The sequence below is a fragment of the Lolium perenne genome, chromosome 5 (genome assembly GCF_019359855.2).
Source record: "Lolium perenne isolate Kyuss_39 chromosome 5, Kyuss_2.0, whole genome shotgun sequence".
Lineage (NCBI taxonomy): Eukaryota > Viridiplantae > Streptophyta > Magnoliopsida > Poales > Poaceae > Lolium > Lolium perenne.
This window is the reverse complement of record NC_067248.2, coordinates 66,546,523-66,616,808: the sequence shown is the minus strand read 5'-3', so window position 1 is coordinate 66,616,808 and position 70,286 is coordinate 66,546,523. Positions and strand designations below refer to the sequence as shown.

General features: G+C 44.1%; 6 protein-coding genes and 1 non-coding gene across 12 annotated transcripts; 3 read left to right on the top strand and 4 right to left on the bottom strand.

Annotated features, from left to right (window-relative positions):
- Positions 1-16,059: 16,059 nt before the first annotated feature.
- On the top strand, positions 16,060-20,425 carry LOC127299404 (phenylalanine--tRNA ligase, chloroplastic/mitochondrial). Its single transcript, XM_051329365.2, has 10 exons — positions 16,060-16,383; positions 16,681-16,874; positions 17,273-17,479; positions 17,563-17,680; positions 17,773-17,849; positions 17,933-18,112; positions 18,682-18,726; positions 19,219-19,323; positions 19,893-20,006; positions 20,091-20,425. The coding sequence occupies exons 1-10, from the start codon at positions 16,134-16,136 to the stop codon at positions 20,139-20,141; spliced, it is 1,341 nt and encodes a 446-aa protein (XP_051185325.1). The 5' UTR covers positions 16,060-16,133; the 3' UTR covers positions 20,142-20,425.
- Positions 20,426-21,578: 1,153 nt separating this feature from the next.
- LOC127304702 (protein STRICTOSIDINE SYNTHASE-LIKE 10-like) lies at positions 21,579-23,991 on the top strand. The gene is made up of 2 exons (XM_051335309.2): positions 21,579-22,303; positions 23,679-23,991. Exons 1-2 carry the CDS (start codon positions 21,579-21,581, stop codon positions 23,989-23,991), a joined length of 1,038 nt encoding a protein of 345 aa, XP_051191269.1.
- A 1,150-nt stretch (positions 23,992-25,141) lies between these two features.
- LOC127299402 (uncharacterized) lies at positions 25,142-28,278 on the bottom strand. 2 transcript variants are annotated; one of them, XM_051329364.2, is made up of 8 exons: positions 28,033-28,274; positions 27,259-27,320; positions 26,951-27,187; positions 26,708-26,872; positions 26,561-26,610; positions 26,347-26,479; positions 25,969-26,006; positions 25,142-25,542 (listed from the first exon to the last, which is right to left on the bottom strand). In XM_051329364.2, the coding sequence occupies exons 1-8, from the start codon at positions 28,142-28,144 to the stop codon at positions 25,446-25,448; spliced, it is 894 nt and encodes a 297-aa protein (XP_051185324.1). In that variant the 5' UTR covers positions 28,145-28,274; the 3' UTR covers positions 25,142-25,445. The 2 variants fall into 2 exon arrangements, with proteins under 2 accessions (XP_051185324.1, XP_051185323.1); XM_051329363.2 differs by lacking the exon at positions 25,969-26,006 and having other exon boundaries at positions 28,033-28,278.
- Positions 28,279-28,555: 277 nt separating this feature from the next.
- Positions 28,556-28,627, top strand: TRNAP-AGG (transfer RNA proline (anticodon AGG)). Its single transcript has one exon. It is a non-coding gene; the product is annotated as a tRNA-Pro (tRNA).
- A 4,564-nt stretch (positions 28,628-33,191) lies between these two features.
- On the bottom strand, positions 33,192-37,719 carry LOC127299400 (bifunctional 3-dehydroquinate dehydratase/shikimate dehydrogenase, chloroplastic). Of its 5 annotated transcripts, none has more exons than XM_051329359.2 (11): positions 37,392-37,719; positions 37,049-37,154; positions 36,434-36,652; positions 35,518-35,873; positions 35,324-35,387; positions 35,120-35,225; positions 34,897-35,037; positions 34,285-34,433; positions 34,043-34,205; positions 33,884-33,931; positions 33,192-33,648 (listed from the first exon to the last, which is right to left on the bottom strand). In XM_051329359.2, exons 1-10 carry the CDS (start codon positions 37,640-37,642, stop codon positions 33,888-33,890), a joined length of 1,599 nt encoding a protein of 532 aa, XP_051185319.1. In that variant the 5' UTR covers positions 37,643-37,719; the 3' UTR covers positions 33,192-33,648; positions 33,884-33,887. The 5 variants fall into 5 exon arrangements, with proteins under 5 accessions (XP_051185319.1, XP_051185321.1, XP_051185317.1 ...); XM_051329361.2 differs by having other exon boundaries at positions 35,518-35,864; XM_051329360.2 differs by having other exon boundaries at positions 33,466-33,692.
- Positions 37,720-41,173: 3,454 nt separating this feature from the next.
- LOC127299401 (uncharacterized) lies at positions 41,174-42,776 on the bottom strand. The gene is made up of 2 exons (XM_051329362.2): positions 42,513-42,776; positions 41,174-41,678 (listed from the first exon to the last, which is right to left on the bottom strand). Exons 1-2 carry the CDS (start codon positions 42,774-42,776, stop codon positions 41,409-41,411), a joined length of 534 nt encoding a protein of 177 aa, XP_051185322.1. The 3' UTR covers positions 41,174-41,408.
- Positions 42,777-51,479: 8,703 nt separating this feature from the next.
- LOC127299399 (acyl carrier protein 1, chloroplastic) lies at positions 51,480-54,428 on the bottom strand. Its single transcript, XM_051329356.2, has 4 exons — positions 54,232-54,428; positions 52,606-52,710; positions 52,047-52,187; positions 51,480-51,934 (listed from the first exon to the last, which is right to left on the bottom strand). Exons 1-4 carry the CDS (start codon positions 54,298-54,300, stop codon positions 51,806-51,808), a joined length of 444 nt encoding a protein of 147 aa, XP_051185316.1. The 5' UTR covers positions 54,301-54,428; the 3' UTR covers positions 51,480-51,805.
- Positions 54,429-70,286: the final 15,858 nt, after the last annotated feature.

The window sequence follows — 70,286 nt, the reverse complement described above, 5'->3', positions numbered from 1 at the left end:
GATAGGGCTCAATTATTGACCCAAGAGCTCAATGCCTCAAAGGAGGAACTTGAAGTTGCTCATGCTTCTCTCACTAGGGATCTTGACCACCTTGAAAGAGCTAACAAGCTTGTCAAGGATGAGCTCAAGAAACTTGGAGAGAACCATGATCTACTTCAAGAATCCTACAAAAGGGCTCTTGGATCAATGAAGGATCCCATTGATGTTGAAAAGCTTGCTTGTTCCTCCATTTCCTTTACTAGTGAGCATGCTAAACTTGTTGAGGAACATATTCGTTTACAAGAGGAACTTTCTTTGCATGTTGAGACCAATGCATATCTTGAGTCCTTGGTGACCAAATATGGTCTTGACTATCATCCTAATGAATCTTCTTGTGAGCAAGCATCTATTCTTGAGGAAAATGTTAGGCTAACAAAGGAACTTGCAAAGTTCACCACCGCCAAGAACAAGATGGGATTGGATGACCTCTTGAGTAAGCAAAGGTCAAACAATCAAAAGTATGGACTTGGATATACTCCCAAGTCCCACAAGAAGAACAACTACAAGAAGGAGAAACCCGCTCAAGATAAGAACAAGAAGGTCACTAACAATGGCAAAGCCTCAAAGGGCAAAACCACTAGTGGTGACCGCACGGGGCCAAACGATCACTATGCATTATTTGTTGATTATTATGGTGATGTCTATGCTAACTATGTTGGCCCTCCTAATGGCTATGCTTATAGAGAGTACTCAATTTGGGTACCAAAAGATATTGTTGCCATTGCAAAGGAACCCATTAATCGATGGGTTCCTAAATCCTCTACTTGATTTTGTAGGGGTATTCCTCCAGGTGGTCCAAAATGGGTGTTTGATAGTGGATGCACCAATCATATGACCGGAGGAAAAGGTGTGCTTGATCAATTCATTGAAGATATCAACAAGAAGTCAAGCATTACCTTTGGTGACAACTCAAAGGGAAAGGTACTTGGGTATGGCAAGGTAGCAATCTCTAAGGACTTGTGCCTTGAGACGGTTATGCTTGTTGAACACCTTGGTTATAACTTACTTTCTATATATCATCTTGCCGATGCCGGTTACAATTCATATTTCACTAAATATTATGTGCAAGTCTTTAGGAGTGACAATCTCAAATTGGTCCTTGTTGGATATGTGGAGAACAACCTTTACGTGGTTGACCTCTCGAAAGAGAGCCCCTCCTTCTCCACATGTCTAATGGCGGCCAAGCATGACGAAGGATGGTTGTGGCATCGCCGCCTTGGTCATGTTAACATGAGGAATATTAAACAACTCCTAAAGGGTGAGCATATTGTGGGACTAACCGGCGTTTCTTTTGAGAAAGATCGTGTTTGTAGTGCATGTGTAGCCGGAAAGCAACTCAAGAAGAAGCATCCCATCAAGAGTATTGTTACCACATCTAGGCCTTTGGAGCTCCTTCATTTGGACCTCTTTGGGCCATCACATTATGATACTCTTGGTGGGAGCAAGTATGGACTTGTCATTGTTGATGATTACTCAAGATACTCTTGGGTCTTTCTCCTTAAGTCCAAGGACGAGACCCATAGAGAGTTCATCACCTTCGCCAAGAAAGCTCAACGTATGTATGAATCCGAGATCAAGGCAATTAGGACCGACAATGGCACCGAGTTCAAGAACTACACTATGCAAGAGTTTGTTGATGATGAGGGCATCAAGCATGAGTTTTCGGCGCCATACACTCCTCAACAAAACGGTGTTGTTGAAAGGAAGAACCGGACTATCATTGAGATGGCAAGAACCATGTTGAGTGAATTCAACTCACCCCACAACTTTTGGGGAGAAGCCATCTCTACGGCCGTCCACTACTCCAACCGGCTCTTCCTCCGTCCCCTCCACAACAAAACCCCATACGAGCTCCTTACCGGTAACAAGCCTAATGTCATGTATATTCGTGTCTTTGGATGCAAATGCCTTGTTAAGAACAACAAAGGAAAGCTCGGTAAATTTGAAACTAGAACCATAGAGGGTATATTTGTTGGATATGCGGAGAACTCTCACGCCTATAGATACTACAACCGGTCCTCCGGGACTATTGAAGTATCTTGTGACGTGGTGTTCTTGGAGGATAATGGCTCCCAAGTGGAGCAAGTTGTTCCATGTGTTGCAGGTAATGATGATGATCCATCTAGTGCCATCAAGCATATGGGCATTGGACACATCCGGCCCATGGAGGTTCATAATGATGATCAAGATGATGGAGTAGATGTTTCAAGCACGCCACAAGTGGAGCCTAGCTCAACTCAAGCCGAACCATCAAGTGCAACTCAAGGACCATCCTCTACTCAAGATGAGTCTCAATCCGAAGAACAAGAAGAAGACCCTCATTCCATGGAGCAAGATCATGATGACGATCAAGAAACATCCTCAACTCATGATCAAGCTCAAGTGGTCCCTCATGATCAAGTACTAGCAAGAGATGAATTCATTGATCATGAAGGAACCGTTCGGAAGATCAAGGCCGCTACAAGGGCAAGTGACATGAAAGTGGATCAAGTCCTTGGTAGCATCTCAAGAGGAGTGGTAACTCGTAGACACCATGCATTACTTATCACTTATTGTCAACATCATGCTTTTGTGTCTAGTTTTGAACCACTTAAGGTACATGAAGCCTTGGTCGATCCGGATTGGGTAATTGCCATGCAAGAAGAATTGGAATGTTTCACTCGTAATGAAGTATGGTCTCTAGTTGAGAGACCCAAGGATCATCGCATCAATGTCATTGGGACCAAATGGGTATTCAAGAACAAGCAAGATGAGAATGGCATTGTTATACGAAACAAAGCAAGGTTAGTGGCGCAAGGGTTTGCCCAAATAGAAGGTATGGATTTTGAGGATACCTTTGCGCCGGTAGCCCGTCTTGAAGCTATTCGTCTTTTGCTTGCATTTGCATCTTTCCACAATTTCAAATTATATCAAATGGATGTGAAAAGTGCATTTTTGAATGGTCCCCTAAAAGAAACCGCTTATGTGGCTCAACCCCCGGGTTTCGAAGACCCATGCCGACCCAACCACATGTATTTACTCCATAAGGCACTCTACGGTCTCAAGCAAGCTCCACGTGCTTGGTATGAGTTCCTTAGGGATTTCTTACTACATGATGGGTTTTGCATGGGTACGGTCGATTCCACCCTTTTCACCAAGCGGGTTAAAGGGGGTGGCCTCTTTATATGTCAAATATATGTTGATGATATTATCTTTGGTGGAACTAACCCCAATCATAACAAAGCTTTTGAGCTATTGATGACTAGGAAATTTGAGATGTCCATGATGGGAGAGTTGAAGTTCTTTCTAGGCTTCCAAGTGAGGCAACTTGCAAAAGGCACCTTCATCTCTCAAGAAAAGTATGTGAAGGACATGCTCAAGAAATTCAACATGACCAATGCGAGTCCAATGAAGACACCCATGCCCGTAAAGGGGCAACTTGGTTCATGTGACGGTGAGAAGGATGTGGACATAAAGGTATACCGCTCCATGATAGGATCCTTGCTCTACCTTTGTGCCTCTAGGCCGGATATCATGCTAAGTGTAGGGATGTGTGCTCGTTTTCAATCCGCTCCCAAGGAGAGCCATTTAGTGGCGGTCAAACGGATACTAAGATACCTTGTTCTCACTCCTACTCTCGGGCTATGGTATCCAAAGGGGTCAACCTTTGAACTCATTGGCTATTCGGATTCCGATTGGGCCGGTGATAAGGTTGATCGGAAGTCTACCTCCGGGGCTTGCCAATTTATTGGCCGGTCATTGGTGAGTTGGTCATCCAAGAAACAAAACTCCACCGCCCTATCCACCGCCGAAGCCGAATACATATCCGCGGCATCTTGTTGCACTCAATTGTTATGGATGAAGCAAACCTTGAAAGACTATGGTGTGTCTCTTGGTACGGTGCCTCTTCTTTGTGACAATGAAAGTGCAATAAAGATCGCCAACAACCCGGTTCAACATTGTCGCACCAAACATATTGACATTCGCCATCACTTCCTACGTGATCATGTTGCCAATAAGGATATTGATCTCACTCATGTGGGAACAACCTACCAATTGGCGGATATTTTCACTAAGCCTTTGGATGAAGCCCGCTTTGTTAACTTGAGAGGAGAACTTGGTATTCTTGATCCTAAAAACTTGGATTGATTAACTTCTTGCACTATATTCTTGCATTTATCTTGCTATCTAGCTTAGAGGCATAGCACATATGGGGATAGTCATCTTACCATGTCTTGGTATGATGCATACCTATGTGTGCAACATAAATAGACCCAATGTCATTATATGGACCCAAGCATGTCTCTTCGCGGTCACATGACATTTGCGCTTTCACATAGGGGGAGTAATCCCCCGCCCCTCATTGAGCCTTCATTACAACTTGATTTGACTATATAAGGCCAAATGATCTTATTGCAAAAACTATTTCAAAATGCTTTTATGATTCTTGATATACTTCGAATCATGCCCATTGTAGCTATTTGTATCTTGTTTGCATTTTAACTCCAATGGGTATGCCTAGAGAACTTTGTGTTTTCCAACCCCATGTCTATGCTCATCTCATCATCGTCTATCTATCTATATGTACATGTCATCATCTCGAGCATTCATACACATTTACACAAAGAATAGGGGCAAAAAGAGGCAAAACTAGACAAAACTGGGCAACAAATGCCCTGGCCGGTCTACGGCCCGGTTGGACGGCCTTTGCGCCGGCCAGCCGACTCCGGGCCCGATCGGCGCCAAGCCGGCCGCGCGGCCTGATATGTGTTTGAGGGGGTTACCCCTTGGGGTCATCTTCCTCATTCTTCCCCAACTCCCACACCTCCATGGCCGGCGCCCTCGGCACCTCCACCATGATCTAGGCATCTTCCCACCACAAGAACTTCCCCAAACTCCACCACACCATAGATCGGGCCCCTTGGAACATCTCCACCGAAGGATTTGGTCCCTCTCCAACTAGTTTGGGAATTTTTGGAGTTCTTGGTTTTCAAGCCCTACCTCGTGTTCTTCTTGCTCCCTTGATCAAGGAGGACAATGTCTTCGGGTAATGTACTCTCCTTTCCTCCCTAATCTCTAGTCCTCCTCACACATTGCAAGTTCTTGCCAAAATTTGAGGAAATCTTAGGGTTAGGGTTAGGGTTTGCAAGTCCTCATGCCTTTAGAGTGTCTCTCAACACAAAGCACATACTCCACTCTATTGCTATAGCATGTACTCAAGTTTTTCGAGTTTTTGCATGAATTTGTGGTAGAAAATCTGGGCAAACATCACAAATCATCACCACCCGGTTCACAGCCCGGTCAACCGGCCATTCAACCGGCCGGTCCGGCGCGCGGCCCGGTCAACCGGATTGTCGACCGGCTCGCCCGGTCTGCAGTTCGGTCGGACCGGCCTGTGCGCCGGCCTGCCCAGTTTTTCGCACAATCTCATCAATACACTTGGATATATGCTATGCTTTCTGGTTTCTCCCTCATTGATGACATGTACACTTACCTCTTTGCTATCCTCGCTCTATTTTGCTGATTCACAGATGCTGATTGGACTGATGAGGACCGTGGCACTGTTGCCAAGCGAGGGAGGCACTCAGGGGTTCCACCACGGCGCTCTACTGGTCGTGCTCCTCAGACTACTGGTGGCAGCTCATCTGGAGGCCGCACCAAGAGCACTGCCCAGAAGAGGAAAGATAAGCACGCTGTACAAGGAGATGATGAGGAATTGCCAGACTTCAATGTTGGCGATGTCCATATTGGTGCATGGAAAAGGCTTCGAGAAACCAATCACTATCGCTTTGAGGCTCCCACTTACACCGGGGGCGACAAGTTCTTCTGGACCCAGAGTCAGGAGAGGATGTGGCATGAGTACTATGACTCCCGAGAGCACATGAAGAATGGCTGCATTGTTATGCCCAAGGCTGTCAAGGATGTTATTGAGATGCATGCAGCCACCACACATCGGTTTGTGGTTGAGACTTTGAAGAACATGGGGCTGTATGAGCTTGTCTGTCTGACGCCTTCTGATGGATGCTATTGCCCACTCTTGGTAAGGCAATTCCACTGCACTGTGTACTTCCATGATGATCCAGCCCGTACCATGACATGGATGACAGGCAAAGAGAAGTACTCCTGCAACTATCTTGACTTGTGTGAAGCCCTTGGGTTTGGTGGAGGTCGTGCTCACGGTTTCAAGCTTTACTCTCAGCAGAAGTTCAACAAAGGAGACATTGCTTTCTGCTATCCTCGGGAGCCCACCGCTCGTCCTCCCACCATATCTGGCATGTTCTACTCCTATCTCCTGCTTGCCAAGTTATTCAGAGAGTCTCTCATCAGCAAGTCCGGCGATACAAGTGAATGCCGAGGATATCACTTGAACTTGATGTACTACTGCAACCCTGAGCACCGGCGACGCATTGATGGATGTGATCTCATCTACTCTGAGCTGAGGAGATGTGTTCGCGACAGGATGACCCCGAACTATGCTCAATACATCCAGCTCCTCATCAACAAGGTTGTGCCTGCTCCTCTCAATACGCATGGTGAACGGGTCAAGATGGAAGCATTCAAGGTTCCTGTCCAAGGTGATAGACCGGATGTCCCCGACATGACACCTCCTGAGCGCCGGTCCAAGGAACGCCATGACCCTACTAGCTCCAGCTTCACTCAGCGCCCGCAGCATGGTATCTCTAGGTTCTTCTCCTCCATGTGGCAGATGTGCAAGAATACTAATGATGTTGCACATCAAAGCCTTGCTATGACCCAAGAGACGAGAAGGCGCCAGAATGAGTACATGGCCACTCGGAATATCACTTTTCCTCCTCCTGGCCCTGAGTTGGAGCCTGTTCATGCACCTAACTGGGAGATGCCTCCTCTCACTGATCAGATGTTCCAGAACTTTGATCCTACATGGTACGGCTTTGGCGGTCCTCCTCCTCCTCAGCCTGCTCGTGTCCCTACTGATGATGATGATGAAGAAGATGAAGGTGCTACTGATACGCGTGATGATGGCGAGAGCTCATACTCCGCTGGGCATGAGATCTTCTGATGGGTGCGCTAGCATCTCTCCTCTTTTTCTTCGCCTTTTTGGTGTTCCGATGCCAAAGGGGGAGAAGAGAGTAGAGTCTAGGATTCACGGGGTGTTTCTTCGATTGCCACAAGCCATGGGAGTTGCTTTATTTGGATTTTATATGGCTTGTGCTTGTTTACTTTGAGTTTTTCAAGAACCATTTGCTATTTCCAATAATTCGTGTATGGATGTGTATGGACGACTATTATGTGTGCTACTCTATGTTAGGATGATTATGGGTGCTATGCTTATATATCTTGATATGCACATCTCCATACCATGCTTGTTTCCTAAAGATATTGGGGGAGCTTCTCATATTTCACAAATGGTGCACTTTGCATTCAAATGCAAATTCTTCAAGTGCACACATTATGGGGGAGCTTTCGTAATATCTTATATGGAATCAAGGTTTAGAGCTTATCATAATATCTATTTGTGACTTTAGCTCGGTTTGTCATCGTATACCAAAAAGGGGGAGATTGTAAGGGTATTTTACCCTTATCCATTATTTTGGTGACAATGACACCGTGCTAGTGTATTTGGACTAATACATGGCTACAAGATGATTCTCAGGTATTAGCCAAAGAGGTATAAAGGTGTATCAATGGAAGCAGAAGGCAATGGAGACCCCCCCAATTCGACGAAAGAATCAACAGGATTTTCCTGTGTCTGGCCGGTCAGTGGCCCGGTCGGACCGGCCCTGGCACCGGCCAGCCCGGTCAGGACCGGCTCCGGCGCTTGTGCCATCCGGGCAGGATCCAGTAAAGGGGGCAAGCCCTCCGGTCGCCGCCCGGTCACCAGCCCGGTTAGGACCGGCCCGTCCGGTCACCACTGTTGGACCGGCTACCGATCAGCTGCCCCGGCGCCAACCGGATTTGGCGCTTGTGCCATCCGGCGCATTCCGGTATGCCCGAAGCTCCTCCGGTCAAGCTCCGGTCCTCGCTCCGGTTGAAACCGGCCGGCCCGCCGAGAGCCCGTCTGACGGCCGTGCGCCGGCCGGCCCGGCGCCAAACCCGGTCAACCGGATTCCTCGAAGAAAATCTGATGTGGCAAGTTGACCAACGGCCATTTTTCGAAGAACACTATAAATAGGCCTTCTCCTACATCTGAACAGTTAGGCAACATACTACAAGCTGTTCTTGAGCTCTCTCTCTCTTACTCCATTGCTAGAAACACCAAAAGCCTCAGATCTCCCTCCTCCTCCACCCAAACTCAAATCCCTCCGGGGAATCATTAGAGGAGGACTCGATCTACCGTTCTACCAAGCCAAATCTCATTCCCCCTTGTATTCATTGAGAAGCTTGCTTCCTAGGGTTCCTTGGAAACCCTAGGTGGGCAAGAGGAGTCCGGAAGCATCCGGGCTGTGGATTTGCTCCGGGCAAGATTGTGAAGGTTTGGAGGCTACCTCAAAGTCTACCACAAGTGAGTGAGCTATTCCTTCGTGGGATAGGCTCTGGAGAATAGGGTGAGCCTTCGTGGCGCGGGGAATCCTTCGTGGGACCTCCACTCCTCCAAACGTGACGTACCTTGTTGCAAAGCAAGGGAACACGGGAATACATCCTCGTCTCCGTGTGCTATCGGTTATCTCTAACCGAACTCCTTACTTGTGATTTAACTGCCTGTGAGAGCCTTCGTGCTCGAGTTAGTTGTATCCTCATATAGGTTGCTTCACCTAGTTTGCATTAGGCTCATCTTTATATTCCGCAAAGCCTAATATTGCAAAGAAAGAATTAAAATTTGTAGAAACCTATTCACCCCCCCTCTAGGTTTACCATCTCTATACTTTCACACGCGCCGGCATAGAAATTACTCCCTGAGGCTACAGGAGCTTGGCATGTTCCCAACTGACCTGTGTGATCTTGAAGATGAATTCTCTGATGCAGAAGTGAAAACGGCGCTGTTTGAAATCAACGGTGACAAGGCCCCTGGCCCAGATGGGTTCACCGGGCGTTTCTTCCAAAGCTGCTGGAATACAGTCAAACCGGAAATGTTAGCGGCTATTCATGCTTTCACACACCTGCAAACCGGGGAGTTTGACGCTCTCAATGAGGCCACACTCATCCTCATACCAAAAAAAGCAGATGCACAAGAGCCCAAGGACTTTAGACCAATTAGCCTAATCTGTTTCTTTGCCAAACTGATCTCCAAGATGCTCGCCAAGAGATTGCAGCCAAAGATGGAAGACTTAGTCAACCCAGCGCAGAGTGCTTTCATCAAGGGCAGGGTCATACATGATAACTTCAACTATGTCCAAGGACTGGCCAGGTCTTACTTTGTCAAGAAAATACCTGCCCTGCTGCTTAAACTCGATATTGAAAAAGCTTTTGATTCCGTCTCATGGGATTTCCTTCTTGAGGTTTTGGAGGCAAAGGGGTTTGGGCAAAAGTGGAGAAACTGGATCTCAGCCATCCTAGCCACGGCTTCCACGCGCGTCCTTGTCAATGTCGAGCTCTCCGACAAGATCTGGCACAGGCGTGGCTTGCGACAGGGGGATCCACTCTCCCCTCTCCTGTTTGTCCTCGTCATGGACGTGCTGCCCGCGCTCTTGCATGCTGCTGACTGTGAAGGAGCCCTCCGGCCAATCGGTCCGCAGCTACCCCGCTTTCGGGCTTCCCTTTATGCCGATGATGTCATTATGTTCATAAACCCCTGCCGTGATGAAGTCGCTGCGACGCGCCGTATCCTCGATGCTTTCGGGGAGGCAAGTGGCCTCAGAACAAACTTCGCCAAGAGTACCATCTCCCCGATCCGCTGCCAAGACACACCACTGCACCCCCTAGTGCTGGAATCCAACTGTCATATTGCCGAACTGCCATGCACTTATCTCGGCCTGCCTCTCTCTGTCAAACGCTTCACGAGAGCTCAACTGCAGCCTGCCATAGACAAGATCCTGAACAAGATGGCCTCCTGGAACATGATCAGCTCCGCGGTGGGCAGACTAACCTTGCTGCTTTCGGTGGTGTATGCCATGCCTATTTTCCAGATTTTAGCGGTGCACCCTCCGGCTTGGTTCATCAAGAGGATCGACAAAGCGGCCAGGGGTTTCCTTTGGGCGAACAAGGAATCGGCACCGGGGGCAAAGTGCCTGGTCAGCTGGAAGCAAGTCTGCAAACCGAAGATGTATGGAGGTCTGGGGATACCAGATCTTGCGGCCCGAAGTATTGCATTGCGGTGCCGATGGATTTGGCAAACCTGGATGTGCCCAAATAAACCATGGGTCGGGCTGTCGTTACCAATTGACAACAAGGTCAGGGCCATCTTTGATGCTTTGGCCATCATCCACATCGGAGACGGCGAGAACACCCAGTTCTGGACAGATTGTTGGCGGCAAGAAGGCAAACTGTGCGCTTTGTTCCCTGACCTGTACCAACACTGCACGCTGCGCCGCATCTCCGTTAAGCGTGCGTTGGAGAATCATAAGTGGATCAGGCACTTCAAGGCTCCCCTACCTGCGGTTGCGGTCCGGCAATTCACCGATCTATGGACCATGCTTAGACCTGTTAACCTCACGCCAGGGTCTCCGGATACACTAACCTGGCGGTGGACCGCCGATGGCGCTTATTCTGCCAGCTCAGCTTACGCTATGCAGTCTATTGGCACCATCAGGCCTGCTTTTCTGCCAATCATATGGAAGGCTGATGTGCCACCAAAGTGCAAGTTCTTCTCCTGGCTCGCGGTGCAAGGGAAGTGCCTCACGGCCGACGTCCTGGCTAGGCGTCGATGCCCTCATGACCCCCTTTGTCAGCTCTGTCGTTCCAGCCCAGAAACTGCCTCTCATCTCCTCATGAGCTGCCCCTTTGTGCAAGATGTTTGGACCAGAGTTCTTGGGGCGGCGACGCTGCCGCTGAGCCTTCGACCGCCGACGGACGCCCCCTTGCTCGAATGGTTTTGCTCTTCCAATCACGTCGTCGACAAAACAAGGGCCAAGCTTTGGAGAGCCATCGTCCCCCTGGTCTGGTGGAATATTTGGATCGAACGCAACGATCGTATCTTCAGACAACGTCAGCTCACCTCCGAGGCCGTTTTCCACAAGATCATCGCAGAAGGTCATGAATGGGTTCAAGCTGGTAGACGCTCTGTCCAGGGCCTGGTACACAGACCGTTGGAACCAGATTAAGGTGTCTTTGTTCTATCGCGGTGTGCTGGGCAAAGCCCACACCTTTTTCTTTTCCTTTTCCTTTTTCTTCGCTTTTCATAGCTAGTTTTTTCCCTTCCCTTTTCCTGTACTCTTGGAAGTTCTACTTCCATTGTATGGTTCCTGTCTTCACGTAATGAAAGCAGCCGTGCTGCCTTTCCGTCAAAAACATACATCCATGTCGGCATCATTGAAAACCATGTTTTTGATTCAGTAGTAAGAACCGGCACCAAATCACACATGACGATGTTCACCATGTGAACTGAAAGCACATAGTATATAGCCATAACAGGACCATACTAAGAATCACGTAATCAGAGAACAATCCCACTTCTAACTAAAAACTTTACCAAGCCACCGTAGCATCCACCATTAAGGAATCAAACATGGCACCACCTTTTTTTTTTTGGAAAATCAGCATACCACATAAATGCACCAAATGTTTGGCATTAACCATATTGATATATACGTACAACCAGTAATCTTAATTGAACTTGTTCTTCAGATAACATGGCATAAGAAATTCAGAGGACAGCATGGATGAGGTTTGCTTCAGAAAACCACGATTCGGAGAGAATCCTTCCATGGTTGAGCACAGATCCAGCAGATGCCAAGCTGCAGAAATTTTATACAGTGAGCACACCACATTATTCTGGAACACTGCCTTCGGAGTTTCAGAGTCGATTGATCGATAGATGTAGTTAGTGAAAATATAAGGCAACACACATGGAGCAGCGGCACTCACCCGCCCATTCCCTCATCCACGGCAAATTTCACTATGCCTGTCCTCCTCGTGAGACGCTCCAAGCCCCTTCACGGCGGCACTCGTGACGGGTACCAGCATCAGCGTTCAGCGATGGCGTACCTGACAGCCTTTGGCATGGCAGCAGAGGCGGCCAGGAGTTGCAGAGCGGTGATCGGCGGAGCTCGGTTTCGCGGCAACCAACTCATAGGAGAACGGCCAGGCGACCTGCGGGAGTTCGAGCTAGCGGCCGTCATGGACGATGATGGACCGGGGCCCCCACGATGATGCAGCTCTAGCCCTTCGCAGCAACAGCAAAGACGGCAAGGACCTGCCGCTGGGCATTGGGCGGAGTTCGATTTTGCGGTGAAGAACTCGGCGGAGAGCGGGATGGCGACCAGCAGGAGCTCGAGCCAGCGCCCAGCGGCCAATCATGGTAGAAAAGATGGGTCTGGAAGGAAGGGGAGGTGCGGTGCACTGGTGTCGGTCTGGCGGAGAGGCCGCACAAGGAACAAGGAAAAGTGCACCACGGAGTCACACAAAGCTTCTTCTGCTGATATCGATTTGTGCCATAGCCCATCTGTCACACGAGAGGTGGTATGAAAAACAAGCAAACCGACTATCATCGTGTCACCACTCAACTGGAGCAGGTACACGGAGCAACCACAGCTCTCCAAAACCCTGGAAGCTTAGAGCATCTCCACTCGTTGGCGCTCCCCACGCCCTAAATTCGGCGAAAGTTTCGTCCGGATTGGAGGAAAATTAGGTCTGGGGAGCGCCGAAGTTCCAGCCGTCCCCCCGGCAGGACACCCCCAACTTGGGGCATTTGACATATTTCAAACAAATTCGACATAAAATTTAACAAGTTCGGCTTGCACTTCCGGCGACCTGGTGCCGACCCACCACGTCGACCAGTTGCCAGTCCGGCGTACATGCTTGACAAGCAACCGAGGATCATCATGTGCTCCTCGTCTTGGGCGGCGGCTGCCATCTCTTCTCGCATAAGCTCGACGAACATCTGCTCCTCCTCTTCGTCCGAGTCCATGGCCGGCGAGGCAAATGGACGAACACCTGACGGGCGTGATCGAGGCAACCCGAGCCGCGAGCGACGAGGAGTAGGTCAAAGTCGGAAAACATGCCGGCGGAGGAGCAGCCAGATAGGCCTTCGTCGAAAGACGGCGGAATATAGACAGGTGGAGAAGGAGGGACGGCGGAATCTGGGCAACAAGCCGGCTGGGTGGTGCCGGCGGCGAGAGAGATACGAGGGGTGGGGGAGATTTTGAGCGAGGTGGCGGTGGGGTTCGTGCGTCGAGTCACCGACAGATCGGGCCCTTCCCCGCTTTTCACTCGTCCGGAGTCCCCGATAGATCCCCGGGGGACCGGGGATGGCGTGGGCTCGCCGGATGGATGAAGGGCCAAATCCAGACGAAAACGAGGAACCGGGGGCGCGACTGGGCCGAATTTCGTCGTCCGGATGGAAAAAACATCGCTAGGGGGGCCTCGTCGGGGAGACGAGTGGAGATGCTCTTAGAGCTCTTTAGGGATAAGGCAAGGCGAGTGGTGCCAATGACAACTTCATGTATGGCGACACTAACTAGGTCAAGATTTCTGTGGGAGGGTTGGGCGTAAGGGCATTTCCAGCGGTCCGGCATAAGCTGGCGTGAAGTGTTTGTTTCGGTTCGCTTGGACATAAAATGGGTAAAATCCCGAACCACGATCCAGCGGCTCGACACAATCTGATCGATGATGTATCGGCGTCAACGTATTCGCGGCCACGGAAGCAACGAATGTACGTGTCACCTAGACTAGGGCCTGCCTGGCAGTGGGCGAGATGCCCCAGTCGTTTCATCTCTGCGCGGCCATGCTTCGTCTCTCAGCGGTCACATTGCTTCGTCCCTGCGAGTGCCTAGTCGCTGCAACACCATCAAGTGTTTCCTCGCAATATATAGAGGTGGAGACGCAATCTTGGTTATAGGATAGATGCCCTTTGATCTAAGGGTTCTTGGGCACTTCTAGAACCTTCCTAGGACTCCTCTCTATCTATGAGCCTATAAAGTCGTGGCTTGACCGAATCCATCAAGTATGGCAAGAGTTCGTATCAATCACCTCGTCATCAATTTTTGAAATCCTGAAACGGCTTCTGTTCTCAGCAGTAATATGGCCGCCCCAAGGGCATCCGGAGTCCGATTGGGACGGATTTATGCCTAATATAAAGCACATAAAATTCCCCACAATTTTATCCATTGGCACTTTTTCATTTGATGAATTCTTCGGGTGTCTACGGTGGTGATCTTCGTAAAAAGTAGTACATGGACAAATTCCGTGAAAACTCCAAATTTTACCATAATGACCGATTTTCTTTCCATAATTGCGTATTTTCTACACAACAAAGTTTAAAACAAGAACTTGTGCACTTTTACAACTATTAATAGGTTAGTACCAATAAATATAATAAATTTATATAATAATAATGATTTTTACACAATAAACTACAAAGTTCATGCACACATTTTACATGCATCAATGTGGAGAAAATATTTTTGGTATTTTCGGATTAATAAATAGCAGTAAATACAAAGTGTGGTAATGGTATTGGAAAGATGTTATGATTTAAAATGGACCGGGATTTATGGGTTCACTTGTCTACTCTCTCTTTAAGTTGTAGTGGACACAAATAATTCATCACTGACATAATATTGGTGGAACTTCAGCATGTGTTTGATAAGTATTCATATGAGCATTACATCCTAACATAAAGATGATGCAGCACATCTCTCTTATACTCCTCAAGAAAGTGAAAACTCCAAACATATTTAATTAATAATAAAAAAGTATAGCCTTAAATAATTTTGACATAATGTTTAAATCTCAAATATGCTACCTTAGAAAAAAAATTATCACACTGTCACATGATAATTATAGCACATGGATTCACCTTATCCCTTGTGAGGCGGCAAAAAGGTGAATACAATAGTAGATCTTCAATTTGTTGTCACTATTCAATTACTACCACCATGCTACTCCATGAACAAACAATTGCACTGTTGGGCAAATTTATTCAAAATAAAGTTGAGCACGGGTGTAAAATCATCTTAATAATGAAACTCCAACTATATATTGCATTCGGAGGTTAGATGTCATCGATTGATGTGCTAATGTCCTAGTGGAATTAGTGCAAGCTGTACCAACCCAAAACGAGTTTTTTTTGTTTGTTTTAGAATCTACCATGAATCCAACCAAAAAACGTGGTAAATTGGAGAGTTCATTCCATGGAACCAACTAAAAAGTTTTGCCCTCTCTAACATATACAATACTATTCTTATGGTGATTGACAAGTTCACCAAATTTGGTCACTTCGTTCCTATTAAGCATCCATCCACAGTTGCATCAATTGCGCAAGGTTTTCTTGACAATGTGTACAAGAACCATGGACTGCCCCAAGTGATCATATATGATAGAGATAAATTATTTGCCAGCAATTTTTTTGGCAACAATCGTTTCGTTTGACAGATACTACACTAAACATGAGCTCATCGTATAGTCCTGAAACAGATGATCGTTGATTTTCGCAAAAGACGCAAAAGCCTCGCGTTTCGATGCATTGATAGAAAAAGAAAGTTATATGTACAAGTCCAAGAAAGGGCCAACACCACGTCGTACAACTCAACCCAGAAAAGCTAATCTAGGGGAGAAGCTGGCGAAGCCCCCCCCCCCCCCCCCCCCCCTCGGTCTTGATGTCGCCAAGCAAGGATGTCACCGAAAGACGCGCATTATTGAAAACCGCCGCGTTCTGGTGCTTCTAAATCCACCATGCAGTCAGCATGATGAGCATGCCGATCCGAAACAGATCATTATTGATTTGAAGGTGGTAAATTTGTCTATTCGTTAACAAGATGCGGTGGATCTTCGTCCACTGCAGTGCAAGAATGTCCCCGATTGATGAGCCACAATGATATGTACATCGCTGACTTACAAAACCTCGTGCTTCTTTAATCTAGCCATGGTGGAGGTTGACATGATTTAGTTGGCCAATTTTCGGCAGGTTTAAAGCCTTAAACCACACTTTCTTCTCCTCGTCAACCTCTTAACCCCTTCCTCCCTCTCCTCTGTCTTCATCCCCCTTTCGCTTTCGCTCCCAATCTCCGGAAAAATCAGGCCACGATCCGGCCAGCGCAGCCATGCGCCCGCTTATCCGAACCGCCTGCCTCCGCGCTCGTGTCCGCGCCATGGCCACGCTTCCCACCGCCGCCGCCTTCCCTGCCACGCGCACCCTCTCCCCTTCCTCCCCCTCGCGCGCGCGTCGCCTGCTCCTCGCCGCCAGCTTCCTCCCCTCCGCGCCGCCGCCGGCCGGGGCGAGGGCGTTCCGGACTTCCGCCGCGGCAGCGGCCGCCCCCGTCGAGGTGGGCGGCGTCAAGATCGCGCGGGAGGGTGAGTTCTCTGGCCCCACGGTGTTGAAAGCGGGGATCTTGGGGAGGGTTAGCGGGCCTCAGAGCAGGAGTGCTCTAGGATTTGGTAGTGACCAGACACCTGCATTGTTGTCCACATGGATTCAGTAGACTTGAGTATATCCGCCTAATAATGGGACTCCAAACTGTTGCATTCCGAGATCAGATGCCACTGATTGGTTGTGCGAACAATCCCAGTAGAATTAGTTGGGGAATTGAATCGCAATGTAGAACGTCCTTTTTAGATGCTGATTGTTGTTGTTTTTCGTGGCCTTTGTAGATGTCGTGAAGGAGGACGACCCGACGAACAATGTGCCGGACACGATTTTCTCCAAGATTGGTCTCCAGCTCCACAGGAGGGATGACCACCCTCTGGGGATTCTGAAGAATACCATCTACAGTTACTTTGATAAAAGTTTTCCTGGGAAGTTTGTCAAGTTCGATGACCTCTGCCCTCTTGTTTCGACGAAACAGGTATGATTTACCAGTAGCTTACTGCTTATAGTAGCTTGCCTAGATGTTCATAAGCTGATTGTTAGCTTAAAAGACCTTACATGCTTAGGCGAATCCCTTAAAGATGATACTAGTTAAAACTGAGGAGCACTTGCAACTAAGTACAAATAACACTAATCATATGGCAAAATGAAAAATGGCACTTGGGGTGGAAAAGAGTGAGAAAAGAACACTACTCAGTAAGACTCAAAATTGTGTAAGAGTTTAATCGCTGCTCCTTTCTTCTCCCAGCACACTACCTTTCTGGCGAAAGTTCGCTTGTAGTTTCAGTGTGCTGATTCTCCAGATTCATACATTTTGAATTAAAATCAGCTATGGTTATTCTTGCCTTCAGTTAAGATCAACTATGCTTTCTGCAGAATTTTGATGATGTCTTGGTCCCTGCCGACCATGTAAGCCGGAGCTACAATGACACATACTATGTTGATTCTCAAACTGTCTTGAGGTGTCATACCAGCGCACATCAAGCAGAGCTCCTAAGAGAAGGACATACACACTTTCTTGTAATTGGTGATGTTTATCGTAGAGATTCTATTGATTCAACTCACTACCCTGTCTTCCATCAGGTAACTCTTATTTTTTGTTGCCAGACTCACGTGAATGTTCCTAAACAACCATGCTTATGAATTACGATCTTTCACACCTACAGATGGAAGGTTTTCGTGTCTTTTCTCCCGAGGACTGGTCAGCTTCTGGCATGGATGGGACAGCATATGCAGCTACGGACCTCAAGAAAACACTGGAAGGCTTGGCAACTCATTTGTTTGGTAAAACACTTATGGCTTGTTCCTTGTTACCAAAGGATTGATAAAATATCTTCATGTGTCAGCTAAACTATAGGGATCTATGTTGTGTGCAGGTGCTGTGGAGATGCGGTGGGTTGATACTTACTTCCCATTCACTAACCCATCCTTTGAACTGGAAATATATTTTCAGGTTGTTGTACTAAGTGAATCGAAGCAAACATGTTACATGGCTTGTGTTGGCACCCGGTCTGAAGAACTTTTTCACCTTTGTAGGGAGACTGGTTGGAAGTTCTGGGATGTGGAGTCACTGAGCAGGAAATTTTGAAGAGCAATGGTAGGACAGATCATGTTGCATGGGCCTTCGGACTAGGCTTGGAGCGCCTAGCAATGGTCCTCTTCGATATTCCAGATATTCGACTCTTCTGGTCAAATGATCAGCGCTTCACGTCCCAGGTATTGCTACTACTATTGGATTATTGGTTATCTCATGCGTGATTGTATTTGGATTCACATATTTAACAAATACTGCTGACTGCATAATCAGAACTTGTGCGGGAAGTAGTTGTCCATGTTGAAGCTATATGGCCTTTTAATCTCTGAATTATGTGCTGAACTAGTCAGCAGAACTCATCTTTTTTTTCTGTCACCCCGTTTTGATATCTAGAATTACTATTTCACTGTATGTATAAATTCAGAAGGACTGAGTGTTTGATTCTCTGAAAGGAAATGGACCTGAAATTGTGATGTTAAAAACTTGTGTTTTGTATATTTTAGAAGAGTGTAACAAAAACAAGTTCTGTTTCCGAATGTATTTTAATACTTGACATAATAACTGATACGGTTGGTCCTAAGTTCTAACATAGGCTCAACGCAGTATACTTCAGCTTAGTTACCGGTTAGTATAACATCTGCTTTGTGCTACTGTAGTACTATAAGAAACCTAGTTACGTAATCATAACTCTGCTGATTTAACTTATCCTTAACAACATTATGGCTAAGATGTGCACATTGTTATTATTCAGTTTTCCAAAGGCAAGCTTGGAATTAAGTTCAAGCCATTCTCAAAGGTATGTAATCTCAATTATTATGTGTATCTACGCATCATGTTTTGATAGAATAGTTTTCTGTAGTGTAAGAGTGGTTCTGCATCTTGCCAAATGCTAGAAATCACCACGCTGCTGGAGATAGTTGTTCCCATCTGGTTAAGCTCCTTTGACTATGCAAAACATGCCCACTGGAATATAGCTAACCAAATATGTGTGCATCCACTTCAGTTTTGATCATCTAGCATTAGAAACTGCAGGTTACATGCTTTGTGCCATCCATGTAATGAGGAAATGTGGTTAAATTTGTCTGCAGAAAATGTATCTATCCTAATATGATTTGCATTGATTACCATGATTTATGTTTATATATTTGCAATAATTGTACCAAACATATCCACCAATGTTAATCTTAATGTTCTTAATTATTGTCAGCATATTCACGAAAACATTAATCTTAGTCTTCTTAAATTCTTTTTCGACTGATTATCCTAGCTGACTTGGTCTCTTCTATAGTTTCCACCCTGTTACAAGGATGTGAGTTTCTGGATAAATGATGCATTTACAGAGAACAATTTATGTGAGGTTGTCAGAGGAATTGCTGGGGATCTTGTAGAGGAGGTATGAGCTCTGTGATTTCGATGCGTAGCTCTAAGTCGAATATTTGTTAAGGATGTACCTTAGTTTCCTATATTTTGAGCTTATATGGTTTCGCTTTTGCCATGTTTTAATTTCTGTAATAGGTGATGCTCAAAAAATCCGCATAACATAGCTCCAAATTAGGCGAGAATTTACCCTGTGATCTCTGCTCTCCGCAAGCCAATTGCAGCCTACTGTACACTTACAGGCATGGTGTTTGTGTTGGTGCCAGGCTTTCCTTGCGTTATTTATAGGTCCTTCTGCTAGTATAGTATATTAGGGTTCTAGTTCATTTCCATGGGCCCCAACTCCTTTCAGTTTCCACAACTCCACATAACTCCATATGCAGTTTCTACAACTCCACATGCATATGTATAGGCAAACTCTTCTAATGTGACATGATTATGTAGTGTATTCTCTTTATCTTGAAAAAAATGCTAGCATTGAGGTGTTTGTTGGGACCCTAACCTTCTGCATCTAGTATTACTAGTTTGTGATATCATATGATTTGGTAAGCCCATATCTCAAGCTAAAAGACTATTTTTTTGCAGGTAAAACTAATTGACAATTTCACTAACAAGAAAGGTATGACTAGTCATTGCTACAGGATAGCATACAGGTCAATGGAACGCTCGCTCACAGACGAGGAGATCAACGACATGCAGGTACGTGCAGCAAGTTCCATGATATGATTCTAGATGCTATGTTGATTTGAATGGGTTCTGATCATAACTACAATTTGATTGCAGTGGAACGTCAGAGAAGCGGTCAAAAGTAAATTGGAAGTGGAGCTGAGATAAAGCAGAACTGCTTTCATATTACATTACAACAAGGAACTAACTTTTGTCCCTCTTTGCATGTAAATTTATTGACAAAATGACAGATTGTATTAGCTATAGAGAAATTAAGTTGGGCCATTTTCTTTTGTTGACCCACATCTTATATTCTTTTTTGAGGCGAAGAATTGCATTCATGTAATTGGCATACACTACGTCTTTGCTACAGTAGACTGTAACGATTGTAAGAAAGATCGTCTATTGGTCTCAGTTTTGCATCAAACCAATATTCAGCGGAAGTTCATGAAGATTTTTACCGCACTTAAGTTTCTTCCTTTGAACAGACAGAGACAAAGTGGTTTATATGCCTAGATCGACAAGAAGATTCATGGATCTTGCAATTTTCTGCACTGTGCTTGAGTGCTTCAATGATGGCCGATTTTGTTGTGCATAATATCATGATCTCCCATTGAAAATAATGATCTAGACGCAATTTCTATCTCGGAAAAAAAAAACTGACGCAGGACTGCAATTCAGAAATAAACATGTATACAAGTAACTCATCAATCTATCTATCACACATAAAAACTACTCCCTCCATTCCATATTTTCTGTCCGTGGTTTTAGCTCAAATTAGGAGTAATACAGAACTGTCGAACACGTTTCTTTCACAATATATTATTATTCGTGAAACAGTGATGGGGGCTTATTCAGAATTACAGCACAATGTGCGATGTGCTAATTTCAGCATGGTTTAAGTCAGCATCCGCACGCATAGGGATTCGTTTCCTAACGAGTCTTGCCGAGACATCACGTCGACGGTGTGCGCGCGAGCCTGGCTATCCTAGTATCCTACTGAATCAGCGGGCGGCGGCGCACTCGCCCAGTCCAGACGGCCTGGCGGCGCCTACGCTGGGACCGGAGAACGTCGTCGTCGCCAGCCATGATCGCCAGGCCGATTCCTCTAATCAACTGGAAAAGGGCAGGCGGATGAATAATCTGAAGCCGGAACTCGGTGGTGCCTCCTTCCTGCCTGAGATTGGTTGTGTCGTGCGTCTTCTAGCCCATCTATCCGGATTGCTATGACTCCGACTCGGTTTCCGTCTTCGGCAGTTCGGCCAGCCATGCTCCACGCGGAATCCCACGGTTGGAGACGTGCATCTTTCGCTCTCGGATTCGTTGCATTGTAAGCAAGGAAATTAGTCATTCTTCTTCGACTGCAACTCTATTTTCCCCTCAAGAGTCGAGACGTTCGAATCCGACTACGCCTCTGGAGTGTGGCCGTCCTGTGTGTACCACACGCCGACTCGGAGAATAGCAGTGCTCGATCAATGCTATAAAGGCCACCCGTTAACTCTCCACCAAATCATCGAGCAAAGCAAACCACGTCCGGTTCATCAGACAAACTCTTGATCAATCGAATCCATCCAAGAGATACATCGCGCGAGCCGCGAAACAAACATGGGCTGCAGCATGAGCCGCCTCGTGAAGGCCACGATCGCGCTGGTCATCCTGGTCCTCCTCTTCATGCCGGCGGCCATGGCGTCCACGGTCGCCAGCTTCGACGCCACCCGGAGCCAGCACCTGCCGCTGCCGCGCGGAACCGTCCGCGGGCCCGAGAGCGTCGCCTTCGACGGGCAGGGCCACGGCCCTTACAGCGGCGTCTCCGACGGCCGCGTCCTCAAATGGAACGGCGACAAGCTCGGATGGACCACCTACACGCATGGCCCCGGCTACGACAGCAAGCTGTGCACGGCGTCGAGGCTGCGCCCGGAGACCGCCACCGAGAGCCGCTGCGGACGTCCGCTCGGCCTGCGGTTCCACCAGAAGACCGGAGACCTCTACATCGCCGACGCGTACAAGGGGCTCATGCGGGTCGGGCCAGGCGGCGGGGAGGCGACGGTGCTGGTCAACGAGGTCAATGGCGTGCCCCTCCGCTTCACCAACGGGGTCGACGTCGACCAGATCACCGGCCACGTGTACTTCACCGACAGCTCCATGAACTACCCCAGATCGCAGCATGAGATGGTGACCAAGACCGGGGATTCGACGGGACGCCTCATGAGGTACGATCCCCGAACATCGGATGTCACCGTGCTCCAATCGGGCTTGACATACCCGAACGGCGTCTCCATCAGCACCGACCGGTCACACCTCGTGGTCGCGTCTACTGGGCCGTGCAAGCTCCTAAGAGCAAGTCTAACAGGCCCCGTATATTTTCGCCCCGTATAACACGAGTAGAGGGCCCTGTATCCAGTTTTCGCCGGCCAAAAACTCGGACGAGCTAGCAGAGCCCGTATCCGCACCCCGTAAAACAGAATATTCCATGCCATGCTTTTGGACAATTTTTCCATGTCCAATACATTCCATGCCATGCTTTTGGACAATTTTTCCATGTCCAATGCATGCAATCCAAACTACCAAGCATCCCCGGCCACCCCCTCTTTTCATTGATCTCCATGAGCCTTTTTGTATCATCCTCATTTGGAGCTCGGAGATACTGCTCTCCATACAACTTGATCACCATCTTGGCAAACATACGCACGCAATCCGTGGTTGTTTGCACACCAATGCGAAGGTACTCGTCGGTATAATCTGCTGGTATACCGTATGCAATAACCCTCATGGCGGCAGAAATTTTTTGATATGGGCTAAATCCCATGACTTGGGCAGCATTTCTTCTTTGTTTGAAATAATCGCAATTTGCCTCGCAATCTTTCACGATTCTCTCGAACAAAGACCTACGCATTCGGTACCGTCTACGGAAGAGGCGGGGAGGATAGGTCGGTACCTCGGCGAAATAATCTTGCATCAGCTGTTCGTGGCCGAGGGCGCGGTTCCGCGGAATGCACATACGCCCCATCACGGATCCTTTCCGCTGATCCAGCAGCTTCAAGCGGTCCTCCGTTTGCTTCAAACCGAACAGGAGCACCATCACCTCCGTCTCGTCGTCGTTGAGCAGCTCGTCGATGTCGGAATCATCGGAATCCGACGATGACCAATCGGTCGACGTCGCCTCCAAATCCGCCATGTGCACATCCTCCGAAGCCATCTACCACGGGGAACCATAGATCAGCCCGAAATCCCACCCATATACCGGCGGCAACGAGGAAGAACGCGGCGGAATACTCACCGGCGACAAACGGCGGAGAAGACCACGGCTGGACGGCGGCGGCGCGCGCGGAGGGACGCGGAACTTCGGCCGGGGTGCGGCGGAGGTGCGGCGGGCGTCGGCGCAGCTCGGCGGACGGCGGAGGGGCGCGGATCTGACGGATTCCGGCGGCGGCGCGCGGGTGGCTGCGGCGGCGCGCGGGGGAAGAAGGATGGGGACAACTGAAATGTCCGCGCGCGCTTTCGGAATTGGGATAGTGGTTTCGCCCACTATCCCCGCTCCCACCCCGCACAAGTAGGGGGCGACGACCCGCCCCGTAGTCCAAAACAGCAAAAATCGATGCGGGGGCCGTTTTTACGGGGCGTGCTAGACGGCCGGGTAGACGCGAAACCCTCAAATCGGCGGTTATTATACGGGTTTGCCCCTTTTACGGGGTCTGTTAGACCTGCTCTAAGGCACTGGATCAAGGGGTCCAAGGCAGGCACATATGAGCCTTTTGCCGACCTCCCAGGATACCCCGATAATGTGAGGCCTGATAGGAGAGGTGGTTACTGGGTGGCGTTACACCGCGAGAAGAATGACCTGCCCTTTGGTCGAGATAGCCATCTACTCGCTGTGAGGGTCGGTGCCAATGGAAAGATATTGGAAGAGATGAGGGGGCCAAAAAGCGTGAGACCCACGGAGATTATGGAGAGGGACAACGGCAAATTCTACATGGGTTCCGTAGAGCTTCCTTATGTTAGTGTAGTTACGCGCAAATAGAGAAATGTCGATTCAGGATGGCTTTGGTTTATCTTTTTCTATTTTAAGTGTAATTTTCTAATTTTTTGTCAGTCAGACTATCAAATGTAATCCACATTTCTTATCAGCAAATCGTTTGTTCTTTCCTTTATTTTGTTGTTACCATGTTACTATACCCTCCTGCTGAGGAACCTTTAAGATGTTACATGTTTATGTAGCTGAATGAACAGTCGAACAGAGAAAAATAATTTACTGCTGCACATTTGTCAACTAACAAGACACTCAAGAGTTAGCTAAATAATAACAGGAATAAACTATGTGAGATTTCCGTAAAAATATGAGATTGAAACTTTTTGCGTCTTTAATCAACGAGACACTACACTGCAGCTGACTGAACGAGCAGGGGAAGAACTAAGCTTTTGGTAACCAGGTCGCCAGGGGAGCATGATCAGATGATCAAATCACTGCTTGGGCAGCTAAATTAACTACGTGCTAAACTAGCAAGCTCGACGTACAGTTACAAATGTAAGCCCCCAAAAAAGCTTAATGTAGAGAAACTCTACATTTTTCCCTTAACAAAATATAAAGCTTTTCCTTTTTGTTGAGTCAACTAACAAAAAATGAACTAATATGCTGTGAAGTAACTGATTCCTCGCGAAACACATCCAAAGATCAGCCACACAAGCCAGCGCTAACCACCAAGCTTTCAAGTGAAGCTAACAAACAGATATTTTGCAGATGTGTTTACCCTCATCTTATATTCTTTTACAAGGCAAAAAAAAACTGCATTTGCATAACTAGCACACGATATGTCTTGCTAGATTCAAACGATTGTAATGACAGATTGTTCATTGATCTCATTTCTGAACGAAACCAATATTCAGCTGCTAGATTACAACCATTGTGAAACAGATTGTCCATTGATCTAAGTTTTGAATCAAACCAATGTTCAGCCAACCTTCATGAACATTTTTTTACAGCACTAAAGTTTTCTTCCTTTGCACAGACAAAGAAAAGGTGGTTTATATGCCCAGATTGAGTCACTCACGCAATTACCAATGATAGCAGATTTTGCTGTACATAATATCATGATCTCTCACTGAAACTAATGATCTGGATGCAAGGTTCAAACTCCGAAAAGAATATCTGACGCAGCACTGCAAGTCAGAAATAAACTGATGTAGAACAGTGACTCATCTATGTATCTATTACAAACTATTTTGAAACTTTGTTTGTGAATACATTTACTTCACTACAAATTATCTGTGAAACAATGGTGACTTGACAAGAAAATCTGAACCGCAGCAAGTTCCTGCAAACCACTTGAGCTACCAAAAATCATGGAAGGAGCTCAGGGCTCCCTGTGAGTTTTCTTTTATTCATCACGAATGTGCAAAAATGTTAGTAATGAATCAAGTAACCTATGCCCTCGGACTAAACATATACTGAACTGCATTCTTCAATGTCAATTGGTACTAAATAGCAGTCATTCCCACGAGTTCGCGCAGCTTCTCGCATGCAATGAAGGTGATTGCTGTTTGAGGGCCTAACCTTGCGAAGGTGGCAAACCCACTGAAAAAATTGGAATAGTTTGTTAGGAAACCACAGAGGAAGTTCTCCAAGTCAAATCTGATGCAAATGGATGAACTGAAGTAGAACGTGTACTAGCAGTAAGTCCAGCCAAGTTTTCTTTACTGTGCATCTAGATTGACAAAGAAAACCTCAAATTCGTAACTTGGTAATGCTCAAAAATGGAAAGTTGTGGAGATGCATGTAACTAGATAAATTAAGCTTTAATTTCAGAATAGAAGATAAGTAAAGCTTTGGACAGTTGAGAAAAAGAGAGAAAGTGTTGCTGATATATTCTGTAATACACTCTCCTACCAATCTATGACCAGCTACCATTTTCCATAAGTATCATGGTAAAGCTTAACTTTATTTTTGTGTTCTGAAGAGATGCAAATTATTAATAGTGAGAAAATTATATAAGGTCCTCACCCTTTATAAAGTGATTTTACACCCTCTGTCAGCACAACCTGGGAACAAAGAAAAGAGTGTGTATAAGATACATAGCAGCCAGAGAAATAGAAGGTCAGCAACGTATTTAGGTATTGAAACCACCAAATATGATAAATGCTTCTATACACTTCAGTCCAAATATAGACGTGGCAATGTCATGGGGTCCTAGAAACTGAGCATCATCTGATAATTTGTAAGGATCTTAAATTCATGCATTTCTATATTATGCTATGGAGGGAGTACTCATTTTCTCATCCGTGTACCGATACTATCAAGAAACTGATTGTGTGTTCCAAATTTCGTGCACACACGCACACAACAAAACATAAATTCACTGCTTAGGATGGAGATAGACACCTGGTAAGCACAGTGGAAACCATTCCTGTATACTCTGACACCTTTGGACTCCTTTTGCAGCATTAGCCTTGTTTTGATCATGTCAATAGGAGCAGTCACAAGTGTACCAGCCGTTCCAGCAATGCAACTCGACCTTTCAACCACACAAAGAAATAGTGTCAACTTATCTCATCGAAGTATAAGCATAAAGGTTTAGGAAAAGAATTCACAGTACATCAGATGTAATTGAAAACCTTCTTCAAGTGGTGTCAACTTCAGCAAGGCCTACAGCAAATAAAGAAGACATAAGTGATTTATTTCAGTATGCAATAACTTTCCTTTTATGGAAGAGATAAGTTAAACAACTTAACATGCTGGATACCTGCTTGGCCTCATCGTAAGTTGCCATTTGGGATGCCGTGAGGCAGCCCGCTCTCATCATAGCTGGGCCAACTCCTTTCCAAAGCGCTTTGAGGCCTTCCTCTGCTACAATTTTCCTCACCATTCCAATTGTACTAATTCTGCTTGTACTCATCTGTGACCTCACCTACATGATGTGCCCAGTCTAGATCAAGTCCATAAGCCTAGTTATACTTTGAACTAAGTAAATATCTCAATAATATACCTTTAAGACCTCCATCGGATTTGTCAATGCAGTTGCTAGGGCGCCAGCAACTACTCCGGATGCAAATTTGAAAGCAAAGTTTGTTGAACCAAATGCATAGCTGCAGACATGTTTGCAGGGCTCATACAGTCCCAGCCGAAGGCCGCCATAGATGAGGGATCTCATTAATGCCGGTGGAAATCCCAAATAGAGTGATCGAGGCCCTTCCCTTTCAACCATTTGCGTAAATATTGCCCCCTGATAGGTTTCATTTTTAGAAATTTAGTATCAAAAGAAGTGGTGCGTAGATGATGCGGGACTGTGCGTACCATTCCAACTAAATTTCCTCTTTGCCCAGCAAGCTGCATTTGGAGCCTAATTTTGATAACATCTGCAGTATGAAAATGATGGCACCTATATGAAGAGTTTCTTATTTCCAAAGAATCAAATATATACATAAAAGAGCGACAGCATAGCGATAAATAGTTCATTGTTATCAAGTTAATAGGAGGTGCGCCTCAATTTTCAGCCCAAGTATAGTTGAGAGATTTCTGCAAGAAACTCACTAAATATTTGACCATGCGGCCTCCCTGGTTGTAGTCAAACCAATATTTGTTTAATTTAGTTTAGCTCCATATCTGTATGTCCCCTTCCGTTGGTTTTGGATAACCGTTATCTACTAAGGTCCATATAAAAAAAGGATCATTTGTCGCATTCTGTTTTTTTTCATCACACCATATGAAGTTTGAATGGGGAAACCCAAAAATCATGATTTACATAAATACGCCAATTCCAAAAGTAATACACATTGGCATGTTACTACACCACCATCACCCAAGAGGATACTCATTCCCAAACCAAAACTCATCATGTGCTGTGATTGATGAGAACTATTCGGCGACAGGCATTTGCGCTGAGGAAATTGTACCTGAACTAACTGAATCAAAACTCTTGTTTTCCTGGCATTTTTTATTTTCTGCAGAAAAAAATCCTAAGCTTCTACTTAAACATAGTTTCCACCACACATTGCAAATCAGATGAGCATTCAGGAGGATAAGATCCAGGCAATTGTTAGTAGTAGCGTGCAAGAGCAGTTAGCTGACCGAGCGGGTGCGTGACGGTGGTGGCGACGGCGACGGCGGCGCCGCTGGTGCCGAACTGGTACAGAGCGTAGCGCGCCGTCCCCTGCAGCGGTGGCTGTGCGTCTCCGGACATCGGCGGCGCCGGATCCCCTGACGGAGTTGCGCCCGCGCGAAGAAACGACGGGGCCTGATGCAAACGGCGAGAAGATTTGTGCCCAGGAGGCCAGGGCAAAGAGGAAAATTCTGGTGGGGAGCTGAGGCCTGAGGAAGGAATAAGATCGGACGGCAACAAGAACCAAGAACGGATGGTGGCAGGAAGATTTTGAGCGAAGCAAAGGGAAAAAAAGATGGTTGCAGCTCGATCTTTTTTCAACCAATTTGGTTTCCTATTTCGAAGGCCTATTTATTTCAGTTTCAGCAGAACTCGATTGCGCAAAACAAATTCGTGCAGTCGCAACCTACGTTCCAGAACACTTCCATCGGTGGCCATCTCGTGTATATGAAAGCTCGATATATAAGAAACTATCTTGATGTAAACATCGAAGGGCAATTGGTCTAGTGGTATGATTCTCGCTTAGGGTGCGAGAGGTCCCGAGTTCAATTCTCGGATTGCCCCTATTTTTCCTGTTTTGTTGAGTTTTCGAGTCTCCACTTGGCGCACAACATGATATCCTGTCTTTTTGTACAGTACGTAAATGTTGTTAAAGTTATTTTTTTGCATATATCCATTTAAACTTGCATACCTTTGCCAAAAGAAATCAGTCAGCCTACAATCTTAGAGTACGTGATTTAAGGATTTAAAATGCACAAATATATACGGTCTGCTAGAGCTACTCTTACTTCCATGATGAATTTGGAAAAATAAGTGTTGTCTTTGATAAAGTAGATTCTCTTTCTAATAAAACTAGATAATACCCCGCGCGTTGCTGCGAGAATTTGTGGCAGAGCCATGTGGGACATTTGCATGGCAAACAACTCAAATAGTCATTTGCATATATAATTCATGAAATGGTTAACTTCAGAGCAGGAAAAGAACGGATTGGTTTAGTAATTTGCTTGTGAAAGACGGCAAAATATCGCTTAGAAATAAACATACATAGGTGATATGACCATTTCTTAAAATAAGACATAAATAATATTACAAATATGAGTAGGCGAGGAAAAGAAAGCATAAATCAGTGGATACATTACAAACACGTACGGTTGACTTGTCCTTTGAATTGACTTTACTATCTAGCTTGAAAATATTTCCTTCTATTTACTATGAATAGCGGCCTACCCCTTGTCAGAAACTACAACTAAAATGGACATGAATTGCCCAAATTTGTTGCAAACATTTACAAATTGATGAATCTGTTGTGATCTCCGTGATGGAACAACAAATACGTCTATCAGCTATAATACCTGCACAGAAAAATAGCATGTTTTGAAAATACTATTTACATAAGTAGTTCAACATTCGATTACATCAATTGTGATTTGAGAATGTGTACTTTTACATGTGGATTTTTTTATCAAAGACATGAGCATGTGTACCTTTTGCCAAAACAAATCATGCCTTACATCACCTCATATAGGAATATAAGGTTATGCTAAACCTGAATAAGACGGATTTGTAGCTTGGAAAAATACACCATATTGCACTTGCATTGTTTATTTGATCTACTGGTTGGAACTGAGTATTTTTTTTTATAAAATGCCAATTCTACATTGAGATAAAGGTTTGGAATCTGAGCACTAACATCCCTCTATTGCCACCTCATCATTTTAATAAATTTCCCTTCACAATCTGCAGAATTGCAAAAATGAAGACACAAACTCCTTCAACACATGATCAGTAAATAAAGAACTTAGACTTGATATTATAGGTCTGGAACAATCTCTATGTTGCCCAAATATAAATGAGCAAAATTGAATCACACCAATAGTAATGGCAAGAGCAAAGCCATACCTTGGAAGAACAATCTACATTGCAATGCACAGAAAGTGCACAAATGAAACAAAATAATAGTTGGCAGAGACAATAAAACAATGTTGGCAGAGACAATAAAACAATGGAGTATGAATTTACTGATTTTCCTTCAATAGCTCCACGCCTCCACGACAAATTTAAATACAATATTGTCATGTTAGGCTCTCTCCCTGTCTAATCTGGAAGAGGAAAAGGGTAGGTGCTGAAATATTGTAGGAATAGGTTTCTCGTCATTCCTCTTAATCACCACATATCTCATAAGTACATATAGAAGCATGCATTATATATTACTAAGAGAGGGGTGCACCAGCAAGAAATGTATGTGTATGTACTTTCAAACCTGTCAGCTTATCGTGTGAGCACCTTCTTAGTTTTCCCAGTGTTATCAGACTTTTGTACTATATCGGATTTCATGTTGTATTACTACTCCATGTCTTTTTGGATAACCTGCAACATTCCATTATGAAAGGATTTAAACCAAAAATTATTGTACTTAATGTGTACATGAAAATCACAGTGCAAATGTAGAAAAAAGACTGTAGAAGACGTCAATTTTATTTCTGGTGCTAGCTCGATTACTGAAAGCAGAGGGAACAATTTTCTGCAACTAAACTGAACCTTGGTTTTTATATATGCATGAAAGTTTCAATGAATAATGTTCAGGGCAGGCATGTCTACAACAATGAAAAGTCCAACTGCAGGATATTGCAGCGGTAGATCTAGACTAACCTGGTACAACGACGGGATTGAAACTGGACACGCCGACTGAGAGCCAGCGAGGGCCCCAAAATCTGAGATCCGTCATATTCAGCTCACACAGTATCATAATGCAATGAGTGTATACCACCGGGGCTGCAAAATCCTACCTTATACGTTGGCTATCTAAAAGAAAACCTAGCGGATCAAAACTAAATACATGACCATGGGAAATGTTGAGAAGAGGAGGGGACGACTCACTGTTGGCGGTTGAGATTTCGATCAGAGGAGTATCTGGGTCATCCAGAGTTCATGGCCATGGGGAATGTTGAGAAGAGGAGGGGACGACTCACTGTTGGCGGTTGAGATTTCGATCAGCGGATTATCTCGGCCATCCAGTTGCGGATGAGAAGATGGAAAGGGAGGAGCACCATTGTTTAAGGGCGACATGAGACTGAGAGAGCAGTTCCTATATAGCAGCATAGCACCCGTTGGTTACCCTTGAGTGGAGAAGATAAGCAGCGTGAATCCATCAATGCCTTTGATCCGTTTCATGAAGCAGAGGGTGATTAATGGAGGATACGAAATGAAAAGGTGTCATAGAGTCAAAGTGTAGAGGACCGGTCTGCGAAGAAGACGAAGGAAAATAAGAAAAAATGACGAAGTGGCACATGCAGTAAGTTTTATGGCTGCATGTCAAGATAAAAGGTAGTGATATTAGTTGCAAAGAAAATTCTAAAAATAAATGATGATGTGGCATAGCTGCATGTTCAGAGAAAAAGGATAGTGGGGATGAACTTCTTAGTTATATAGGATTACTTCTATTAAGTATGTAAGTATGTTTAAGAAAAAACATAAAAACCCTGGGCATGCAGTCTCTCAAATATATTCTAAGATACTTCGCAAGTGGAATCTGAAACTTTAACGATGCTTAACCATGTGTCCATGTCGATAGTCTCCTTCTAACGAGAATGGACCGGACCAGAAAATAGTTTATTTTGCAGATTTTTTAGGTTCTACATATATTTGAGAGTTCTACACATATTTAAGTAAGCTACATAAAGAGACAAATAGTGACTCGGCTGCTTGTGTTCTACATATCAGCAAAATCATCGATAATTATGCTTGTGTGGAAGCTACACAAAAGATACAAATTTGTGCACCGATGAAATCCAACAAACAGTAGCCCAACTTTTAATTCATCCTATTTGTCTTTTTGTGCTCAGAGTCTCAGACCTCAACTGGAAAGATATATTTAGGAAAATTGATACGCACTTCCCAGTTTCATATTAGTTAACACTGATTTAGTACAAGTCAAAGGGAGCACTACATATCTATACGTGGAAATATCAGAACTTTTTTTATAGGATGTAAGCCTAATTCTCTTTAGTTATTTTGTACTCCCTCCGTCCTATGAAATATATCTTAAATTTCTCTAAAAAAATTTAAGAAAGCACAAAGACTGTGTTTCTTTTCATTGAAAAGGAGAGGGTTACATGCCTCCTAGGACGTGAATTACAATATTTGTTACAAGACTCAGTGGGCGTTCCAGGTGGTTGGGATGATCGCCGTGAGGCCAGCAGCTCGCCCAGAGCGCTGCGCCGCTGCCTCCTCCCTAATTCTATCTAAAAGCAGGCTGATAGGTGGCTGGCCATTGTCAAAGATGCATGCATTTTGTTGTTTCCAGAGCATCCAAGCCGTACGCAGAGTTGCGGAGACGCTCTTGTGCATGCACTTTTTTAGGGTAGGCCATCATGGCTAGCTTTATTAAAATCACACAACTGTTACATCGTTTAGGAGAGTTTGCAGAAGGAAATTAGGGGGTTCTTCGACCCAATTACACGGCAAATTCGAATTTAAACAGTTCCTACCTAGCTCATGAGCTAGGGTATTTGTATCTCTCCCGCAATGTGAAAAAAGACCTCAATACTTCCAGCGTAGATTGCAGTTGCATCATTCCATATCCGCACAACACCAGAACAAAGTTGAATCACCTCCAAAGAGTCAAACTCCGCCTCAACATCATTGAATCCCAGAGAATTTGCCAACATTAGTCCATGCAACATGGCCAGCACCTTGCCCATTGTAGCAGATGGAACGTGCGATATAAGAGTTGTTGAGGCAGCAATAAAATTACCCTGAAAATTTCTTAACACTGCACTAGCCGCAACAGAAGAGTTCTCTAAAGAGAACGCAGCATCAACATTTAGTTTAACAAAGTTCATTCTTGGCCTGGTTCCGGACTTCTTTTTCTGGTTTGCTAGAGCATCCAGGTAATGCTTGGACTGGATTTTTGAACAACACTTTCATAACTTGTGCACCAGACCGGTCTATCCCCATTGCCTCCAAGATAGTGTTCTCCAGACCTAAGCCCTTCCATATACTTGCCGCCCTTTCACCCTTGCGCATGCACTTTGGCGTGGCCAGCTTAGCCGTCAACCACCAGTCATTGAGGGATGCTTCATCATCAGCTCAGACCTCAACTTCCTCTAAAATCATGAGATGGAGTATATGCCTATATGGTGCTGCTATAGCATGAGGGCAGCAAATCTATTAGAAGATGGCCATGCCACCTGATTCAATAGGTGCACATATATTACTCCCTTGCACAAATTAATTGGCGCGGCTATATACTATGTCCAATACAAGTGTACTCATAAGCCATGTCCCTTAATTTGGGCTAGAGGACGTACTTATATTATTAATATTTTACAAAGATTGATGCAGTCTGGCAAGCAAAGCTTCCTTGAATTTGGTGCGTCCATATTGAGCTATACAATGCAAAATTTTCAATCTGAAGCCATCTCATAATCTACACAAACTGACGGGTGAACCCAAATCTGATACAAAAACCAGCAGACAAGGATGTATCTCTCACAAACGAGGCTTGGCTGCTGCTCTACCATTTCCCTTCATGGTGCTAGGGTTATCCAACGAAGTTGCAAGTGCTCGGAATTTACCATCAACCGCTGACAACAAAGAGAGGGTTATTTCAAAATGTACCCTTGGGATGCTAGAAGTCATGGAGTTGCACCCATTCATCAACACAAATTTACAAACTTGGCAGCGGAACAAAAAATAACAACGGCTTGATTCCACCATGAACAACGTAAAAACTGGAAAGTTGGGAAATATGCAAAGATAATGGCGCCTATATGATTTTCCAGGTATTACGATGGAAGGAAGGATGCATTTCGCACAAACCTTTTCATGTCTTTGTCAGAACAATATCACGCATCAAGCTATCTGGAGCTGTATGGCGAGTCATAGGAGAAACACTGTAAGACTTTGGTAGAGCCTCAGACTTGCTACTACAGACGAACTCATGGGCAATGGCATGAAAATAAAAGCAGAAACAATTACCTGGCATGCCCATGAAATGCTCAAATTGACCCTCTGCTTGCCTTATGAACATCTCCAAACCGCTAACAACTGTGGCTCCGCATTCTGCAGCTTCTCTAAGAAGTCTTGTCTCTTTCGGTGTGTAGACCGCATCGAAGACAACAGCATAAGATTTAAGTGCTTGCTGCAAAATTGTATCTTTGTTGTCAGAAACTAGAAAGACGTAAGGTATTTATTACAATTCAGAATAGCAAATTTAAGACCTTGGATAGAGGAGTATCATTGGTATTTGGATGCATTCCTATTGCTGTTGTGTTCGCAAGAATCATCCCTTCCTCCGGATGGTAGTTTTCTAACTCCGCAAGAGTCAAAGCAGGCCCGCCAATTAAGTTGCCAAGTTCTTGAGCACGTGCTGGAAAGTACAAAGAATATTGAACTCTCATGTGTATGCTCATTGTCTGATAATGCGTTTATTTCAATGAAGCAATTACCAAATAGTCTCAGAATAAAAACATGCTAGCAAACCTAATTAGAAGTTTAGAACGGACAAAAATGAATGGGTACAATTTCGAGTAACTTGCACTAGTCTGTAAGCTGGGCATGATCACTTTGTTTGTGTCCAGAGAGATCAAAGGCTGCGAGTTAGAGCTAAATGACTTCTTTTTTACTATAAGAGGTCTCCATATTGAATGCTTACATTCAAGATGCAACACATTCAGAATAATTCAAATGTAACAACACACTGTATAGTTTCATAAAAGATGAAGCAATGTAATGGTTCAATATGAAAATTTATATTTTTAGAATGTGTAGCATGTACTCCATGCATGCTTGTGATTAATTATAACAGTAGTGCAGGTTGAAAAGATACATACCGAAAGTGCGGTTTGCTATTACAACTCTTGCACCCTTCTCTTTTGCACCATAAGCAAGTGCCTTCCCTGCACCACCAGCCCCAATAACGACAAAAAGCCTTCCAGCCAGTGGTGACGTGGTGGAACGTGTTGATTGTGTTGCTGCCAATTGGTTTAACAGGGACTGAGGATTTAGTACATATCAGCAATAATAAACAACTTTTATACAGTGGCATGTACAAACCTCTTATTCCATCCTCAATAGCGGAAATTGCACCAACATAGTCAGTATTGTAGCCTACAAGATTCCCATTTGGTTTTCTAATGATTGTATTAACAGCTCCAATATCCTGGAGAAATGTCGTACTTTGAAATGTTAGTCTGGGTGCCTTAAATGGTTGAATAATCCAATAAATGGAGTAACAGAAGAGAAGGAGGATAAAATTACCCTGGCAATAGGATCAACCTCATCACAGCACCTAACTGCATCTTCCTTATGGGGAATTGTACAACTGCAATCCAATTCATTGGATGGAAAGAATTATTGTCTGATCACATGCAGAGAAATAGTATATTTGATTGCATAAACAAAACCTAGAAAATGTAGTATAACAGTTTGCTTGGCTCACGAATATCAAATACCTGAAACCAGCAAAGTCTGGAGAAGAGTAGGTATGGAGAAACTTAGCCAAGTCATCCACCAAAAATGGAACATACACAGCATTCAAACCCACTGATCTGAAAGCTTCATTATGCAAAATTGGGCTTTTACTGTGGCCAACGGGCTTTCCAATAATACCAAACACCTTAGTATCTGGGCCTATCTGTCTGATGTTGTACACATTAATCAGGTCTGCAACGGTTGGCTGTGCAGGTGCAGATTCTTTTCCTTTTTCAAGAGAGCCAAAAGTAAGGTATCCGCCAAATTTGGGGCAAAGAACACGAGAAATAAAACCTCTGTCGTTCATCACCAGTCCTATGATCGGCACCTGTTTTTCCTAATTCATTATTAAAATAAAAGATAGTGTGAACTAGGAATGCTGTTAAAGCACCTGAGAAACAAAGCATGGAGTCCTGGACATAATCACATAGCATAATATTTTTCTTAAGTGTCAGAACCCCTAAATTGATGTACGTGTATAGAAAGTGCATTCCTAGCTAAAAAAATTACAGATCTATTTTGTGTTAAGGGCCATCACACTACTATGTTATTATTAACTAATAATAGCAACCTTCATGCATAAACTTGTCAAAAATATTTTGGTGATCATCAACCTGCGGAAATGATTATACAAGTACATATCTACTAAACAAGATTGCTCATAGACAACATTATCCTTTTTAGTCTTGGCCTAAGGGACCATCAGCAGATTGCATGCTAAATGAGGTATATAGAGCAGTATTGTGGACTAATACTATGTATGAACACAAAAACAGCAAGAGCTAATACTAGTTGGCCTAATACTATGTATAAACACACCAAAAAAAAACAGCAAGAGCTGATACTAGTTGATAGATAAGATACAGAGATTGCACAGGTATTGGGCGGTAAACTCACTTGGCAGTGTACGAGTATTTGAAACATCCTTGACACATCAACAATTTCAGTAGCAGTGGTTGCAATTTTCACAATGTCAGCTCCTGTCGCTTGTATCTGAGCCAGCAATTTTCCAAGCTCCTCCGCCGACGGAGTGTTCTCATAGTTGTGGGATGAAACGATGAGCTTACAAGTTTCAGGTTTCTTTCCGGACATGAACTTTATAAATTTGTCAGCGACCTGCAATATAACAATATTACAGTGAGCATTTGTGAACTGATTCGTAGTACAGAAGGCAGAGTCATAACATTCATGATGCAAAACAATCGAGTGTTAATTTTTTGTTAACTCTTGACAGGATTCATCTTAGTGCATGTATGGTTAAGAGCTCACATCAGCTGAAATTAGCGCATATGTAATTCTTATGGAAGTTTTAAAATGTATAGTTAAGCATCAGAGCAACAGTGTTCTGCCGAACATAATGGTACAAGCTCATTTTAATCTATTTAAGAACATGAGTTAAATGAGCTTATTGGAAATTTGCAGTCAAATAAAGAACATTTCTTTGCCTAGTGAAGAATTGCCTCGTGATTCAATTCATCGAAGAGAAAAAGAAACGATGCACTCAGGGCCAACCTTTAGCTCGATATCGACGTATTCAGCTCCGAGTTCCATTGCCAATTGAAGCGCCTCGAACCGCGGTTCATCCTCACCTTCGTATTCGCCTCCTTCCCATTTGGGCCTGTGATGCCACATTGGCGGCATACATTTAGCATGAGATCGACGCAAGAAAAAAAAGAATGGGGATGTTATATATACGCAATTGACCAAACAAATTCATACTGCTCCTTTTTCCCAAATAAAATTATAAAGTACAACGAGGCCACCATTCCCAACCCATAGGAATCGATCGAGAGGCTCGGCGAGATATAGACGAGTCCCCGAGGGAGGGCGAGGGAGATGGGCGGACCGGACCCACCTGTAGGTGACGAGGGCGGGGAGCGTGCGGGGCTTGGCGAGGAGCGCGGGCAGGTCTCGGCGCGGGGCGAACCCGGCCAGGCGGTCGAGGCGGAGCTCCGCCAGGTCGGCGCCGAGCGCGGCGGCAGCCGCCACCTCCGCCGCCATCTCCCGCGGCGCGCGCGCCGTCGCGGGCACGCAGAGCAGCGTCCGCGCGCGCGCCACGGCCGCCGCCGGCGGGACCACGGCTGACACCGACATCGCCGCCGCCATCGTGGTCGTCAGAGGGTGAGCAGGGCGAGGGCGGCGGCGGCGTCCCGGTGGTTGGTGGGAGGGCGCTGAGCTCGTGGATACCTCGTTTGCTGGAACCGGCGGCTGCGGATGCACTTGTTTTGTTTCTCTGGGGCCGGACGCGGCCGGTTGGTGGATCCTTGTGTGTGACGTGGCGCGTCCCTGTTGGAATAGGCAGTGTTCCACGTGGACAGTAAATTCATTTTGAGCTGGATGAAATCTCAATTCCCCATAAGGGCATCTCCACCGGCGCAATGAGCGACCGTTTTCGTCCGCGTGACCGGAAATGCGTCTGGCACACTCTCCAGCGGGGCGACGCAAAGTGACGGGCCGTCCGCGGAGACGTAAACCTAACCCAAATATGCGCCTCGGATGCGTCTCTGCGGACACTGCGCGGACGCCGAAAGTGTCCGCTCGTATCCGGCGGACGTTTCGTCGGGCCCGCCTGGCAGCGACCCTACGTCGATGCGTCTTCTCAAACGCGCCAGCGACTAGCGCCGCTGCGTCGCTTCGGCAGTCTGCGCCACGTTAATGGCAATGCCTCGGCTGCCGAGCGGCCGCAGCCCACCTCCGCCAACCACGTTAATGGCGTCGCCACGCGTCCCGCGGCCACCGCATGCCTCCGGCCTATATAAAGGGGTCGCGCGTTCTTCTTCCTCATCCACTCCTCCATAGAAACCCTAGCCGCCACAAAGCTCCAGCGTTTCGCCGCCTAGGTGTTCCTGCGACGCAGCCAGGCCCGCGAGGAAGACCATGGCGGGTCATGGTGGCTGGCGAGGCGGTCGAGGCCGCGGCCCTGGGCGCCCCGGGAACAGGGCAGGGGTCGCCGTGGTGGAGCAGCTACAGCCCCACGCTCGCCGTCGCCTGCGCCCTCTTCGTCTTCCTCCGACGTGGAGGAACGCTGCTTCGAGTTCCTCCTCCGCATCGACGACGACCCGCTCGGCATCAAGCGTCTCCTGGACAAGTTCGCCGAGTTCGTCGATGGCGTCGAGCCAGCGCATTTGCAGCTACGGGAGGCTAGCTGCAACTTTTGCCGCTGGACCGTGGAGGTCCTGTTCGACGGGCAGGGCAAGATGTACCTGCACACCGGGTGGGGCAAGTTCGTCCGTGACCTGGCGCTCGAGCCCGGCTGCCAGCTCACCTTCCTCTACGAGGGAGACGGTGAGATGGTCGTCAAGGTCTTCGACGACACGGCCTGCCGCAGGCACTACCACACCGGTGAATCCGCGTTGGACTCTGATAGTTAGAACGTAGAGTATTCTTTCTTTGCAGCGAATCTGGCTACGGGCCAGACGAAGCCAGTAGTGGAAGGTTTCTGTATGTTCTTCCTCGGTAGAACCAACAAGGGCACCGTCAATCCTCCCGCTGGATTTTCCAGTTTGGGTGACAGGGTGTGCCCTCGAATGTTCTTTCTTGGCAGCGAACATACGAAAATCAACACAACTGGTTTCTATTTTTAAAATATTTATATTTGTGTCCACCATGGTACAAACTATGTATTAATTTGCGTAAACCATGTTCCAAACTATGTATTAGTTTGTGTAAAATAATCTTCCAATTTGTAATATTTGGAACTATGTTCAAATGAAAAAGAGAAAAAAAAAAATGCGTCGGGCCGCTGGAGCCAACCCCAGACGCAAACGGACGCTCGGACGAAAACGGTAATTTGAGTGTCCGCTGCGCGACGCAAGCGGACGCGCGCGGACAATAAAATGCGTCGCGCCACTAGAGATGCCCTAAGTCAGATGCATGTCCATTACAAGCGGGGGGACTTTCCCCCCTCCCGAGTTACCTCGCGCGAGGTGGCTCTGGAGGCTCCCTTCCAAACCCTCGCGCGAGGTGGCAGCCACGCCTGGCCGTCAAAGGCGACAGGTTGAGGGCGGCGCATCAGGCCCTGATGGGTCACTTGCGCGGAGGCGGATGTCACAGGGGCGCATGAAAGGTTAGACGCAGGGAGGTTTAGTTCATGGTGATTGTAAGTCTGCCAAATGGATAAATATATGAATGGAGTTGGGATGTAAAAGCAACTCTATATATTAGGATACAAGTAGGCGAGCAGCACTTAAGTCATACATCTCCTCCATGTCAGCATCAATAGACACTATTGTCCATATTACATGTTAACATCAGCAATGGCCAACGTAATTATTAAAATCATGAAATCGGACCAACACATTAAGTTGCTTCTGTTTCACTCAGCGATTTATGCTTGAGTTGAAAACTCAATTATCCCATTTTACACAAAGTATGTGGTGTTTAAGTGTTCTTTTTTTCATTGTTGTTGAAGGTAGACTTGGTACTGTTGATATATGCATTTGCCTTGGTCCTTCGGAAAAAAAAAACTACATTATGTCAAGCCGCTAATAATCACATCATTTTTATTTTCTTCTCTGATCTCACATGAGTGTTATACATTTGAAGACACTGTAATTACAGTGTGCAAGTACTATTTGTATAGTTCGGTGAAGGCTCGTTTTCGTTGCAAAATCAGCAAGTACATGTCAACAGAAGTACAGGCCAGATCATGCATCATAAGCTGGAGCAAGGTCTGCCAATCTTCGTCACCAAGTATGTACAGTATTCTTGGGAAGACAAACGGTGGTTTCAGGACTCATGAGAGGTTTCTCACCGTCGATTCACTAGAATTTAACTGCTAGTATAAGAGATGGCATACAATAGATCTACATCTAGCACAGCTGCATCATGAGTCCATGAGGATCAGGGTCAAGAAAAGTCCATGAGGATCGCCGGCTTGCACGAGCTAACCCACCTCAGATACAATCGTGCCATCCCACGATCAATGAAACGTGCACTGGCCAGAGAGCTCCTAGCGGCGTGGGAGGAACAGACTTGGTCCACGTCGAACTAAATAAACGGAAGGGAAATCTAACTTGTGCAGCGGAAAGAAATCCCAGCTAACGTAACGTGACAGAGTTTCACGCTAACAAGCACATACACAGGGATGACTTTCTTTTTGTTGCTGAAGCTGGATCAACGGGGCATTTGGAAGAATCTCTGATGGGTGCACAGGAATGCTCCAAGTGCAAATGAAAGATGCTGGGTTCATATGGTTTGTGGTATTGGTTCCGATGTTGTACCTGAATTCCGAAGGAAAAAACCCATGATGCATTAGGAAGTATATATGAACAGCTCCAGTTTTGTCGGACAACATTGCTTGTTTCTACTAGCAAAGTACTTAATCCATAAAGCTTGCTTCGGGTTATTGCTGCATGAGGATCGGTTCCAGGTTGATTCCAGTGTCATCAGGAGCAGCATACACAGTCACCTGGGTTCAAGCTGGACAGACTAGAGCTGCTTGAGAGTTGAGAATGTCAAGTAAGTATCAAACTAATTAAATTTTGGACAACTATGTCCCTGGCAGACATCTGAAGGAGAAAATGATGATGCACGAGGAAGTGTTTGCTCTATGAGAATCAACTCCAGGTTGGTGGTTCCAATGTTGTCATCAAGAGCAGCACATGCTGTTACTTGGGTTCAAGCTGGACATAATACTGGTTGGCAATGTCAGTAAGTAATTAATTTTGGATCAGTATATCCTTGGCAGATACTGTATGTATGTATCTACCATGTCAGAATTACAGCACTCTGCTTTCACGACCATGAACACTCTGAATCAACCAAGGTCCACCTGTTCCTCGATCAACCAACTCACATGATGCAAACCTCATCTAACGATCGCATCTTCCACATAGAGCAGCGCGACGAGGGCGCAGCGTCCTGTAAATGATCACTCACCAGGTGATGACTCCATCCTCTGCGTTATTAGACGCACAGCGGCATTAGCAGCCGAGAATGCTCCATGGAAGCTGTCCTGGTACGAAAGCTCCTGCAAATCTCCAACCATCTTCATCAGGATCTCTCCCACATCGGATTGCTTCGCCGTCAGGGACTCCTGGTACGATCTTGCGGCGGTGTTGCTGATGTCCACATTGGCTGGCTCCGGGCAGTACTCGTCGTCCAGCCACTTGTGCAGTGTCTCCCTCAGCCATTCGGATTCCTGTTAAGAGCAGAAAAATGGAAGTGAACCGTCCATATTAATGGTTCAGCTACCATAATATAAAACATGCACAAGTAAAATTAGGGGGTAAAGAAATGGAATACACTAAAATAATATAAATACATATGCACAAGTGAACAAACATATACTCCGTCACTTCCAATGAATAAGTCCTATATTCTTTTGGAAAAGTCGAGCTAAGTAAAGTTTGACCGAACTTTTAGAAAAAACTATCAAGAACCACAATATTATATAGATATCATATGAAAATATATTTCATGATGTATCGTGTTGATTTTGAATTGTACATAATAATAATTTTTCCTAAAAACTTGGTCAAAATTCATGTAGTTTGACTTTTGGAAAAAAAATATAAACCTTATTTATTGGAACGGAGGTAGTACTAATGCATTGTACCACTGACCTTAAGCAACTGAGCTTTGGACTTACACTGTAGATTTTTGTTTCATTTCAGGAAAAAAGGTCATCTGTGGTTTATGATCGCCGCATGTACAATAGTACAATATAGTTCATATTTAAAGTCAAGCATTAGAAGGATGCATACACATAACTACATAGGCATCTTGAATTGCTTGGCTACTGCAGCATTTCCCACTTCAGTTCAGTCCAGTCTAAAAATGGACGCATCAAAAAAATTGCAGCTTCTGTTCGTGACAAATGTGTTTACACCTTTGATATGCTTGTTCAACCCTAGATTCGGGAGCCAAGAACTAAGCGAATTGCTTGGCTATGCAATCAATAAACATGGAGTTGCTGCTACATGGTAATAAGAGGGGGAAATGAGCTCGGAGAAGTGAAATAATGGGACCAGACCTGCGCTGCTCCTGCAGGCGTGAGCCAAGAATCGGGCACCCTCAGCTCCTGAACGCGGTTGTCCTGGTCACCGCCGGCCGCGGCGCGAGGAGGAGAGGACAGGGGCGACCGTTGAGACGAGACACGGATGGAGGCGACGGCCGAGAACGGAGAGACGGGGTTGATGCCGATGGATGAAGGGAAGAAAGCTCGCACCCTTGAGGGGAAGGAAGAAGAGAGGCCATTGAGGAGGAGAGGAGCAGAGGATGAGGTTGAAGATGCCATTTTTTTCTGTTCCTCTTTTAGAAGAGGTGCGGTGGAATGTTTGGAGCAGGATTTTCCAACTCAAAACCGTCACCTTTTTCATTTCAAACAATTTGTTGCTACGTAGACAACTTTTCAGATTACTGAGCCCACAGACTACGATAAGCTTTTCCAACCAGCGTTTGGCTAACCATTTTTTTTTTCCAATTCACGATATAAATTATAAAATAAGTTCAAGCATAGTTTTGCAACCACAGACTAAACCGTTATCATGATAGCTTTTCGTTGCGTTTTTTTTTAAAGAGGCCAGCTCATGCATAAAGTTTGCGTGGAGTATATAATTATAAGTTTAAGTTAAGTTTTAAAATATAACAATCTGTGACATATTGTGGTGACCCGGCATACCACTGCATGTTGTAGTATGCAAGTCTGATATAACACCAATGAAACACCGTTCCACTAGTATTATATCGCTCAGAGTGGTACAACAGAAACATATGCGGGTCCAAGGCATGTCTATAGAATTACACACAGACTCTGTTACATAAGATCATCACAGCCTCCTACTTTACAATGAGGTAAAACTGCAAATAAACTCCAGAAGAACGACTCGTAGTCTAATCCTATCACGAGCTCTACTTGTAGAGTATTTAACTAGCTATAGAGGCTAAGAATAGATTCTAGCTAAATAGGAGCTAGGTTTAGGAAACTAGTTCCTTTCTATTGCTAATCTAGGTTTTCTCCTTGTTGAATGTGGTATCTGACTTTCCTGACATGGTCCTGTCCCTTGAAGTAATTGTTGAATCCTCGGCCTTCAAGTTGCACTGTAGATCCTCCTTCGATGCCTCCATATCTAAGCAGGGGATTTAAGAGTGGGATGAGTACGAGCGTACTCAACAAGTTCATTTTAGGAAAGAGGTGTTTAATGCACTAGCTACAGCCATAGACCAGAAAGTCATAGGCAATGCAAGTTTTTGTAATCATTTCTTCAAAAGGTTGCTTTTATTCAGAAGAGCTATGTCCGTCAGCCTTCACCGGTTGACTAGAACTTCATGGAGTTCCTTTCCGGCAGCGTTCGCAGTTCCATATCCCGGAACAGGGAGTGACTGGTCACAGTTCGTTACACTCTGCAAAGGTGTGTTGCTTTACCCATAAGAGATCTTAACCTTGGTGCCAACCGGGCTCGAGTTTCCCGTCCACACTTTCTTTGGTGTGAGGCCCGGTATAAGGTCCTAGTCAATCATGTTCCTCCGCTACCTCGCACACCCACCCTTTGTTGCATACCCCGACCCTGGGTCCTCGTCGGTCCCATTATTCCCACTCACGGGTGGACCCCGACCACGACGACAGTTTGGGACTCGTTAACCAAACTCCTTCGCCGGTAGCTGCAACCCATCATAGACCGCAATACCGTGGGGAACTTAAGGCTTCCCCAGCCTACCGCTTGTTCTTCGAGCGACAAGTGTCTACGGACTATGCCGTGGGGACTTAAGGCTTCCCCAGCCAACCGCTTGCCCTGACAGAAACAAGTGTCTACGGTAAAGCGCATCCGTTGATGAACGAGAGGTGGAAACACTTTTGACTACTCCGTCCCATTCCAGATCTTATGGTTAACACGGGTATTACGGCACAAGAATCACTGGACGACATTTGTTGTTTAATCCTAGATGGATATAAACCCTTGCAATGGAACCTCCGCCATATCAACACAATCCATGGTTCCATTGCCCACCACATAGTCATATTCATAGTTATGAAAATAGTGGTTTTGCTTTTTATGCAATAATGATAAACATAGTACTTTGCAAGTAATTTGGTAAAAATACTCAAATGACATGAGCAAGCGATGAACTTGCCTTTCTTGACTGCAAGATTATGCAGGCAACGCCTTCGATACGCAATAACTCCAAATTCTGAAATAGCATCATCGTCCGGTAAGGACGATGTTTAAAAGATTGGCAAGGATGCAATAATGCATAAGTATGAGATGCAATCGCTCTAAACGTGACCTAACCCCGATGATTTAGGATTAGTGAGTTGTAATGATTAGTTTCGGGTGTGTTGCACTTTTAGAATGATTCACAGACAAGGTTCTTATTCAGGGTTGTGTTGTTTTTAGAATCATAAGCAAGTGGTAAAATGCATAGTAACAATCATACACACCAAGAAATAGTGGTTGTATAATAAGTAAAGAGCAGTTGTCAATTTTAAGTCCTATAGTGCATGGTTGATGATTACTTGTTATATACTTCAAAAGAATAACTTTTGAAGAACATGTTCTTTAATGAAGAATAAGTATGACAATTGGGTTTGTTGGGTTCTATGGTTTCCTATGGTTTCAATTAGTTTCTGGAGTAAGGATGGGATGGATCATAACAAAGTTGGATTCATCAGCAACTAGGGCTTGTATGGTTTTAATTAAGCACAAGCATCTTAATTAGCAATGGTTGTTATCAAGGTGGTATATTTTATTGGTGATAGATAGTTAGGGTTTATAGATCCTATTAGGTAGGGTTGAGGAGCACTCTCTATTTATTTCAAAAGAATAACTTTTGAAGAACATACTTCTTAAATAATAAGAAGTATATCAATTAGGGTTGAGGTGGTCTAGGTTTTACTGTTGGTTCTATTAAGTAAGGAATAATTGGCTCCTAAATAGAATGGTTGATAAGTATCCAACACTGGTAGGGTTTAGTGGAATATGGTTAGGTAATGCTCAAGATTTGGGCATAGTTGTTCCTGAGGTTCATCACAATGGTGTGAGGCTAACCAAGGTTAGTTAAGAATGATGGTTTTGGGAATAGGATCTAGGGTTTACACTTGGTTGATCCTACTTGATTGTCTAGGTCTGATGAAGATGAACACATGAGATACCCATATATTAGTGATAGGTCTTCTACATTTTATGTGGACATGACAACTATTTAGGTTCTATATGGTTCTATGATTTAAAAGAAAGTACCATGGTTATATGTTCTAACCTTGGTTTTAGGTTAGAAGCAAATTAGGTTTCACATGTAGTAATGGAGCTAAGGTCTAATTGGCATTGGGGTTTTAGGATTACACAAGAAATTATGAAACCACAATGTTACTTTTATTGGAACTAGGGTTTCATAATTACTACTTAGTTCTTGGTTAATAACCTTATTATAAAGTTGAAGCTATTAATAACTTAAGAATAAAAATAATATTTCATTTGGCATTTTATTATTTTTAAACAATTAAAAATTAAGATAATTATTAATTAGAGTTTAAATCCTTCTATTAAGGATTTAATAAAATAAATAAAGAAAATTAGTTTTGATGTTTTCTTTATTTATTTACTGGTTTTATTTAATTTGGAGAATTTTCCTAATTATTGAATTTTAATTCAATAAATAAATAAAAGAAAAGGCTTAATTATTAAATATTAAATAATTAAATTTTTATTAAAAATAAAAATTTCATATTATATTTTTATTGGATAGATCTTGTTTTTAGGATCATTTTGATATCTCATTTGTATTTTTCTGAGTTGTAAGGGATTTTATTTATTTCTATAAAGTTGCAGCAATTTCTAAAATTTGAATTTAAACTACAAATAACTAAAGCTACCCGAGACAGGATACACACAGCCACTGGCCAGTGGGCCATTGCCACGGTGGCTGCCACGTAGACGTGGACCAAGTCCAAATTGTGAGCACGGCCAGAGTCTACGGTGGCCGGCGGGAAATCGACGACGGCGCCGCCGTTCCAGGGTCTGCGCGGAAGGATTTCTAGCGCCACACGAACCAGCACAATGTGACGAGTTGACTGGTACTAGCGCCGCCCCTAGACGGTCGCCGGAGCTTGTCCGACGGCGAGGTACCGCGGCGGCGCTCACGGTTATACGGCGCGACGATGCTACGGGGAGCAATAGGGCTTGGCGAGCATGCTAGGAGGGTCGGTGACTCACCAGGAGCACGTTGCGCATGGCGGCGAGGTCGGAGGTGGCCTCGTTCGCCGGATTAGCTCGATGCCGGCGCCGGAGAAGACAACCAGGCACGGTCGATTGGAGGCTGGTTAGCTCGATTCCTCGCACACGGTGACCATGTCGAGGACGGCGAGTCCAACGGTGGTCATAGCGAGGCTCGGGGAGGTCTACATCGACGGTGGTAATGGTGGCCGGGCGAGCTAGGGTTATGTCTGAGATGAATTCGAGCAGAGGAGGAAGGAAACTGAGGCCAGGGTTCGTTCTGGGACTTTTATAGGGCTCTGTGGCTTGCCTCGTCACGTCGTAGATGAAGGAGAAGGCGCCAGCGAGAGGGAGAAGGAGAACACGGCGTCGCGGTGGCCTCCAGTGCACGAAGGGGATGAGGACGAGCTCGTCCTCGAGATTTTGTGATGAAGGGGTATTGAGCTACGAAGTGGTGCTGGGCCATGGGTTGCTGCTGGGCTCGGTGGCCTGTGGTGCTGGGCTGTTCGGCCAGGTAAGTATTTCCCTTAATTTTTTTCTCTGTTTTTATTTTTTCTATTGTATATTTTCTATTTGAATCAGATTTGGATTCAAATTTTATTTGCAGGGTTCTGGTTATGTTAATTGAATTCAGATGTAGTGCAATGACTATTACACCATTATTTATTTGAAACAACTATTTTATATTGGATTATATTGCATAGTTGTGGCTTGTTCATAATAGCAATTAGGCATGTTTTTAACTTCTTATTTTAATTTCCTTTTCCTGTGGATCAAATCTGTTTGGAAAGATTGGAGTTGATACTTTAAACTTAGAGTATTTCAGAGGTTGTATTAGGACTTGACTTCCATTTGGGGAATTGGTCACTTGCATATTATTTAATGTGCATAATTATGTGTCAACAAATTGGAACATAAGGTTTAATTATTGGGCAATTCTAGAGTTCCAATACTATTTATCTAATGACACATGGTTTGGAGCTTAATTGTGGTTTAGGTCTTAGTTGTGATCACCCAAGTGATACACCCTTAGGGTTAAGATATAATTCTAGGTTGTAGATATGAGATGACACCATGTTGTACTTCCTAGGGTTTAATTCCCCCTAACTAAAATAAGATGGTTACTAGCTTTATTGTTATTATTCTCATTTAGATATTAAGGTTCCGAGAGTTGTTTCTCTCTAATACCAATGGACTTTCTTTATATCCTTAATTTATCATTAAAGTAATTAAAGTAGTTATGGTTCTTTTTATAGTTAACTTTGGTTATATGGATGATTGGTTTCTCACCATATAAAGGATGGAGTTTGACTCTAAGATTTACTTAGGTCCTTTAATTGAGGAATATATGGAATATAGATGTGATAGGGTTCTACTTATGATTACCAAGTGATTCACAAGTGAAGGTTAGGATATAAGCCTATGGTTGCTTACTAGTTACCTCCCTATGATTTCATGTGGTGAATATCATCCACAATATCTATTAGGATTTAACTTATCCTCACATACCTCAAGAGCATGATCATGTATTAGACATGATCAACTTGTTCTTATTTACTCTACCTCAAGTTCTTAGGTTTATGATCATTACTCAATTCATAATGATCAAGGTTTGGCTCCCTAAGTTATCTCTCATGAAATAGGTTTCTCATCTCCCAAGATCAAGTATTGTCTTGATCAACTAAGGTATAGTACTTCTATTATACTTTCTTGGATGGAACTACTATGGTTGCCTCAATAATTTACATCCCAGGAGAATGCCTGAGATATTCTGTTAGGGTCCTGCTTAAACAATGATGATATAATCATCTGTTATGTGGATAGTTATCTCCCTCACGATCAAGTGTTGCCTCAACTACTTGAGTGTAACACCATAGCTTGGGCTCTCTTATAAAGGAATGGTTATTCTAGAGTTTATGGTGTACTCACAATATCTCAATAGGTATTAATTCTAAAACTCCACTTGGCTATCTTAATTGAGTTAATCTCTTCCTTACTTTATCAATTCATGGATATGGTATTATTCCATGTGCTATTAGGTTATCTCACCACTCCAAGGGAGATGGTTTACAACCTAATACTTTAGTTCAAAGATTGTCCTTTGTTCATTAATAGGTAAAGCTAGGTTTAGAATAAATGTTCTCTCTCATTTGGGAAGGCTTGAATAATACTCTAGGGTTCCTCTTGAAGATAATGTTGTGATCATATGGATATTCATATTCAAGATTTGCCTCAAGGTTTGTCATGGCTTCTTTAATACATAATATAGAACTTTCACTTCTCTAGATTTGATATATAATTATTTGGAATAGAGAAGAATATATACTTCTAGAGTTGATCTCCTTGTCATGATGCCAAGAATGAAGTAAAATGAATACCATGAGATTCATGGTAGGATCAAGGATTAGTTTAAGACATGGAAAAGATGAGTGAAGAATAGTTTCTCCAATTAGTGTTACTTGATTTCCAATTAAATGGATGTTCATAAGTTATGGCAAGGAATATCATGTTGTGATCTTTAATAAGATCAAGTAGTTGATCCTTGATTAATAAGTTCTTGTATTGATTTTTAATTCCATTTGATCTAACCCCTTAGATCAAATCATCTCTACCCAAAACAAGGTTTTAACAAAGGTCACATTGAGGTTCATAGCGCTTGACTTGATGAGCTACTTCAATTCCACCAAGGTCAAGTGAAACTTCAGTTACTGTGACTATTTTACTTTAAAGCGCAAAAATTCCCCAGATTTTCTATGCCTGAAAGCAATGCACACATCTGTTTCCTCTATTTTTGTAACCCCAATACCTGGGATATTACACATATGAAGAAATAACAGGGTTCTTTTTTTCATACTCCATTTCTAGATCAAACTTTCCACATGATTTTCAAGATTTCACTGGAAAACTGTTTGTACGATTTTTTTCCTTATAAAAAACGCCAGGGGTTAGAGCATCCCCACTCGTTGGCGCTCCCCACGCCCAAATCCGGCGATATTGTCGTCCGGATTGGAGGAAAATTTGGCCTGGGGAGGCCCATCTTCCCAGTCGCGAGCCCAGGATGGATGTAACGGACTTCGGCGAATTCAGACAAATTTGGCGAGTTCTTTCAAACATAAGCGAAATTTAATGATATCTGCGCCGGATTTCGCGTTCATACCTGCGCCGGAAGAACGCAATCCACGATTCGCGGTTCTCGGGGTAGAAACGCGGATCCGCGCGCTGCTCGTCACTGAGAGTGGCGAGCACCTCGTTGATCGCCGTTTCGAGTGCGTCCCCCCCCCCCCCCCCGTTGGTGGCGGCGGGATCGGCACGCCGCCTACGCTCAGCCTCCATCCCCCCGGTGCGCGGATGTCCGGCGGCGCCGGGTAGCCCGCCGCGTGGAGGAGCCGTCCCTCCCATTGGTGGAGAGAACGGCGGCCGAAGCCGTTGTTGGCCGCACCGTTGTTCGCCATTGCTACCTCTTCGAGTTCGGGGGAAGATTTGGTGGAATGCGAGAGAGAGGAGAGGTGAATGTGAGGCAGACGCGGTAGTTCGGCGATAAATAGAGGTAGGCGCGCGTGATACCGAGGCGACGGCATTAACTCGCCACGTGGAAGCTACGCGGCCGGCGAATGCTGACCGGCGGCAGGCTTTTACAGCGCGCGGAAGACGATGTGATGAGGACGACGATCGTGGTCTCTCGCCAACAAGTTGGGGCCACCAGACGCGCGGGAAGTTTCCTCGATGTTTCGCACGCTTTCGTTTCGTCCGGAGTCCCCGACCGCTCCCCGGGGGGGCGGGGATGGCGTGGGATCGCCGGATGAATTTAGGCCCAAATCCGGATGAAAACGAGAAACCGGGGACACGACTGGGCCGAATTACGCCGTTCGTATTGGAAAAACGTTCATCGGGGGCCTAATCGGGGAGACTAGTGGAGATGCTCTTAGATATGGCAGAGCAGACTGTAGGTTGAGCAAGGCAAAAAAATTTTTTTTGAGAAAAATCAGTTTTTTCGTTGTAATATATGCAGTGCATCCTTCGGGGTTCAAGGAGACAACATCCTACATTGACTAGTGACTAGTGAGTGAGAGAGTGGTCATCCAGAAAAGTTAGTATTGTGGCTGAGCCAAGATTTTGAGATAAGTGAGGTCAAAGGTGATAAACAATGCAGGTCAAACTATAACGACATGAGCATCGTTTTTTTGTTGAGAAAACGCTTTTGAGTTTCATTTCATTGGAAAGCAGAGTTTGGTACAATCCTCGTAGGAGGCGAACTATAATGACATGAGCATCATTGATTCCTACATTAAAAGGGAAATCCACTTTGGTTCATAGGAGCATATGAATCCGTGGTGTGAAAATATATTTTGAAGTGTCAAAAAATTCTGAAATAAAATTTTGCATGTACATCTAGACATTTTATGTTCGTACACAAGTTTCCAGAAAAAAATTATTTTTTATGTATCTCCTGTAAAAAAGACAAATTCTGATGTTACAACACGACAACGTACAGTACATTTTTTTGTCTTTTTTGTACATGCCACATAAAATGTTGTTTTTTCATGAAAACTTATGTACGAACATAAAATGTTACAATGTACACCATAAATTTTATGTCAGAATTTTTTAACATTTTAAAAATTATTTTTTAATTATTTTGTATAATGGGTGCAAATGCTCCTACGAGCCAAAACGCCTCCTCCACATTAAAAGCTCAAATGAGTCATATGTGCTAATTTACGGATTCATGGCGAAACCTTAGCACTAGTGTTGTATTGACAGCTGTATGTATAACTTCGCAGAAATGCAAATGAACACAAAATGCAGTGACTCTCCAATCTTCATAGGTCCATAAGATTCTCTATAATAGTACAACATATCTGAATTCGAACTGGGAGACACAGTCCTAACTTGTTTCATGAAGCCTTTGGATAATTAACCCTCGGCAGCAGCAACACACAAAATATTTAGGTAGATGAAAGAAGAACAAATGGGCAATGAACATACAACACATGCTGAATACAAAGCTGGCCATAAAATATTTTCTCTCGCCCCCAAATGCGACCGAAAATCAGAAGTCCACAGATCCGAGCGACACCTTTGCATTATAAAGGGGCCGTTGATTGAATCGAGGTGCTTACGCAGTCTTCTCTGTCACAAGCTTCTCAATAAGGTTCGCTGCATCCTGCACGGTTGCAATGTCCTGAGCGCTTGTTTCATCGACAGTAATGTTGAACTCTTCCTCGAGGCCCATCACAATCTCAACCTGCAAAAACATAATCGGTGTTATTGGGGTGTCTCCTTTTGTGGTCATGTATGAATGTTGCTGCTTGGGGGACCTGTTGGGGGGCTAGTGCCATTTCTGTTGGATGACTTACCGTATCGAGTGAGTCAGCACCAAGTTCAGAGAATTTCGACTCCGCTGTGACAGGAGTCCCGTCAGGGACTGCCAGCTGCTTCTTGACAATCAAACAAACCTTGTCGACTGTCTCTTTCTTGGCCTGTGCAGCTTCCGTGGCCTGCTCAAGAAACAAGTGAACATCATTACTTCAAATTAGTACATCAAGAATGGTTGTCAGAAGAAATGCTGAAACATTTGCCATCTTTATCCGATAAGTTATCTAAGGGAGTCTTTTTGCTTCACTTATGGTGTGTAGTCTGCAACATGATAGATCATTTGCCATAAAGACTTGCTCATATGTGACGATTTAATTACTGCCAATGCAAACAGTTCTCACCGATTTTTATCTCACACTTGTTTACATATTTTAATAGAGCTCCGCTTCGGTACAGCCCCCTCCCCAAAGTTAAAATGGCAATCTAGTCTTGTCCCATTAATTAGTCCCTAACCATATATGGATATCACGGAAACGTGGTTACCAACTTGTAGTATTGGCAGAACCACTATCAAGGACAGAGAAGAAAACATGTGCCTACCGAACAACAAATCTTGAACCGAAGCTGACTTGGCCTTGAACTGATGGATACAAAGCTCTGGCTATGGAAGGAAACCGAGCTCCGGCTAGAAATCACATTAGTCACCTGAAATGGACCAAGAAGTTGTCTACATAAATGAACTTCTCATATAACAGGCCACAGATAAGGACAGTACTAAAGCAAAAAATAAGTATGAGCTATATCAAATTAAGCATGCTTAGTTGATCAACCAAATGCAAGTTTGTGCGAATAGCTTGAACCAAGATTGATAAAGGACACACACTGCACAACCTTTCCTGACTCATAGGCCATAGGTACATACCATTGATGATCAAATATCAGATATGGAAGGTAAACTCATTCTAGAACTAACGGTAAGCACAGTTACATTCTGAATCTGGAAAATAAAATTAATCCTTGAAAGATAAAAGACAAAGCAAGCAAGGCAGTATAATGAAGCCGACTAAGCTCACAGATTCTAAATTTCTTTACACGACCTCTTGTTTTTTTGTTCTCTGTAATGCACGTTCCAGGACAGCACAACATATATCTTGGTTGGAGTGGTGGTACAACCCCACCACCTAGGTTCAAATCCTCACGGGAGTGAATTTAGACCCCTACAGTTTTTGTTTAAAAATAAGGAATGAGTTACCAGTGTCTTTCAGATGTAAGTGTCCAAGCTTCCTGGTTGGGAACCAACACCAGATTTTCATGTATGACACTCGTGCAATACGAAGGATCACAATACAACCACATGTCAACCAAGTTTCTCAAACACTAGGCCTAACATGAAATCCCATGATGCAGGACACTTCAGGTCATGCCAGAAGCACATGTCAGTACACTTGTAAAAAGGAAGGTCGGTATTTTCTATTCAGTTAACACATCAACGGGGATGTGGACAGCAAAGCATTGGTAAAGAATTGATAATCTAATTCAGCAAGATCTGAAGCATCTGATGTGGTTGGGTGGCTTCCTAGAGCTTTGCATCTGAACCAGGTGGCATTAGAATATTGACCTTAATTTTAAAACAAGCCTAGCTGAGCCATCCGGATCTAGTTGCGACGCTAGTTACGTTAATCGCAGCAATTTTGGAATCTTTGCAGTTTGTAGTAAAATAAACAAAATTGTCAACATATGTTTGTCAATATAGTACTAGCAGCTTTCGATGTGTACATAGGGAAAAAATTCCCAGCACCCTAAGGTTAATTATGAGCTGAAAGGTAACATATCCAAGTTTTTGCAATGTTTCTTATCATACTTGCACAGTTCAAATTAATATCTTTCTCTTACATATGAATATGTGGAGTGAACATATGTGCTCATCTTATGATGTTGTTCAACATGTAGTGATTATAGAATAAACCTCTACAAATTAGTGTGAGAACCTACATACATAAGATTTCTTCTATGAAGCACAGGGAGAAACCTCGCCAAGCCAAGGAAAGCATGTTGACGCTACTAAGTGAACTATTGAATCGAACCAAGAAAGCATCTATCCATCCAACCAAATCAACTAAGAACACACAAGGGACACAAAGAAATCGCCTAGGAATCTCATGAATCACAGACTAAAATGAGTCGAAATGACCGAATCTGTGACAGCGGCCAGTCCGAGAACGGCACCTGGCTGGAGAGCCGCCGGCGGACGGCGGAGGGCGAGAAGGAGGCAACGGCGGCGAGGGTATGCGCCATGGGTTAGCCGGTCGAGCTGCTCGGTAGAATTTGGGGGGCGGTGGGAAGAGGCCGGCTAGCAGGTGGAGGAGTGCTGCACTGCTCGGGACGTTCTGCTCGGGGGAGCTTGCCACCAACCAATGCTGGCAATTATAGTGCAGATAGGAGATAAAATAGATAGGCTTCGGATAAAGTGTCCAAAAGCCGTCGATCCACTACACTCCAAGAGAAAAATAGAAAAGGAATATTCAAGTATATTTTATTTTTCTTGCAAGAAAGACATCACAATCTATATATGTGCAAAAATGGATATACATGTGACATGTCATGCCACATTTGTAAAGTTTGCAAGTTTTGGGTGTTTCTTCAACGGCGTGTGATGGTCTTCCTCTAAGCTGTGGGACCCACTCCCTTGTATAAAGGGAAATATAGCCCATCGCTTTATTGATTAAAAATAACATAATACACAAAGATCCCCGCATGCAATCTGGTACAGAATGGAAAACTTGCTAGAGGGAACATTAATACAAGATTTTGCTAAGATGTGTGCTGCTTCATTCAGATTATGCTTCACGTGGATAAACGGAACCAAAGGAGGTGGCAGTGGCCTTGATAAAACTAACTAGTATACCCACCGATGATATGTCCATTACCGTAGCATTGAGGCGCTGGACCAACGAGAGGCAATCCGTTGCGAAGATGACCTTGTCAAAACCTTCGTCACGAGCCAGCAAGAAAACTCGACGAAGAGCCAAAGCTTATGCATCTTCCGGCGGCGCAAGACCCTGTGCCACCAGGCAAGCTCCCAAGTGATCGTGTAACACGACGCCCGCTCGCATTCTCAGATAGTTACGTCCGAATCGACAAGGACTACTCTCGGCGGTGGTGTACTCCATCTGATAATAGTAGTATTGGATTCACACCTAGATGCCGAGGGTATTTTAAAAAACATGCTCTCTGATTAGATCGATGTAAGCTAGAATCTTCGCACATGTACGAGTTGGGTTGGGTTTCACCGATGAATTCCTAGCATCATTTCGAGCTTTCCAAATATGACGAAAGCAAACTGCCAAAGTAGCTTGTAACTCATTGGTTTGATCAAGGAAGTCGAACAACCATTGCCTAGATGTTGCAAAAGACTAAAATATATCCCATTGGCAGTTTAGCATGGCAACAAACAATGGTACGCAGCTCCCCGACCCACTTACACTCTTTCATACAACATCAGCCCTTGACCCCTAGATTTTCCTCTGGTGCCATTTCTTCTCCATCGCTAAGCACCAAAAGAGGGTATTTATTTTATACCGTGTTGCGATGATGAGATTTGGACATGGAAATAGAATTGTACATTCAAACCACAATATACTCGATTTTTCGACGCATCCAAGAGATTTAAATTATATAGCCCTTGATCCGGTGATGTGAATAAGAGATCCAAGCTCCGATGTCCTTGATTCAAAGGTATATTAACAAGATGCAAATCACTTTGTTCTTGATCTCACATGCTAAAAGGACACAGATGCCGCCTAGAGGGGGTTGAATAGGCGGTTTAAAACTTTTACGAATATGGCTTAGCAAATGAGGAATAAAACTAGCGTTTAATTTGTCAAGCACAACACCTATATAACTAGGGTTCACCTATGTGCACCAACAACTTAAGATGAACAATAAAAGCAACTATGTGATAGCAATATATATAACTTCAAGCACGAAGACTATCACAAAGTAAAGTGCATAAGTAAAGGGCTCGGGTATAGGAAGAACTGAGGTGACGCGGAGACGACGATGTATCTCAAAGTTCACACTCTTGCGAGTGCTACTCTTCGTTGGAGCGGTGTGGAGGACAAGTCACTCCAAACGCCACAAAGGCCTCACCGTATTATTCTCGAGAATTCCCACCTAAAGGGATGTCCTCGATACACTATGGAACCTTGAGGGTGGTCATCAAACCCGCACAAAGCTTGGAGCTATCTCCACAACTTAATTGGAGGCTCCCAATAAATCACCACAAATGCTTTGCACTTGAAGAATCTCCACAACTTAATTGGAGTCCCCAAGAACACCACAAAGACCACCAAGCTGTCTAGGGTCCAAAGGCCCAAGAGGAATAAGCTCCGGGAACAAGCTCCCGAAGGTAATATCTCACAAACTTTTACATCCACGTATCACAGTGGAGAAGTCAAACCGATGCACCAAATGCAATGGCAAGAACGTGATGCGCGTAGATGTACACGTCCGTTGGGAACCCCAAGTGGAAGGTATGATGCGCACAGTAGCAAGTTTCCCTCAGTATGAAACCAAGGTTTAATCGAACCAGTAGGAGCCAAGAAGCACGTTGAAGGTTGATGGCGGCGGGATGTAGTGCGGCGCAACACCAGGGATTCCGGCGCCAACGTGGAACCTGCACAACACAACCAAAGTACTTTGCCCCAACGAAACAGCGAGGTTGTCAATCTCACCGGCTTGCTGTAACAAAGGATTAACCGTATTGTGTGGAAGATGATTGTTTGCGAAGAAAACAGTAAAGAACAATTGCAGTAGATTGTATGCGATGTAAAGAATAGGACCGGGGTCCACAGTTCACTAGAGGTGTCTCTCCCATAAGATAAAAGCATGTTGGGTGAACAAATTACAGTCGGGCAATTGACAAATAGAAAAGGGCATAACAATGCATATACATGATATGATAAATATAGTGAGATTTAATCAGGGCATTACGACAAAGTACATAGACCGCCATCCAACTGCATCTATGCCTAAAAAGTCCACCTTCAGGTTATCATCCGAACCCCATTCAGTATTAAGTTGCAAAGCAACAGACAATTGCATTAAGTATGGTGCGTAATGTAATCGACAACTACATCCTTAGACATAGAATCAATGTTTTATCCCTAGTGGCAACAGCACATCACAACCTTAGAACTTTCTGTCACTGTCCCAGGTGTCAATGAAGGCATGAACCCACTATCGAGCATAAATACTCCCTCTTGGAGTTAAGAGTAAAAACTTGGCCAGAGCCTCTACTAATAACGGAGAGCATGCAAGATCATAAACAACACATAAATAATAGATTGATAATCACCATAACATAGTATTCTCTATCCATCGGATCCCGACAAACACAACATATAGTATTACAGATAGATGATCTTGATCATGTTAGGCAGCTCACAAGATCCAACAATGAAGCACAATTAGGAGAAGACGACCATCTAGCTACTGCTATGGACCCATAGTCCAGGGGTGAACTACTCACTCATCACTCCGGAGGCGATCATGGCGATGAAGAGTCCTCCGGGAGATGAATCCCCTCTCCGGCAGGGTGCCGGAGGCGATCTCCTGAATCTCCCGAGATGGGATTCGCGGCGGCGGCGTCTCTGGAAGGTTTTCCGTATCGTGGCTCTCGGTACTGGGGGTTTCGCGACGGAGGCTTTAAGTAGGCGAAAGGGCAAGTCGGGGGGCCACACGAGGTGGCGGCACAACAGGCCGGCGCGGCCCAGGCCCAGGCCGCGCCGCCCTAGCGTGTCGTCGCCTCGTGGCCCCACTTCGTTTCATCTTCGGACTTCTGGAAGCTTCGTGCAAAACTAGGACCCTGGGCGTTGATTTCGTCCAATTCCGAGAATATTTCCTTACTAGGATTTCTGAAACCAAAAACAGCAGAAAACAGCAACTGGCTCTTCGGCATCTTGTTAATAGGTTAGTTCCAGAAAATGCGTAAATACGACATATAATGTGTATAAAACATGTAGATATCATCAATAATGTAGCATGGAACATAAGAAATTATCGATACGTTGGAGACGTATCAGCATCCCCAAGCTTAGTTCTGCTTGTCCCGAGCAGGCAAACGATAACAAAGATAAATTCTGAAGTGACATGCCATCATAATCTTGATCATACTATTTGTAAACATATGTAATGAATGCAGCGATCAAAACAATGGTAACGACATGAGTAAACAAATGAATCATAAAGCAAAGACTTTTCATGAATAGTACTTCAAGACATGCATCAATAAGTCTTGCATAAGAGTTAACTCATAAAGCAATAAATCAAAGTAAAGGTATTGAAGCAACACAAAGGAAGATTAAGTTTCAGCGGTTGCTTTCAACTTATAACATGTATATCTCATGGATAGTGTCAATATAAAGTAATATAACAAGTGCAATATGCAAGTATGTAGAAATTAATGCACAGTTCACACAAGTGTTTGCTTCTTAAGGTGGAGAGAGATAGGTAAACTGACTCAACATAAAAGTAAAAGATAGGTCCTTCAAAGAGGAAAGCATCGATTGCTGTATTTGTGCTAGAGCTTTTATTTTGAAAACATGAAACAATTTTGTCAACGGTAGTAATAAAGCATATGAGTTATGTAAATTATATCTTTCAAGTTGCAAGCCTCATGCATAGTATACTAATAGTGCCCGCAACTTGTCCTACTTAGCTTGGACTACCGGATCTTTGCAATACACATGTTTCAACCAAGTGTCACAAAGGGGTACCTCCATGCTGCCTGTACAAAGGTCTAAGGAGAAAGCTCGCATTTTGGATTTCTCGCTTTTGATTATTCTCAACTTAGACATCCATACCGGGACAACATGGACAACAGATAATGGACTTCTCTTAAATGCATAAGCATGTAGCAATAATTATTATTCTCATATGAGATTGAGGATATATGTCCAAAACTGAAACTTCCACCATGATTCATGGCTTTAGTTAGCGGCCCAATGTTCTTCTCTAACAATATGCATGCTCCAACCATTAAGGTGGTAGATCTCTCTTACTTCAGACAAGACGGACATGCATAGCAACTCACATGATATTCAACAAAGAGTAGTTGATGGCGTCCCCAGAAGCATGGTTATCGCACAACAAGCAACTTAATAAGAGATAAAGTGCATAAGTACATATTCAATACTACAATAGTTTTTAAGGCTATTTTGTCCCATGAGCTATATATTGCAAAGGTGAATGATGGAATTTTAAAGGTAGCACTCAAGCAATTTACTTTGGAATGGCGGAGAAATACCATGTAGTAGGTAGGTATGGTGGACACAAATGGCATAGTGGTTGGCTCAAAGATTTTGGATGCATGAGAAGTATTCCCTCTCGATACAAGGTTTAAGCTAGCAAGGTTATTTGAAGCAAACTCAAGGATGAACCGGTGCAGCAAAACTCACATAAAAGACATATTGTAAACATTATAAGACTCTACACCGTCTTCCTTGTTGTTCAAAACTCAATACTAGAATTATCTAGACCTTAGAGAGACCAAATATGCAAACCAAATTTTAGCAAGCTCTATGTATTTCTTCGTTAATGGGTGCAAAGTATATGATGCAAGAGCTTAAACATGAGCACAACAATTGCAAAGTATCATATTATCCAAGACATTTTAGAATGACTACATATAGCATTTCCCAATTCCAACCATATAACAATTTAACGAAGAAGTTTCAACCTTCGCCTTGAACATTATGAGTAAAGCCTAAGGACATATTTGTCCATATGCAACAGCGGAGCGTGTCTCTCTCCCACAAAGTGAATGCTAGGATCCATTTTATTCAAACAAAACAAAAACAAAAACAAACCGACGCTCCAAGTAAAGAACAAAAGATGTGACTGAATAAAAATATAGTTTCAGGGGAGGAACCTGATGATGTTGTCGATGAAGAAGGGGATGCCTTGGGCATCCCCAAGCTTAGACGCTTGAGTCTTCTTAAAATATGCAGGGGTAACCACGGGGGCATCTGAAAGGACACGGATGTCGCCTAGAGGGGGGGGGGTGAATAGGCGATTTAAAACTTTTACGAGATGGGCTTAACAAATGCGGAATAAAACTAGCGTTTACTTTGTCAAGCCCAAAGCCTATATACTATTGTTCACCTATGTGCACCAACAACTTATTCTAAGCAAAACAAGCAACTATGTGATAGCAAGATATACAAACTTATGCTAAGCAATACAAGCAACTATGTGATAGCAAGATATATAACTTCAAGCACGATGGCTATCACAAGGTAAAGTGCATAAGTAAAGAGCTCGGGTATAGAGATAACCGAGGCACGCGGGAGACGATGATTTATCCCGGAGTTCACACTCTTGCGAGTGCTAATCTCCGGTGGAGAGGTGCGGTTGCTTAGTGCTCCCGAACGCCACAAGAGGCTCACCTTGAGGTGTGGTTGCTCGATGCACACCAACGCCACAAAGGCCTCACCCCAAGATGCGGTACTAACAACACAAACCGAACGCCACGAAGGCGCCTCACCTAAATCTCCGGTGACCCTCGCCACAAAGGCCTAGGTCACGGTTCCACTAAGGGATTTCCTTCGAGGCGGAAACCGGGCCTTACACAAAGATTGGGGCACACATCCACAACTTAATTGGAGGCTCCCAACAAACCGCCACAAAGGCCTAGAATCCGTCTAGGGTTCCAAGAACCCAAGAGTAACAACTTTCTTGCTTTCACCTCCACTAATCACCGTGGAGAACTCAAACCGATGCACCAAATGCAATGGCAAGAACACCACAAAGATGCTCAAGTCCTACTCTCTCAAATTCCAACAAAGCTACAAAAGCTATTGGGGGAATAAGAGAGGAAGAACAAAGGAATTCACAAAGAACACCAAGATCAAGATCTAGAGAGTTCCACTCACAAAGAGATGGATTTGATTGGTAGAAGTGTAGATCTAGATCTCCTCTCTCTTTTCCCTCAAATGGGGGCAAGAATCATGGAGGGATAGAGAGATAGGGCAAGCTTCTCAAGAACAACAATGGAGGAGAGAGAGAGTAGAAGAAGCAACAGCCCAAGGAGGAAGAAGGGGGGTATTTATACCCCCCAAGAAAATCGAGCCGTTGGGCAAAACCAGGGCCGGATAATCCGGCCTAAGTAAGGGCCGGATAATCCGCCCCCCCCCCCCCGGATAATCCGGCCATAGGTACAAAACCTGGTCAAAATCCGGCCAAAAGTCCGGCCCATGTCCAGAGCTGCTTTTCGTCTGGTCCTTAGCCATTTTTCGAGGGACCGGATATTTCCGAAATGTCCGGCCCGGATAATCCGGCCCTGGGACAAAACCGGGACAATATCCGGGCAAATGTCCGGCCCCAATACTGACCAGCAATTCCCCAGCTCCTTAGCTGATTTCGGGGGGGCCGGATATTTCCGAAATATCCGGCCCGGATAATCCGGCCCGGATATTTCCGAAATATCCGGCCTAAGCAAACTGCAGAAACACCAAAACTAGAACAGGCATAACTTTTGCATCCGGACTCCGATTTCGATGATCTTGGGCTCGTTGAAATCACAACAACGAGCTCTACAACAATATGCAGGAAACCATCATAGTCCAACAAGGGAGGATAGAAACAAATGATGAAAGGTTTGACCTATCTAAAAAAGACATACCGGTAAAACCTCCAATCTTGAAAATGCAACAAGTTGCCCGTGCAAAAACCATCCTTGATGAACTAGAGCTTGTCATGAGAATAAGCACAAGCTCTAAATCATCACATGGATAAGATCCAAATAATAACCAAGAAAGATGATGCAAGGATGCAAAGGTTTGAGCTCTCTCCGAATGATACGATCGAGTTACTCACTCGAGAGCCCTCTTGATAGTACGGCAACTAAACTATAAACCGGTCTCCAACTACACTATGAGACCGGTGAGAAAGAAACCCTATCAAGAGCAAACCTTATACTTGCGCATTCCACTTGAGCTTGATGACGACGATTTTGACCTCAACAAGATGGAACGCCTTTCTTGCTTGTGCTTGCTTGACGAAGTCTTGTAGATTGCTCCCCCATAAACCACCATGGGAGAGCTTCTTCTTTGGCGCATCTTCACATATCCATGATCACCATATGGATGGTAAGGCTCAAGCAACGGATCTCTTCGAGATGGCTCATCTTGAACTTGCACATCATTTCTTCATTCTTCATCATGTTGATGTCTTGAAGTAACTTGAGGGCTCACTTCATCTTCATCTTCAAGACATACTTGACACTTGATATCCTTCATCAATTTCTTCTTATTGCAACCTTGAAGCCAACATATGGTTCAAGAATTGCCTATGGACAACTCCTACAAATATAACTCAATGCAAACATTAGTCCATAGGGATTGTCATTAATTACCAAAACCACACATGGGGGCTCCATGCACTTTCAGCATCCCCAAGCTTAGAGCTTTCACTCCTCTTGATCATAGTATATCATACTCCTCTCTTGACCCTTGAAAATTTCCTTCACACCAAACTTCAAGCAAACTTATTAGAGGGTTAGTGCAAAATTAATAATTCACATATTCAGAGGTGACACAATCATTCTTTACACTTCTGGACATTGCACAAAGCTACTGGACATTAGTGGATCAAAGAAATTCATCCAACATAGCAAATATGGCAATGCGAAATAAAAGGCAGAATCTGTCAAAAACAGAACAGTCCGTAAAGACGAATTTTAAAATGGCACCAGACTTGCTCAAATGGAAAAACTCAAAACTAATGAAAGTTGCGTACATATCTGAGGATCACGCTCGTAAATTGGCAAAAATTTTCAAATTTTCTACAGAGACTTGTGCCCGAATTCGTGACAGACAGCAATGCTGTTTCTGCGCAGCGATCCCAAATATAACATCAACTTTAACATAGAAACTTTACTTGGCACAAAAACATGATAAGGAGAGGTTGCTACAGTAGTAAACAACTTCCAAGACTCAAATATAACAAAAATTGCTGTAGTAAAAACATGGGTTGTCTCCCATAAGCGCTTTTCTTTAACGCCTTTCAGCTAGGCGCAGAAAGTGTATATCAAGTAACATCAAGAGTAGAAGCATCAACATCATAACTTGTTCTAATAATAGAATCAAAAGGCAACTTCATTCTCTTTCTAGGGAAGTGTTCCATACCTTTCTTGAGAGGAAATTGATATTTAATATTACCTTCCCTCATATCAATAACAGCACCAACGGTTCGAAGAAAAGGTCTTCCCAACACAATAGGACAAGATGCATTGCATTCGATATCCAAGACAACAAAATCAACGGGGACAAGGTTATTGTTAACCGTAATGCGCACATTATCAATCCTCCCCAAAGGTTTCTTTTTAACATTATCGGGAAGATTAACATCTAAATAACAATTCTTCAATGGTGGCAAGTCAAGCATATCATAAATCTTTTTAGGCATAACAGAAATACTTGCACCAAGATCACATAAAGCATTACATTCAAAGTCATTGAATTTCATTTTAATGATGGGCTCCCAACCATCTTCTTACTTTTTAGGAATAGAAGTTTCAAGTTTTAGTTTCTCTTCTCTAGCTTTTATGAGAGCATTTGTAATATGTTTTGTAAAGGCTAAATTTATAGCACTAGCATTGGAACTTTTAGCAAGTTTTTGTAAGAACTTTATAACTTCAGAGATGTGGCAATCATCAAAGTCTAAATCATTATGAGCTACAGCGATGGGATCATTGTTCCCAAGGTTGGAAAAAATTTCAGCAGTTTTATCACAAGCAGTTTCAGCAGTTTTAGCAATTTCAGGCAGTTTTGTACGCTTTGCACTAGGAGTAGAAACATTGCCAACACCAATTATTTTACCATTGATAGTAGGAGGTGCAGCAACATGTGAAGAATTAACATTACTAGTGGTGGTAATAGTCCAAATTTTAGCTACATTATTCTCTTTAGCTAGTTTTTCATTTTTTTCTCTATCCCACCTAGCACGCAAATCAGCCATTAATCTTATATTCTCATTAATTCTAACTTGGATGGCATTTGCTGTAGTAGTAATCTTATTATCAATATCCTCATTAGGCATAACTTTCAATTTTAATAGATTAACATCGGAGGCAAGTCTATCAACTCTAGAAGCAATAATATCAATTTTATCAAGCTTTTCCTCAACAGATTTGTTAAAAGCAGTTTGTGTACTAATAAATTCTTTAAGCATGGCTTCAAGACCAGGGGGTACACTCCTATTATTACTGTAAGAATTCTCATAAGAATTACCATAACCATTACCATTAGCAGAAGGATATGGCCTATAGTTATTACCAGAGTTGATCCTATAAGCATTGTTGTTGAAATTATTATTTTTAATGAAATTCACATCAACATTTTCTTCTTGAGCAACCAATGAAGCTAAAAAAACATTATTTGGATCAACATTAGATCTACCATTCACAAGCATAGACATAATCACATCAATCTTATCACTCAAGGAAGAGGTTTCTTCAACAGAATTTACCTTCTTACCTTGTGGAGCTCTTTCCGTGTGCCATTCAGAGTAATTTATCATCATATCATCAAGAAGCTTTGTAGCCGCCCCCAAAGTGATGGACATAAAGGTACCTCCAGCAGCTGAATCCAATAAATTCCGCGAAGAAAAATTTAGTCCTGCATAGAAGGTTTGGATGATCATCCAAGTAGTCAGTCCATAGGTTGGGCAATTCTTTACCAAAGTTTTCATTCTCTCCCATGCTTGAGCAACATGTTCAGTATCTAATTGCTTAAAATTCATTATGCTACTTCTCAAAGATATAATTTTAGCGGGAGGATAATATCTACCAATAAAAGCATCCTTACATTTAGTCCATGAATCAATACTATTCTTAGGCAAAGATAGCAACCAATCTTTAGCTCTTCCTCTTAATGAGAAAGGAAACAATTTCAATTTAATAATATCACCATCTACATCCTTATATTTTTGCATTTCACAAAGTTCAACAAAATTATTAAGATGGGCAGCAGCATCATCAGAACTAACACCAGAAAATTGATCTCTCATAACAAGGTTCAGTAAAGCAGGTTTAATTTCAAAGAATTCTGCTGTAGTAGCAGGTGGAGCAATAGGTGTACATAGGAAATCATTATTATTTATAGTTGTGAAGTCACACAACTTAGTATTTTCAGGGGTATTCATTTTAGCAACATTAAATAAAGCAAACTAGATAAAGTAAATGCAAGTAACTAATTTTTTTGTGTTTTTGATATAGAGAGCAAGACAATAAATAAAGTAAAACTAGCAACTAATTTTTTTTGTATTTTGTTTAGGTGCAGCAAACAAAGTAGTAAATAAAATAAAGCAAGACAAAAACAAAGTAAAGAGATTGAGAAGTGGAGACTCCCCTTGCAGCGTGTCTTGATCTCCCCGGCAACGGCGCCAGAAATTTAGCTTGATGCGCGTAGATGTACACGTCCGTTGGGAACCCCAAGTGGAAGGTATGATGCGCACAGTAGCAAGTTTCCCTCAGTATGAAACCAAGGTTTAATCGAACCAGTAGGAGCCAAAAAGCACGTTGAAGGTTGATGGCGGCGGGATGTAGTGCGGCGCAACACCAGGGATTCCGGCGCCAACGTGGAACCTGCACAACACAACCAAAGTACTTTGCCCCAACGAAACAGTGAGGTTGTCAATCTCACCGGCTTGCTGTAACAAAGGATTAACCGTATTGTGTGGAAGATGATTGTTTGCGAAGAAAACAGTAAAGAACAATTGCAGTAGATTGTATGCGATGTAAAGAATAGGACCGGGGTCCACAGTTCACTAGAGGTGTCTCTCCCATAAGATAAAAGCATGTTGGGTGAACAAATTACAGTCGGGCAATTGACAAATAGAAAAGGGCATAACAATGCATATACATGATATGATAAATATAGTGAGATTTAATCAGGGCATTACGACAAAGTACATAGACCGCCATCCAACTGCATCTATGCCTAAAAAGTCCACCTTCAGGTTATCATCCGAACCCCATTCAGTATTAAGTTGCAAAGCAACAGACAATTGCATTAAGTATGGTGCGTAATGTAATCGACAACTACATCCTTAGACATAGAATCAATGTTTTATCCCTAGTGGCAACAGCACATCACAACCTTAGAACTTTCACATCTGTCCTGTGTCAATGAAGGCATGAACCCACTATCGAGCATAAATACTCCCTCTTGGAGTTAAGAGTAAAAACTTGGCCAGAGCCTCTACTAATAACGGAGAGCATGCAAGATCATAAACAACACATAAATAATAGATTGATAATCACCATAACATAGTATTCTCTATCCATCGGATCCCGACAAACACAACATATAGTATTACAGATAGATGATCTTGATCATGTTAGGCAGCTCACAAGATCCAACAATGAAGCACAATTAGGAGAAGACGACCATCTAGCTACTGCTATGGACCCATAGTCCAGGGGTGAACTACTCACTCATCACTCCGGAGGCGATCATGGCGATGAAGAGTCCTCCGGGAGATGAATCCCCTCTCCGGCAGGGTGCCGGAGGCGATCTCCTGAATCTCCCGAGATGGGATTCGCGGCGGCGGCGTCTCTGGAAGGTTTTCCGTATCGTGGCTCTCGGTACTGGGGGTTTCGCGACGGAGGCTTTAAGTAGGCGAAAGGGCAAGTCGGTGTAGGATAACGTAGCATAGAAAACAAAAATTTTCCTACGGCGAACACGCAATCCAAGCCAAGATGCAATCTAGAAGACGGTAGCAACGAGGGGATTGTCGAGACTCACCCTTGAAGAGATTCCAAAGCCTACAAGAGGAGGCTCTTGTTGCTGCGGTAGACGTTCACTTGCCGCTTGCAAAAGCGCGTAGAAGATCTTGATCACGATCGGTTCCGGCGCCACGAACGGGCAGCACCTCCGTACTCGGTCACACGTTCGGTTGTTGATGAAGACGACGTCCACCTCCCCGTTCCAGCGGGCAGCGGAAGTAGTAGCTCCTCTTGAATCCGACAGCACGACGGCGTGGTGTCGGTGGCGGTGGAGAAATCCGGCGGAGCTTCGCTAAGCGTGCGGGATATGGTGGAGGAGCGGGGCGCTAGGGTTTGGGGAGAGGGGGTGGCCGGCCACTATGGGGGGCGGCCAAGCTTGTGGCTTTGGTGTGGCCGGCCCCCTCCCCTTGGCCCTCTATATATAGGTGGATCCCAAGTGTTGGTGTCCAAGTCTTCGAATAAGACCCGAAACCAAAACCTTCCATAGGAGGGGGGAAACCTAGCCCAACTAGGACTCCCACCCAAAGGTGGGATTCCCACCTCCCATGTGGGGGGGTGGCCGGCCCCCTATGGTGGAGTCCACTTGGGACTCCACCCCCACTAGGGCTGGCCGGCCATGGAGGTGGAGTCCCTTGTGGACTCCACCTTCCTTGGTGGTTTCTTCCGGACTTTTCTAGAACCTTCTAGAACCTTCCATAGAACCTTCCGCATCATTTTATTCACATAAAATGACATCCTATATATGAATCTTATTCACCGGACCATTCCCGAACTCCTCGTGATGTCCGGGATCACATCCGGGACTCCGAACAAATATTCGAACTCCATTCCATATTCAAGTTCTACCATTTCAACATCCAACTTTAAGTGTGTCACCCTACGGTTCGCGAACTATGCGGACATGGTTGAGTACTCACTCCGACCAATAACCAATAGCGGGATCTGGAGATCCATAATGGCTCCCACATATTCAACGATGACTTTAGTGATCGAATGAACCATTCACATACGATACCAATTCCCTTTGTCACGCGATATTTTACTTGTCCGAGGTTTGATCATCAGTATCACACTATACCTTGTTCAACCTCGTCTCCTGACAAGTACTCTTTACTCGTACCGTGGTATGTGGTCTCTTATGAACTTATTCATATGCTTGCAAGACATTAGACGACATTCCACCGAGAGGGCCCAGAGTATATCTATCCGTCATCGGGATGGACAAATCCCACTGTTGATCCATATGCCTCAACTCATACTTTCCGGATACTTAATCCCATCTTTATAACCACCCATTTACGCAGTGGCGTTTGATGTAATCAAAGTACCTTTCCGGTATAAGTGATTTACATGATCTCATGGTCATAAGGACTAGGTAACTATGTATTGAAAGCTTATAGCAAATAACTTAATGACGTGATCTTATGCTACGCTTAATTGGGTGTGTCCATTACATCATTCATACAATGATATAACCTTGTTATTAATAACATCCAATGTTCATGATTATGAAACTAATCATCTATTAATCAACAAGCTAGTTAAGAGGCTTACTAGGGACTCTTTGTTGTTTATATATCACACATGTATCAATGTTTCAGTTAATACAATTATAGCATGGTATATAAACATTTATCATAAACATAAAGATATATAATAACCACTTTTATTATTGCCTCTTGGGCATATCTCCAACAGTCTCCCACTTGCACTAGAGTCAATAATCTAGATTACATTGTAATATACCTAACACCCATGGCATTCTGGTGTTGGTCATGCTTTGCCCTAGGGAGAGCTTTAGTCAACGGATCTGCTACATTCAGATCAGTATGTACTTTGCAAATCTTTACTTCTCCATCTTCGATGTATTCGCGAATCGAGTGGTAACGCAGCTTGATATGCTTCAGCCTCTTGTGTGACCTTGGCTCTTGTGCATTGGCGATGGCACCCATATTATCACAGTAGATGACAAATGGGTCCAATGCACTAGGAACCACACCGAGCTCTACAATGAACCTCTTCATCCATACCGCTTCTGATGAAGCCTCAAGCCGCTATGTACTCCGATTCTCGTTGAGGATTTCGCCACCGTGCACCGCTTCGAGCTTGCCCAGCTATCGCAAAGCACCATTCAATATAAACACGTACCTGCATTGTGACTTAGAGTCATCGGGATCGTTGTTCCAACTTGCATCGGTGTAACTTGTTACAACGAGCTCTTGGTCACCTCCATAACAAAGAAACATATCCTTAGTTCTTTTCAAGTACTTCAGGATATTCTTGACCGCTGTCCGATGTTCCATTCCTGGATCACTTTGATATCTCGCTAGTCAAACTAACAAAGCATGTGCTATATCCGGTCTTGTACATAGCATGGCATACATGATAGAGCCTCGCCGAGGCATAGGGGATCTGACTCATCCTTTCTCTTTCTTCTGCCGTAGCCGGTCCTTGAGTCTTACTCAAGACCTTGCCTGGTAACATAGGTAAGAATCCTTTCTTACTTTCGTCCATTCTAAATTTCTTCAGAATCTTGTCCAGGTATGTACTCTGTGATAGCCCTATTAGACGTCTTGATCTATCTCTATAAATCTTGATGCCTAATATGTATGATGCTTCACCAAGGTCTTTCATTGAAAAACTATTATTCAAATAACCCTTTACATCGCTTAATAGTTCTATATCATTCCCAATCAATAATATGTCATCTACATATAATATCGGGAATGCTACGTAGCTCCCACTCACTTTCTTGTAAATACAGCCTCTCCATGACACCGTATAAACCCGAAGTCTTTGATCACCTTATCAAAACGTCGGTTCCAACTTCTCGATGCTTGCTTCAGTCCATAGATTGAACGCTGAAGTTTGCATACTTTGTCAGCATTTTTAGGATCGACAAAACCTTTGGGTTGTACCATATACAACTCTTCCTCAATGTCTCCATTAAGGAACGCTGTTTTGACATCCATCTGCCAAATCTCATAATCGAAAAATGCAGCTATTGCTAACAAAATCCTCACAGATTTTAGCTTCGCTACAGGTGAGAAAGTCTCATCGTAGTCAACACCTTGAATTTGTCGGAAACCCTTTGCGACAAGTCGAGCTTTATAGACAGTAATATTACCATCAAAGATTCTGTTTTTCTTTTGAAGATCCATTTATTCTCGACAGCCTTGCGGCTATCGTGTAAGTCTACCAAAGTCCATACTTTGTTATCATACATGGATCCCATTTCGGATTTCATGGCTTCTTGCCATTTGTTGGAATCTGGGCTCATCATCGCTTCTTCATACGTCGCAGGGTCTTCATCATTGTTATCCACAATCATGACATTTAGACAAGGATCATACCAACTGGAGTGGCACGATCCCTTGTCGATCTGCGAGGTTCGAGGCTGTCTCATATGAAGTTTCATGATCATTATCATTAGCTTCCTCTCGTTGTCGGTGTAGGTGGTACAGAACATTTTCCGCATCGCGCTACTACGATC

Excerpts from the sequence above, each read along its gene's own strand:
- LOC127299400 (XM_051329357.2), bottom strand. The coding sequence starts at position 37,642 with ATGGCGGCGGCGATGTCGGTGTCAGCCGTGGTCCCGCCGGCGGCGGCC. Across the intron at positions 35,874-36,433 it reads AAATACTCGTACACTGCCAA|GAAAAACAGGTGCCGATCAT; the intron begins GTGAGTTTACCG and ends ATAATGAATTAG. Across the intron at positions 33,649-34,042 it reads GCATTTCATGGGCATGCCAG|CGGTTGATGGTAAATTCCGA; the intron begins GTAATTGTTTCT and ends CTTTGTTGTCAG.
- LOC127299402 (XM_051329363.2), bottom strand. The coding sequence starts at position 28,144 with ATGTCCGGAGACGCACAGCCACCGCTGCAGGGGACGGCGCGCTACGCT. Across the intron at positions 27,321-28,032 it reads CACCGTCACGCACCCGCTCG|ATGTTATCAAAATTAGGCTC; the intron begins GTCAGCTAACTG and ends TTCATACTGCAG. Across the intron at positions 26,480-26,560 it reads GGTTTTCAATTACATCTGAT|GTCGAGTTGCATTGCTGGAA; the intron begins GTACTGTGAATT and ends TGTGGTTGAAAG.
- LOC127299404 (XM_051329365.2), top strand. The coding sequence starts at position 16,134 with ATGCGCCCGCTTATCCGAACCGCCTGCCTCCGCGCTCGTGTCCGCGCC. Across the intron at positions 17,480-17,562 it reads ACTACCCTGTCTTCCATCAG|ATGGAAGGTTTTCGTGTCTT; the intron begins GTAACTCTTATT and ends TCACACCTACAG. Across the intron at positions 19,324-19,892 it reads CTGGGGATCTTGTAGAGGAG|GTAAAACTAATTGACAATTT; the intron begins GTATGAGCTCTG and ends ATTTTTTTGCAG.
- LOC127299399 (XM_051329356.2), bottom strand. The coding sequence starts at position 54,300 with ATGGCGCATACCCTCGCCGCCGTTGCCTCCTTCTCGCCCTCCGCCGTC. Across the intron at positions 52,188-52,605 it reads GGTTCAAGATTTGTTGTTCG|GCCACGGAAGCTGCACAGGC; the intron begins GTAGGCACATGT and ends TTTCTTGAGCAG. Across the intron at positions 51,935-52,046 it reads GTGCTGACTCACTCGATACG|GTTGAGATTGTGATGGGCCT; the intron begins GTAAGTCATCCA and ends ATGTTTTTGCAG.
- LOC127304702 (XM_051335309.2), top strand. The coding sequence starts at position 21,579 with ATGGGCTGCAGCATGAGCCGCCTCGTGAAGGCCACGATCGCGCTGGTC. Across the intron at positions 22,304-23,678 it reads TCTACTGGGCCGTGCAAGCT|TCTAAGGCACTGGATCAAGG; the intron begins CCTAAGAGCAAG and ends TGTTAGACCTGC.
- LOC127299401 (XM_051329362.2), bottom strand. The coding sequence starts at position 42,776 with ATGGCATCTTCAACCTCATCCTCTGCTCCTCTCCTCCTCAATGGCCTC. Across the intron at positions 41,679-42,512 it reads CGCCTGCAGGAGCAGCGCAG|GAATCCGAATGGCTGAGGGA; the intron begins GTCTGGTCCCAT and ends TGCTCTTAACAG.